Genomic DNA, 68410 nt, shown 5'->3' with positions numbered 1-68410 from the left:
CCTTAATGTGTATACTCAGCCTGGTGCCAATATATATTTATACAATTACATGCTTTGCTGCAAAGAATGGCATAATTCACTCAACTGGGGCATCTCAATAGTTTACCCCCCAAAAAACAACTTTAAGTACAGCAACAATCATTCTACAAAGTAGTTTGAAAAATCACTGCTCCTCTGGCATTCATCCATCAATATCAAGGGCTAGAGTGGTTCCCTGAAGGTTGGAACAAGTGTACAATCTCCAAGGGGCATTTCGTACTGCATAAAGTAGATCTGGGTCCACTCTTTCCTCTTTCTGCCTTATCATTTGACACAGCTTCATTAGGAAAACAGTGCTGGTCTAATAAGTGGATATAAATGGATATAAATAGTTTTGATGTCCTCGTGCCTGCCCGCCCGTGCCCAGGAAGAGGACTGTCTGCACCAGGCAGCTTGGCCCCAGGCTGTGTTGATCCATGTGCCCGTCTGGCCATCTATAACAGAATGTGACACGAGCGTGAACACAGCATGGCACACTGGGAATAAAGTACAGTACAGCAGTCTGTCCATTATCCTTTTTGTGACACAATAGTTTAGGAGGTCTTTCAGAGGTAGTGATATGAAATTAGCTATTATTTTTGAATGTGCCATGGTGTTTCATAGTCAGGCGGTACAGTCCGGTACAGCGTCCCAGCAGAATAAATAGTGGGGGTACACCATACTGCTAAAACATGAGCCTATCACATAAGTAAAACAAAATGTCAACAAAACTGTATGCTGTTGCACCCCTTTTTTCAAATCACGGAAGTCAGAGGCATGAAAAATGAGGGAATGGACTTGAAAACGTGAGGTAGCTTATGGCCTACGCTCCAAAATACAATGTGGTTCGATGAGAACACTGACATTTTGGCAAGGCAAAGATGTGTGGCCGACACCGAGACATACACGGACAGCAGTGGACGCATAAACCCTGGCCTAATGACAATCACCAAATGTCATTACACCTTTTGGTGTTTTATGTAACAGATGTCTCTTTCCTTTCACCACTGTTTTGGATGCTGGAAATATGTTGCAAGTGAATGAACGTACGCTGGTAGTCTAGTAAAGGAGCCCTTTGAAGTGATTATTTGACAATCAGACTGGTTGTGTTTATGCCACAATAAAGGTAATACATTTTAAATGATTAATCTTTATGAATAGGCCCACAGAGATCCTACTGAATTGGTAGGGATTCTATATGTAATTCTATGATTAGCCCCATAAAATGTTTGGTGCAGGCCCATGAGTTCCAGTACAGGGAAGAAATTCATTCTACTTTCACCCTACCTCCCACTTTCAGTTTTACTCACTGAAACTGCCTGCAATAACAACAATTGTAGAAAATAGAAACAGCATATGATTTGAGAAAGATGTTGTGCTTCAGTATTATGATGCAGGGTCACTTTCCACTCCCGTTTTGGCTTTCACATTCTTCTCGGACTTAACTTTGCAGGATGAGAGTGGGCCCCAGGTTCGCCTAACATTGTGTGATGGTTAGTAACTCTGATGGGTTTGACAGACTTTGGGGTTTCTAGCTTGGTCCCCCTTGCCTCTCCCTGCTGTACGGTTCTGTCATCAGCACCAGCCAGACTTGCTCCCAGCCGCCTGGTCTACCGCCTTCTCCTCCTGCTCTCCGAAGACAGCCTGCTCAGCTGCTCTGAACCAGCACAGGAACACAGGAGTAGAGGGGAACATGTTGGAGCCTGTATCCCATGGCTCAATGACAGGCCCCTCTGAAGCCTTAACACGGCAGGCCTCTTGCAATTAAGGGAGAAGGAAGTGGTCGCAGTCTGTTACCAAGCACCAGGCTGCTAGGATAAATCTGGAGAAGAGGGAGAGAAGACCCAGAGCTGAAGGCGGTTACTGCACCTCCTAGAAAACAAGTCCATTTAAACCAGCTGTCAGTCAACTGTCAGTGCTATCATCTGTTGTGAGGCTGATAGACTGGGAGATGTGGAGATGTGTGGCCTTAAGGACTGGGTTTATTTATGCTAGCCCATATCGCAGCTGATCAAATTATGGGAGATAAGTGATCTTGGACTAGCAGTGTATGTTCTTTATTATATATTTCCTCATATTAAGGCTGGCCTTTCTCTCTAGTTTTGGTCTGTTGCCACTCCTGAGAAAAGATGATACTGTATATTTCAATCGGAGAAATGCAATGCATGCTTGGGTGGTGATGTACTAACTGCTGATCTCTGCACCCCAGCAGTGCCTCCCTGTGTGGATCAGTCAGTCAGTCAAAGTTTTGGAGGCCTGCCAGAGACAGCAGTGTGCTTGTGGAGTTGTGGTCTTATATGTAAGCATGGCAGAAATAGGTGAAGGGCACGCAGGAAGTTGCCAGTGGGGGTAAGTTGATATCAGTAACTTAAGGATGGCATAAACATTCCCAGATCTAATATTTGCATGGCTCGTTTTTATGATGTCATGGCAGCTGTCCTGTAGTACTTTTATCACTTGCTCTTGTGTGACCAAGTGATCTAATGGTCCAGAGTTAGAAGATATGTGGAGATCTGATTGGTTTTATTGAAGATATCATCGTTATCAAGAACTTTGATTTTATTATCTCTCAATAATTTGGGAATGTATACTAGGCTATTCCACGGTAACGGAATAACAGAATGAGACTTTGATTATTCACTTTGATAGTATGCCAAACAAAAAACATTGATTGCGAAGTTAAACAAACCATACAACTCCATGCACAAGGACTAGTTTTAACTACTTCCACTGACAACTGTACAAAAACAGACTTCCTCAAACAGTTCAGGTGTAAAGTTTGGTGACAGAATGACTGTAGAATTTCCCTCAGTTTATGTGACGTTTTCCAAACTCCCTGTTAAATATCTACCCTGAATTAAGATTTAAAGATGTCTGCAGAAAGAATAGGGTGTCAGCTATGATAAAACACCTTTTGGTTATTGAACTACAGTAAATTAAGTTGATTAACATCTGGTTAGAGAATGATGGTAACAGAATGACATCATGGGTCCCTGATCTATACTACACAGAAAGGCTTAATTTTGAATGTCATTCTCAATATGGTGATGTATCCTGATTAAGTAGAACAATGGAATAACCTCCTTTGTATGTTTGGCTATTATTCTACACACTGGCTATTATTCGAATGAGCTCCGCCCCCAAACAAGACCAGATTTGGTTTGACCGGACCAAATCTGTACCAATCATAGACGTCTATGTTTCACAAGTTTGGACGTCAAAGTACAGCACAGTAGAGAACAGTATAGTACAATAGACTAGAGTAAAGTTCAGTACAGATCACTAGAGTAGATTACAGTACAGTGTAGTTCAGTGAAGTACAGTGCAATACAGTAAATCACACTGTACTCTACTCTAGGGTGTTATACTGTACTGTGCTGTTCAAACTTGTGAAACAGAAACATATGATTGGTTCAGATTTGGATTGACCAAATTTCAACTACTTTTCAACGTCCATGGACGTTCAGTGTCGGTCGATGGTCAGTGGGTGAGAGGGCTGGTTACAGTAAATTAAAATAGATAGGGCTCATGGATAGGTGTCAGTAAGAGCTCGGAGAGCTGACATTAACTGGAGAGAGAGAGAGAAGAGCGAGAGAGGCAGGAGTTGTCCAGAATGGTTTCACACTCTTGCTTTAATCACCGCGAGGCAGAAATAATAAACCATTTATGAGCTGAACATAACAGTAGCCAGTGGAAGGGAGGACAGGAGCAGGTGGCCCAATTGCGGTTTGTGACTACTATGAATACCCATTGTAGCCAATTCAGTTGCATTCATTCTGGTAAAAATGTTTGGGTCATTCTGTTACTGATTTGGAAACAGAATGATGCATTTTAATCACTTAATACATCATAAACAACTAATTGGTACGTCTATCTTTACTTGGTACTTCTGTAAACTTTCATTATTCTCCCTCTTCACGAGGGAGAGAAATAAACAAATATCTTAGATATGTGGGTTTTTGGTAATGAAATTTCAAGGCACAAAGCAATGTTTCTTAAACTTACAGAAGGCAGAAAAACATATCCTAAACTAAATATAAGTGTTTATTAGTTGGCAGGGGTCTTTACTTCAACATTATTGTGTTTTAATGTACTTCTGATACTTTTTAAGACTTGTTCTGCCAGATGTTTCCTAAGACCCCTTTTCCATCTGTTTGACCAGAAATCAAGGCCTTTGCTTATTCCTAATTCTTAGAATGAAAATGGTTGAAAAATGTATATACAGTGCATTCAAAAAGTATTCAGACCCCTTGACTTTTTAAAACATTTTTGTTACGTTACAGCCTTATTCTAAAATGGATAAAATATTTTTTCCCCTCATCAATCTACACACACTACCTCGTAATGACAAAGCAAAAACAGGTTGTTAGACATTTCTTCAAATGGATTAAAAATAAAACTGAAATATCACATTTACATAAGTATTCAGACCCTTTACTCAGTACTTTGTTGAAGCACCTTTGGCAGCGATTACAGCCTCAAGTCTTCTTGGGTATGACGCTACAAGCTTGGCACACCCATTCTTCTCTGCAGATCTTCTCAAGCTCTGTCAGGTTGGATGGGGGGGGGCGTTGCTGTATAGCTATTTTCAGGTCTCTCCAGAGATGTTCGATCAGGTTCAAGTCCGGGCTCTCGCTGGGCCATTCAAGGATATTCATAGACTTCTCCCGAAGCCACTACTGCGTTGTCTTGGCTGTGTGCTTAGGGTCATTGTCCTGTTGGAAGGAGAACCTTCTCCCCAGTCTGAGGTCCTGAGCGCTCTGGAGCAGGTTTTCATCAAGGATCTCTCTGTACTTTGCTCTGCTCATCTTTCCCTCGACCCCAACTAGTCTCCCTGCCACTGAAAAACAGCCCCACAGCATGACGCTCCACCACCATGCTTCACCATAGGGATGGTGCCAGGTTTTCTCCAGATGTGTCATTTGGCATTCAGGTCAAAGAGTTAAATCTTGGTTTCATCAGACCAGAGAGTCTTGTTTCTCATGGTCTGAGAGTCCTTTAGGTGCCCTTTGGCAAACTACAAGTATGTTGTCATGTGCCTTTTACCGAGGAGTGGCTTCCGTCTGGCCACTCAACCATAAAGACCTGGTTGGTGGAATGCTGCAGAGATGGTTGTCCTTCTGGAAGGTTCTCCCATCCCCACATAGGAACTCTGGAGCTCTGTCAGAGTGACCATCAGGTTGTTTCGTCACCTTCCTGACCAAGGCCCTTCTCCCCCGATCGCTCAGTTTGGCCGGGCAGACAACTCTAGGAAGAGTCCTGGTGGTTCTAAACTTCTTCCATTTAAGAATGATGGAGGCCACTGTGTTCTTTGGGATCTTCAATGCTGCAGACATTTTTTGGTACCCTACCAAAGATCTGTGCCTCGACACAATCCTGTCTCGGAGTTCTACAGACAATTCCTTCAACCTCATGACTTGGTTTTTGCTCTGACATGCACTGTCAACTGTGGGACCGTATATCGGCAGGTGTGTGCAAATCATGTCCAATCAATTGATTTTATCACAGGTGGACTCCAATCAAGTTCTAGAAAGATCTCAAGGATGATCAATTGAAACAGGATGCACCTGAGCTCAATTTCGAGTCTCATAGCAAAGGATCTGAATATGTACAGTATGTAAATAAGGTATTTCTGTTTTTTTTTTTTTATACATTTGCAAAAATTCTATAAACCTGTTTCGCTTTGTCATTATGGGGTATTGTGTGTATATTGATCAGGAACATTTTTAGTTAATCTGTTTTAGAATAAGGTTGTAAGGTAACAAAATGTGGAAATACTTTCCGAATGCACTGTATGCCTTAATTTCTAAAACACAGACTCTTAGCCACCAAATTTGATATGCTCATATGAACTTCACATGTTAGTGCTCATAGTTTTTTTTACATGGAAATGCCCTACTTTTTATGTGGCCATAGAGAAAAGGGTAGCTGGTCATTATCCCAAAATAACAGAGAGCTCAACCATTTTTGAGTACGTCAATTCCTTGCCTTACTTTAGTACTTTGAGTACATCAACATTGCAAATCAAACACTTCTATGCCTTGAGGGCAGCATGTTGAAGTTATTGGAAGATTATGTGTGGCCAATGTGGAAACCAGGTGTCCTTTAATTCCTATTGGCGACAATTCTGTGACTGACTGATGGTGAGCCGAGGTGGACGCCAGACACAAACCCCCAGGGTAGCTCTGGTAGTAGAGGCCAGGGATGGTTGGATGACTCTGTCATATATCTGATCTGATGGTCTGGCTGAGGCCATCATTGCCATGCTCTGGCTCTATCTGTTGGCTCAGTTATCTGTGTTTCCTGTGACTGTCAGCAGTGTGGATGGGCTCTGGGCTGGGCCTGGCAGCTTGGCAGTGCCACTGATGAGTTAAATGGGCTGGGTGGGTTGTGGTGGGTAGAGCTTGGCTGTCCTTTTTAATTCTGGCCTTCTTTCATCTCTGAGGTGAACACAGCTATGACGATGCTTCTTTGCAGGGACGCCAAATGACCTGTCTGTGATGCACAGATGGTTGGTCTCCGTACAACAACCAGAATACATCAGCCAGCGCAAGGCAGCACAGACTGTCTAAATATCTTATAGCACTGTGACTCACAGCCCCCTAATTGCACTGAACTAAAATATAAATGCAACATGTGAAGTGTTGGTCTCATGTTTCATGAGCTGAAATAAAAGATCCCAGAAATGTTCCATACTGTATGCACAAAAAGTGTCCCCCGCACAAGGTGCACCTGTGTAATGATCATGATGTTTAATCAGCTTCTAGATATGCCACACCTGTCAGGTGGATGGATTATCTTGGCAAAGGAGAAATGCTCACTACCAGGGATGTAAACACATTTGTGCACAACATTTGAGAGAAATAAGCTTTTTGTGCGTATGGAACATTTCTCGGATCTTTTATTTCAGCTCATGAAACATGAGACCAACACTTTACATGTTGCGTTTATAGTTTTGTTCGGTATACTTTGAATTTACTCAAGCATATTTGAAGCCACTAACCAATCATAAAGCCTTAACATGAGGGTTGTATTCTAGTCCATACAGACTAGAATACAGACTAGAATACACTCTTGGCATTCTTGTCCATACAGAATACAAATACATTTTTGTTTTCCATTGAAAAAGGTTTCACTACGGTGTGCCCTACTGAACATGATCCAGGAGGAATTCACTCTGACCCACCAGTGACTTCTGACACAGCATTTAGAAAATAATTTGCTTGCTGTTTGTAAAAAGGTGTTTGGAAGATGTATTGCTTTCATAGAAATACCCTGAAGCTGTCAATGCAGGCATCTCTGTAAGACAACATATTAACTGTGCTTTCACATGGTGCGATATGCAATGATTTACCTATTAAATGTTTTAAACAGACAGATGGCAACCCTCTCATGTTTCAGTGGAGCACCTGCTTGGCTTAGTGTGCTCGGTGTACCACACCAAGGAGAAGGAGCAAAACCATACTGTTTGGGAGTATTAAATCCTTCATGCTTTTCATTATGCTTCCCCTCATGCCAAATGTATATTATCTTCATACTACACTGAACAGAAATATAAATACAACATGTAAAGTGTTGTTTCATGAGCTCAGACATTTTCCATACACACAAAAAGCTTATTTGTCTCAAATTTTGTGCAGAAACTTGTTTACATCCCTGTTAGTGAACATTTCTCATTTGCCAAGATAATATATCCACCTGACAGGTGTGGCATATCAAGAAGCTGATTAAACAGCATGATCATTACACAGGTGCAACTTGTGCTGGGGACAATGAAAGGCCACTCAAATGTGCAGTTTTGTCACACAACACAACGCCACATATGTCTCAAGATTTGAGGTAGCATGCAATTGGCATGCTGACTGCAGGAATGTCCACCAGAGCTGTTTCCAGAAAATGTCATGTCAATTTCTCTACCATAAGCCACCTCCAATGTCGATTTTAGAGATTTTAGCAGTACGTCCAACCGGCCTCACAACTGCAGACCACATGTAACCACGCCAGCCCAGGACCTCCACATCCAGTTCCTTCACCTGCGGGATCGTCTGAGTCCAGCCATCCAGACAGCTGATAAAACTGTGAGTTTGTACAACTGAAGAATTGCTGCACAAACTGTCAGAAGCCATCTCAGTGAAGCTCATCTGCATGCTCGTTGTCCTCACCAGGGTCTTGACTTGACTGTAACTGACCTCCGTGGGCAAATGCTCACCTTCGATGTCCACTGACACGCTGGAGAAGTGTGCTCTTCACAGAGATACCGTGACGAGATCCTGAGGCCCATTGTCGTGCCATTCACCCACCGCCATCACCTCATATTTCAACATGATAATGCATGGCCCCATGTCGCAAGGATCTGTGCACAATTCCTCGAAGCTGAAAATCTTCCAGTTCTTCCATGGCCTGCATACTCACACATTAAGCATGTTTGGGATGCTCTGGATCAATGTGTACGACAGTGTGTTCCAGTTCCCGCCAATATCCAGCAACTTCGCACAGCCATTGAAGAGGACTGTTACAACATTCCACAGGCCACAATCAATAGCCTGATCAACTCTATGCGAAGGAGATGAACTTTTTAGTTTTTGTTTTTACGCAGAGGCTAGTGGTTACATGTTGGTTTTCTGATGCACTCTCCTACCTGTTTTAAAATGGTATCTGTGACCAACAGATGCATATCTCTATTCCCATTCATGTGAAATCCAAAGATTAGGGCCTACTTAATTTATTTAATTGACTGATTTCCTTATATGAAATATTTAAAATTGTTGCAGTTATATTTTTGTTCAGTGTATTAACTCTCTCCACAGCAGCTCATCATCCCTCACGTTAATCTTTAAGGACAAACACCATGAATTAAGCACTGTCATAACCCATTTAGAAGAGCAGAGAGCAGACAACTAACAGTACACAGACCTGAAGCCAACGTTAGACTCAAAGGAACTATGAGGAAAATAGCTGCTGCAGTACCACACAATGTAAATAAATCATAACTAAACCCCAACATGAAGTTTTAAGGCAAGTAGCCACAACTTTAGAACACAGTGTTTTCTGACACGGACTCTTCTGTTCGCCTCACTGAACCTTTGCTAAATTTAACCTGATATCTCTGTCAGCTGACAAGCAGATCCAAACGTTACTAATCAGAGGCTCCATAGTCTTGTACTCTAGTTTTCCCTGCTCTCCCTCTCTCTCTCTCGCGCACTGTCTCGCTCTTTTTGAATATTATAAATCACAGAGTATTAGTGGTTTCATTCAGTTAGTAGTGGCTTACATTTTTTATTTTGCTACAGTGGCAGGTCAATGGCATGCTTGCTGCTTCTTCTTGGTTGGATAGACTTGCATTTTTCAGAGGACTAAAGGGACTGCAGCTGAGTGAATCAGAGAGAAATGCTAGAAACATTTAATTGAATTATTTAATAATCTCTTCCCTTTGCTCAAGCACTTGAGCAGTAATGTATTTAGGTTTCTCTCCATTAAATGTGTACATTGATTCTACATTGAAAGGGTGGTGTCATGTTTTACTGAATTAAACTATAGTTGACAAACTGCCTAAAATCTTTGGATGTCTTTCACAAATGCTGTTTGTTTAGGATCTTAGTCTCTTTTCTGTGTTTGAAGTTGTTGTCCATACTGTTATTCATCAGCTACAGAAACAGTTATGGCTACCCAAGTGATTTTGGCACATAATCTTATCTACAGCTACCTGTTTGTTTCAGTTGGCATCAGACTTCTTCTTCAGAACATTCCATGGATTCTAGCCCAGGTGTTCTCTACAGCGCTCAATCACCTTTATCAGCAATCCAGCCATGAGTTGATCTTTCACCTGTTAATGAAAAACAGTCACTGAGGTCTCTTGTTACTAATTGATGAGAAGAAGCCATATGCGAGGCCTTTAGATGACGGCAGAGCCTAATCTTCATCTGCCTCCTTTCTGTTTGAGGGGTTAATATTTAATAGATGATCATGAATATTTCACGTGACTCCTTTCTTGCATGGTGCAACAGAGGTGTCAGGTGAGCGCAGATACTCAGTGGGAGGGAGAGGCAGGATTACTGCTCCACATCCGCTGGAATTGGGCTCCAAGAGTCTCCGAGAGGCCCCTGGCTGGCTCAGAGATATGCTTTGATCAGAAACATCTGTCCAACCTGGTCACATTTAGTCACTCAACTTTGTGTTGTTCTCAAGAAAACAGCCCATTCTGATCAAACTAGAGATACAGAAACTGGGACGTGGGAGGGTATTTTCAGTCGGTCAAGAGGCTGAGTGGGATCTGAGTGGGAATCGAGAGGTTGAAAGAGAATTCTGAATAGAGTTGAAAGAGCTGTAATGAAAGAGGAGGAAAAGACAAAGGAAATGACTAAAGACCCTATGCTGTCACTGTAGCTGCATAACACTGACCCTTAGTCACTGTTTAACATGTGGTTGTGGCTTTACACCTTAACTGTATGTGCAGATATGGCTTAAATCAGGTTTATTGGCCTACCGTGCTCAATAACGGCAAAATATTAACGTCACCTCGCAAGCTTCTCAAACAATATCATAAGCAAAACACACAAGCATTTGATGCTCACAGATAATAGCAATTGTATGCTTCGTTGATTGATTGAGCGAGCGAGACCATAGTTTTAGAAGAAGGATGTTTTCACACAAAGGGGACTCTCCCCTTGACCATTGAGTTTCTTGGTGTAGCCTAATAACAGTGTCCTTGTCTCCAGTCACACCTGCAAGCCCTCCTGTTAAACAACAGCCATTAGGCCAGGCAGGCAGGTGGTGGAAGCAAGGCTCTCTGCAGCCCACAGTCTGCTGCTAATGCTCTGATCATAGCTAGGGAATCACATTCTGTGTGCCTGCAGCCACAACTGTTTTTTGTTTGATCTTTATTTTACCCCAATGACTCTTTTGGAGGCCTCACTCTGCTCTACTTATCCAGCTGCTCAATGTGAGAATGGGATGGATGGTTTTCTCCTTGTTTGGTTGTTTGATCTGAATGCAACCTCTGGCTGCTTCATTTGTATTCTTCATGTCTATTATTAATGTATTATAATCTGTGAAAGTGAGATTTCATTGGGTTGGAATTCAATATACAGTATAAATTACCAGTCAAAAGTTTGGACACACCTACTCATTCAAGGGTTTTTCTTTATTTTTACTATTTTCTACATTGTAGAATAATAGCGAAGACATCAAATCTATGAAATAACACATGGAATCATGTAGTAAACAAAAGTGTTAAACAAATCAAAACATATTTTAGATTTTAAATTCTTCAAAGTAGCCACCCTTTGCCTTGATGACAGCTTTGCGCACTCTTGGCATTCTCTCAACTAGCTTCATGAGGAATGCTTTTCCAACAGTCTTGAAGGAGTTCCCACATATGTTGAGCACTTGTTGGCTGCTTTTCCTTCACTCTGCAGTCCAACTCATCCTAAACCATCTCAATTGGGTTGAGGTCAGGTGATTGTGGAGGCCAGGTCATCTGATGCAGGACTCCATCACTCTCCTTGGTCAAATATCCCTTACATAGCCTGGAGGTGTGTTTTTGGGTCATTGTCCTGTTGAAAAACAAATGATAGTCCCATTAATCACAAACCAGATGGAATGGCATATCGCTGCAAAATTCTGTGGTAGCCATGCTGGTTAAGTGTGCCTTGAATTCTAAATAAATCACTGACAGTGTCACCAGCAAAGCACCATCACACCTCCTCCATGCTTCAAGGTGGGAACCACACATGCAGAGATCATCCGTTCACCTACTCTGCGTCTCACAAAGACAAGGCAGTTGGAACCAAAAATCGCAAATTTGGACTCATGAGACAGAAGGACAGATTTGTCCATTGCTCATGTTTCTTGAACCAAGCAACTCTGTTCTTCTTATTGGTGTCCTTTAGTAGTGATTTACACAGTCTCCTCTGAACAGTTGATGTTAAGATGTGTCTGTTATTTGAACTCTGTGAAGCATTTATTTGGGCTGCAATCTAAGGTGCAGTTAACTCTAATGATCTTATACTCTGCAGCAGAGGTAACTCTGGGGCTTTCTTTCCTGTGACCGTCCTCATGAGACAGTTTCATCATAACGCTTGATGGTTTTTGCGACTGCACTTGAAGAAACTTTCAAAGTTGTTGACATTTTCCGTATTGATGACCTTCATGTCTTAAAGTAATGAAGGACTGTCATTTCTCTTTGCTTATTTGAGCTGTTCTTGCCATAATCTGGACTTGGTCTTTTACCAAATAGGGCTAACTTCTAAATGCCACCCCTACATTGTCACAACACATCTGATTGGCTCAAAAACATTAAGGAAATAAATTCCACAAATGAACTTTTAACAAGGCACACCTGTTAATTGAATTGCCTTCTAGGTGACAACCTCATGAAGCTGGTTGAGAGAATGCCAAGAGGGTGCAAAGCTGTCATCAAGGCAAACAGTGGCTATTTTGAAGAATCTCAAATAAAAATGTATTTTGATTTGTTGAACACTTTTTTGGTTATTACATGATTATTTCATCGTTTTGATGTCTTCGCTATTATTCTACAATGTAGAAAATAGTAAAATAAAGAAAAACCCTGTAATGAGTAGGCGTGTCCAAGCGTTTGACCGGTACCGTATATACAAAAGTCAACTTTGCAGAGTATCACTGTATAGGGTAGTTGTTGAGATGTCTCAGTGGCAGCTGGTGTATGGGTTACAGGGTGTATAGAGGGTGAAACATTTGACAAGTGAGCTGACTTTGAATCTTGATGGAGCAGAGGCTGTGGCTTTACATTGAACATCACAGCCACTGAAAGTAGGCTACTCAAGGATTGTCAATAAGTCATTCTGACAGGCTCTATCTGAGTCTCTTTTCATGCTAGCTGCTCTTTTATGTCAGTTTACATTATACCCTTTCCAGATCCATTCTCTCTTATGGAAGAAACTATGTGAACCTTACAATGAAGTTACTCTAAAATAGAGTATAAAATGGACTTCAGTGAGTCACCCATAACCCTAAAGAAATGTAGAAAAAAGCCTCATTATCTCAAAGCTGTACACTATAAGATTATGCAGTCAGTCTGCTGATGTTAATGCATTGAAGCATTAAATGGTCTCACTCGCTGTTGTTTTCCCCCAGTCTATTTGTTAAGCTTCAGATCCCTGATGGAACTATCAGTCTGCTGTCGGGATGATATCTCTATGCCGTTTTGAAGACTGCCAGCCTGCCTGTCTCTTCGATGCCTCCACTCCCCCAGCCTGCCTGTCTCTCCGATGCCTCCACTCCCCCAGCCTGCCTGTCTCTCCGATGCCTCCACTCCCCCAGCCTGCTGTATGTATCCGTTTTCCCCACCTGAATGAGAATGGCTATAACCCATGCATGACCAATATCCTCACTGTACTGCTTGCGTAGCCCAGGAATTATTGTCTCTCTCTCTGCTTTAGCTTAGCCTCAGAAACAATGGTCCTTCCCCCACATCTGTGGTTGGCTGACACAGGAGGAAATAATTGTGTTATCCGTCTGACAGTGTTCCTTTGCTTAAACATGGCCTTTGTAGCTCAACCCTTTTATCTGCGTGTGATTGATGGAGCTTCAAGGGAGCTGGAGTGCTCTTAGAGGTCTGGCGTCAGCTGTCTAATCGCTAGTTGCCTATGCCCTGGTCTGGCCTCACCTCTTTCGCACTTCCCCCCTCTCCTCGAGAGTTCACCGTTAATCACACCTACTTCATGGTATATCAATCAGAGACTCCCTACTCTCCGAATCAGAGAGGTGTGGTGGGCTGTCTTAAACGATGTCCACGTCATCTGCGCCTAGGGAGTAGTTGTTGTTGTGTTGTTGGGGGTTAACTTTCTTGCTCAAGTAAAGAACGGCAGATTTTACCAGAGATTTGACCAGCGACCTTTCGGTGTCTGGCCCAACGCTCTTAACCGCTAGGCTACCTGCCGCCCCAATGCTAATAGAAGCTCAGAAGCATACAGTATGTTTGCAAATGTTTCTGACATTTTCTTCAGAACTTAACATCATTTTACTTTGTAGGCGGAAAATGGCAGTACATTTCAGTAGTCGTGCCACTTTCTAGGTGTTGCAAGGTTTCATTGCCACTCTCCTGATGTGACGGCAGCCATGTGTGTCTTGTGGTCAGTTCTGGAAGCAGTGAGTCAGTGTTGTACAGGGGAGGAAAAACACTGCTAGGCAACCTGTTGCTTTTCATGAATAAGTGTCGACTTCAGCCAGGGACAGCCTCAGGGCTTCCAGACTCTCTGGTTAAGAGGAAGTGTTTGGAGGGAGAAGTGGAGCCAGAAAGTCATGAGAGAGGGGATCCCAGGCTGTGGTAACCCTTGCAAGGAGAGGAACCTGGGGCTACTGTACCCAGCAGTCTCAATCTAGAGAAACCCACTAGGGCTGTCATTATCTCTTGAACCTCCTGCCCACGTATCAGACTCCCCACTCTAAAGGCCCAGATTGGATATAAGCTTTCTCTGAAAACATGGAATTGAATGGTCTTTACATTAGAACCAACAGACTTTGTTCTTTGAGGAGCACTTAGAAGCTCCAAACAAGTATTCCTGGACAAAAACCTCCCTTGGATTGAATTAAAGAACAGAGAGTACTTTGAATATCAAATTGTTAATTTGAGTCACACTGCATTTGTAGGTGATCATCTGCTACAGATTGTTAATAGCTGACATGAAAAACAAATCCGACCTGGAAACAGGGAAAACACATGGCGTCATAAAAGAGTTTGGGTCTATATAAGAGTTTCAGCCACTCTTGGAGGAAAATGGAAGTATCTCTATAAACAAATGCATTCATGAGACAGCCTATAGGGAGGAGGTCAAAGACATGGCAGTATGGTGCCAGCGCAACAACCTCTCCCTAAACGTGATCAAGACAAAGGAGATAATCATGGACTACAGGAAAAGGAGGGCCGAGCATGCCCCCATTCTCATTGACGGGGCTGTAGTGGAGCAGGTTGAGAGCTTCAAGTTCCTTGGTGTCCACATCACCAACAAACTATCCTGGTCCAAACACACCAAGACATTTGTGAAGAGCGTATGACAAAACCTATTCCCCCTCAGGAGACTGAAAATATTTGGCATGGGTCAGCAGATCCTCAAAAGGATAACTTATACAGCTGCACCATTGAGAGCACTGGTTGCATCACCGCCTGGTATGGCAACTGCTCAGCCTTCGACCTCAAGGCGCTACAGAGGGTAGTGCGTACGGCCCAGTACATCACTGGGGCCAAGACTCCTGCCATCTAGGACCTCTATAACAGGCGGTGTCGGAGGAAGGCCCTAAAAATCGCCAAAGACTCCAGCCACCCTAGTCATAGACTGTTCTCTCTGCTACCGCGTGGCAAGCGGTTACAGAGCGCCAAGTCTAGGTGTGTCAGGTCCTGACCATAGAGAGCCCTTATTTTCTATGGTAGAGTAGGTCAGGGCGTGACTGGGGGTTAGTCTAGTTTATTATTTCTATGTGGGGTTCTAGTTTTGTTTTTCTATGTTGGTGATTTTGTATGATTCCCAATTAGAGGCAGCTGGTAATCGTTGTCTCTAATTGGGCATCATATTTAGGTCATTTTTTCCCACCTGTGTTTTGTGGGATATTGTTTATGTGTAGTTGCATGTTAGCACTCCATTGTCGTCACGTATCGTTTAGTATTTATTGTTTTGTTGTTGGGTTCGCTTATTTCTAATAAAAGATGTGGAACCCAGATCACGCTGCATGTTGGTCCGAGTATGCTTCCAACGATCATGACAGAATATCCCACCACAACAGGACCAAGCAGCGTGCCCAGGAGGAGAGGGTAACATGGACTTGGGAGGAAATCCTGGCAGGACAGGATCGCCTTCCTTGGTGGGAGATGCAAGGAGAGAAGGGAGGACAGCTACGATGCCGGGGGTCGCAGCCACAGAGAAAGCCCCAAAAAAAGCCCTAATTTTAGTTTTTTTTGGGGGGGGGGACATGCGGTGGTCGGCGGAGCCGAGGAGTGAACTAGAGCCAGTCTAGGAGAAGAGGGAGAAACTGCAGGAGAGTGAAAGGAGAAAGGAGAGAGTCAGAGACCATCAGAGAGTGGATGGAGCTATTGGAGGAGAAAGAGCGGAGAGAGTTGTTGACTTGGTGGAAGATGCACGACAGTTGCCCTAAGGAGTGTGTAATTAGTTTAATGCCACCTGAGTCAGCTCCCCGTACTCGTCCTGATGATTGTGCTATTAGTCTGGTGAAATCTGTGCTGGATGCATGCACCAGGTCTCCAGTACGCATCCACAGCCCAGTAAGTCCTGTACCAGCTATCCACACTCGCCTTGAGGAGCGTGTCATTTGTCCGGTGCCATGTGTGTCGGCTTTACGCACCAGGTCTCCAGTGCGCCTCCAGAGCCCAGTACGTCCTGTGCCAGCTCCTCGTACTCACCGTGCAAAGTGTGTCATAGTTCCGGTACAATTGATGCCGGCTATACGCACCAGGTCTCCAGTACACCTCCACAGCCCAGTACGTCCTGTGCCGGCTTCATGCACTAGGCTTCCAGTGCGCCTCCCCAGTCTGGTACGTCCTGTGCCGGCTCCCTGCACTAGGCTTCCAGTGCGCCTCCCCAGTCCGGTACGTCCTGTGCCGGCTCCATGCACTAGGCTTCCAGTGCGCCTCCCCAGTCCGGTACATCCTGTGCCTGCTCCCTGCACTCGCCCTGAAGTGCGTGTCACCAGTCCGGTACCACCTGTGCCGGCTCCACGCATCAGACCTCCAGTGCACCTCCCCAGTCCGGTATGTCCTGTGCCGGCTCCATGCACTAGGCCTCTAGTGCGCTTCCCCAGTTCAGAGCTTCCGGCGACGATTCCCAGTCCAGAGCTTCCGGCGACGGTTCACAGTCTGGAACCTCCTGAGACGGTCCACGGTCCGGAACCTCCTAAGACGGTCCACGGTCCGGAACCACCACCGACACTAGACACCCTCCCTGACCCTCCCTTTAGGTTTCAGGTTATGTGGCCGGAGTCCGCACCTTTGCGGAGGGGGAGGGGGGGGGGGGGGGGATACTGTCACGTCCTGACCATAGAGAGACCTTATTTTCTATTGTAGAGTAGGTCAGGGTGTGACTGGGGGTTAGTCTAGTTTATTATTTCTATGTGGGGTTCTAGTTTTGTTTTTCTATGTTGGTGATTTTGTATGATTCCCAATTAGAGGCAGCTGGTAATCGTTGTCTCTAATTGGGCATCATATTTAGGTCATTTTTCCCACCTGTGTTTTGTGGGATATTGTTTATGTGTAGTTGCATGTTAGCACTCCATTGTCGTCACGTATCGTTTAGTATTTATTGTTTTGTTGTTGGGTTCGCTTATTTCTAATAAAAGATGTGGAACCCAGATCACGCTGCATGTTGGTCCGAGTATGCTTCCAACGATCGTGACAAGGTCCAAAAGGCTTTGTAACAGATTCTACCACCAAGCCATAAGACTGCTGAACAGTTAATCAAATGGGTACCCAGATTATTTGCATTGACCCTCTTAACTCTTATTTTTCTTAAAACTACTTCGTTGGTTAAGGACTTGTAAGTAAGCATTTCACTGTAAGGTCTACACCTGTTGTATTCGGAGCATCTGACAAATACGATTTGATTTGAATCAGGGCTGTAAAAAATATGAAAGAACAAGACCAATTTAGTCTAACAAACTTGTGTGTTTTTCTGCTTTTCATGTGTCTCTCTCAGGAGGAAATGGAGTGGCGAATGGGAACAGGGTCCGTGGGTTGGGAAAGGAAGGCACATGAGGCTTGGAGAGTAGAGTGAGTAATCACAAAGACATGGCTGGAAAGTCCCAGAGGGCAGGTATGGGAGGAATCTCAGGTACCTGAGGTGACAATAATGGAATGTCACACGTTATTGTGATATCTTTGTCTTAGCTATCAAATGTCTGCAGTGGAGTTAATTTCTTCTATCTTCATTTCAACTGACTGTGATGGGAACCTATCTCACAGCAGACACCCTGCTCATATACCCATCAATGCCTAACTAAAACTCAAGTGATAGAATATTTTAGAACCTTACACAGTACACAGTGCAGATGTTATTCTATACAATTATCTTGGGAATTCATGAGGCTACAGTAGTTTATTATAGGACAGGTTGCCTAAAATAGTCATTTAAGTATCTATTTTTAGAGGTGTCTCGCCACTTGTCCATGGAATTCAACAAACACAGACAGGATGGGGTTTGAGTTACGTCAGCTTCTATGTTCAGTTATCTAAAAGGATGTGATGTGAAATAATATCACAGGACTGCTCTCACAACAGCGACCCTTGAGACACGGGACCATGCATGTCTATGCAGAGTCATTCTGTCCACATCTGTTATTCATTAACATGTTAGGACCATTGTTTTCCCCCAGTTTGATTCAGGCTTGAAACATGTGTTACAAATAAAGATGTTATGACTGGGATATAAAGAACAGATATTGAACAGATCTGTTGAAATGACCATGCCCTTACTTTAACAACAACATCAGTAGCCTACAAATATATGAAGAGGGGTGTAATAACATAGTAGGCTAATAACCTTCAATTACAGACACATGATCAACTATTTATTGATCACGGCTGGTCAGGTATGTCCTATGATGTCATGTCATATGATTTCCCTGGATAGGCCAATGTCTGGGAAGTGCCAAATGAGAGCATACATTATTTGTTATGATCCTGTCTCTTTAATATTTTTTAAACCTGATCTCTTCTTGTTTAGTCACACCCGTCAGCCGGTTAGCGCCGAGCGCGGCAGTGGCTGCCCATGTAAACCGATTGGCTGGTGGGTTTGACAGTCTTGTCCGATGCACAAGGGCGGGGTTCTCGGTCGGTGGAACTGAATTACCGGCCGAAGAAAACTTACCCTTGTTGAGCCTTGAGGTGTGGGAATGCGCTGGACACTGCCTGTGAAAATAGGAGCCCAATAGACATATCTGAGAATGTCTTAACGTTTTGTGGCTAGTTCCAGGATATAGAATTGGACTCTTGTTTGACTCGAAATAAATAATTATTTTTCCTTCTCAGAATGAAGTGACACCACATCACATTTCAGTAACTGGGATCTGTGATCTGAAATCTTTACAACCAGATTTTTTTCTCTACACCGGAAAACATAGGATTTGATTTTGATAAGGGTAAGTTTATTTTTATACTACATGAATAGGCTGGGTTTAGAGTGCTAGGCTATATAGGATTGAAAACATCAGAAATAGAATGTTAAGAAGACGATCCTGAATAAACGATCTGTCCCTCTGTCTCGTGTGCGCACAGTTGTATGTTCGATAGCCTACACCGGGATCGATAGCCTACTCACACGAGCCAAATGGAATGTATCGAACGAATTGTACTATTTGATATTGGAATCTGTTTTGAATTTCCTGGTTCACATGCATTTGTGCTGTAGGTTGCAAAGATCTACGTCTATCGCTATACAATATTAGACCTTTCTTTCGTTTTGCATATTTGTGATTGTGAATGACAGCTTGTCATCAGTGCTTCTATTCTATAAATGTTTGTCATTTCCGCGTGCGTCTGTAGGCTTTACGACAGCCCGGCATGTTCATTTGTAGCATAGTAGCACGCCCGGTCTGTAAAGGAGCACATAGCAAGGTATTACTACATAATATGACTGCTATTACGCAGGCTTACACCTGAGGTATTTTGTCAGGTGATGAATGTAACAGATCTCCTCTGATAATGTTTCTCCTGGAATAAGTGGGTTCAGGTGTTTTCTAAGCAAAATCATTGGAATACAATTATTATGGCTGTACTCTTTCACCTTGTACTTCAACGATTGTTCATGTCGACCATTATCAATATTACGTTATGAACTATTGATAGTAATTATTAGGTAATTGATTGCTTGTTAACATTTTCATACATGTCATGAATGCAATGCCACTGTTTAGACTCCACTGTGCTACCTGATCAATGGACACTGCACTATAGCCCCCTGTCTGCAACAGGAATGAGAGATGTATTCAAATGTGTTGAGTTATTTTGTCAAAGTGAGAGGAGCAGCAGGCCAGGCAGGCAGCACATGGCCTGCTGAAACATGATAGCATCCAGAGGATCATCATGAGGGCTGATGTCATGACACAGATGCACCGTGATGTGTGGTAGTGACGGGTCAGGTTCATCCTCACTTACTGTTCCAACTGGAATGGAGGTACAGGGAATGTTTCTCTGAGGAAGAGACTGGGTGTGGGGGGGGGGGGGGGGGGGTTGTCTGTGTGTGTACAGTGTGAGGCATGTGTGGAAGAAGGTGCGTGGCATTTGTGTGCCGTACAATCGAGAGAGCGTATTCCTTGAAAAAACCTAGGGGTTCAGGAGCTGGCATTGAATGGAGCAGGTGGGAATGGGCTAGCCAGGCCTGTGTTGGTTGGTTGGTATGTGGGTGTAGCAGGGAGCTGCTGAGAGGACACACTGGACTGTAGTCATGCCCACATGAGTCATGGTGCAGTATCTGTCTATCTATCAGTCAGTCTTGCTAAGTGTGCAACACTCACTCACTCTCTCTCCATGTGGTGTTGTTTTCACTTGGGTTACTGGGTTGAACCGGTCTCACCCTCAGGAGTCCTGTTCTGAACCCACCAGACTGTGCCAGACTTGTTTTGGTATTTTTCTTTTCATATTTAGGGGCAAGGACACTAGCATGGTAGCATGCATGCATCTCTATTATATTTAAGGCCTTCTAAGGCAGCCATGAGGTTGTGTTCTGTGTAGGTGTTTGTTCTAATCACCTCATGATGACTGATTGAAAAGCTGACCCGTCTTAGAGATGTGGATGTGTCATGGCAGGCCCTCTGCTGCTCCGTCCAGTCAATGAGATGATGCAGCCCCTTAAGCAATTGCATATTTCCTGGAAGGATCTTCTTGTTTAACTGGGTCTCAGAGCATTTCGTATGACTCTGTACGTTACCCAAGACACTCTATTTAGTATGATATGTTACCCTTCGTATGGTATGTATTCATTTGTGTATGTCCATCATCGATTTTGTACAATATTTTACGAATTTGCAAAACGTACAATATGTTACAAATTTGTTACCAACACGCAACCTTTGGGCCCACCTACCCACCGCCGACAAACCACCCTCTTTTCGTAACTTCTATCTTATGTAATCATACAAAAACATAACATATCATACGTTTACTATGTTACATCTAGTCTAAAGACCAGCCTGTCTTGTTATGAAACTACATTGTTCTCTCCCATGGCCTTCAGGTATTTACCCTAGTCTCTGAACAGTTCACTCTCTCTCTCTCCCCCTCTCTCTGTCTCTCTCTCTGTCTCTGTCTCTCTGTCTCTGTCTCTCTCTCTGTCTCTCTCTCTCTCCCCCTCCCTCTGTCTCTCTCTCTCTGTCTCTCTCTCTTGTTCTCTTTTTGTGTGTGTGTGCACGTGTGTGTGCGTGCCTGTGTGCTGAGCACATGCTTCTCTAAATCACCCCAGGCTGCCTGCTGCGGCTTCAAAAGGCCTTGCTACGTCATGTGAGACCCAGAGATTATAATCATGTAGTAATGACTATGGCGTGAAATGCCATAGGATTGATGCAATAGCTGATTATTATTGCTCTCTTATTAGTAATTATAGTGTTAGTATTAATCAAAGTAATTATTGAAGAGAAGACATTTTCATAAACAGATCGAAAGATTCGAAAAGGCTTGGGTTTAATTGTAGCATTAGTGTGGGCTAAATCCTAACACGGAACTCTTTTAAATTTTTTAACATTTTACCCCTTTTTCTCCCCAATTTCGTGGTATACAATTGTTTTTAGTAGCTACTATCTTGTCTCATCGCTACAACTCCCGTACGGGCTCGGGAGAGACGAAGGTTGAAAGTCATGCGTCCTCCGATACACAACCCAACCAAGCCGCACTGCTTCTTAACACATCCAACCCGGAAGCCAGCCGCACCAATGTGTCAGAGGAAACACTGTGTACCTGGCAACTTTGGTTAGCCCGCCACAGGAGTCGCTGGTGCGCGATGAGACAAGGACATCCCTACCGGCCAAGCCCTCCCTAACCCGGACGACGCTAGGCCAATTGTGCGTCGCCCCACGGACCTCCCGGTCGCGACCGGTTACGACAGAGCCTGGGCGCGAACCCAGATGGCGCTGCAGTACAGCACCCTTAACCACTGCGCCACCCGGGAGGCCCTAACACGGAACTCTCAACGTGACTCACACACCCAACAATCTGAGTTATGTTTGTGTATCCACATCTCAAATGAGGATTCCTCAGTTTGTGGAAGCATGCTTGTAGTTGTAAAATATAAGGCAAAGCAACGGTATCTCTTGTCTTGCAGTTAAACATGTCTACCAACTTGGTCAGCAGCTTTCGTAACAATAAGCTGGGTGTTCCAAGCAGATCAGTTAAGAGTGTTCCCACCACGGCAGACAGATAGATGGTGCTTTACAAGCATGGCAGGTATAGTTTCACTGAAGAATAATGGTGAGAGAAGAACAATTTACTGCCTATGCGCTCTCTTTGATCTGGGCCCCATTGATGCTTGCTCAACCACTACCGTCAATAACTTTGATGTGCTTGTAGTCGGTCTGGAGTTTGTGTCAGATTGTGTCAAGGCTTCAGGAATGGTTGATAAGCAAAAACAGACCACTCTTTTCAGACGTAGGAAAAATGATTTGTCACGTCAATCTGCCAATCTATGAACCGTGGTGATTACGCTTTATGTGGAATACTTGTGAACAGGAAGATGTTTTCCTCATGCTGTCAGACACTGAACGCCTTTCTATACATGCAAGCGAAAACACAAACCTTCACATCAGTTCCCAACAGTCACAAGGAAAAAGCCTCATCAAAACCAATCCCCCACCATTTTGTGTTGTGTGAGGAGTTGGCGTGGTCATGGAGGCTACTTGTTTGTATTCACAATCGTCCTCCCTCGGGTGTCTTGAGTTTGCCCGTGTATGAATAAATGGAACATTGCTTTGGTCTGTGAGTTTCCTGCCAGTGTTCAGGCCTTGATTATGTGAGTCCCAGGAAAGCAGCTGTGAAGCAGCTAACTGTAACCCTCCCATTACATCTTGGAGGTGGCACGTAGGGCCTGTGTTGCAGAGGCTAGACCCGGCCGACAGACAGGACTACAAACTCAGTCAGATATGATGTAATGCTGTAATGCTATTTCAGGTCTACCTCTGGTCTCCAAGGCTCTGTCTGCCAGCAAGCCATTCTGCCTGCTCCTCTCTCTCTCTTAGTCCCCATGTTACCACCTCATCTATCAAAACTCAGCCATGGCCTATGTTGGGATCCACAGTCAGGAATCCCAAGAAACTCAAATACCCATGTTTCCTGTTATGACTACAGGGCAGAATGTGAACTTCCTTTAACTGAATGTAGGGATTAATATAGATTGTTTTATGTTATTATTTGTTTAAAGCTGATTTTAGGTAGGGCTTAGTCTGATGAGATGATATTTAGGGCATGATCCTTGCTGCTGGGGGTTTTTATGGATTCCATTGGTTGTTGTTCTCAATGGGGTGGCGTCTGGTCTGAGACTGGTTTACCCGGAGGCACTCGTCATTCTCAGGACTATGAGAATGTTGTGGGTGCTCCCACCAAGCAGACCAGAGCTCCAAGGAGGAGGAACTGCTCTGTGTATTTTCATCTTGGGTGTTTTTCTTTTTCACAGATAAAAAACAGGGGTCCATAGGAACGTATTGTTCCATAGTTGTTGGCATGTGGATAGTGCAGATCCTGACCTGTGTAATATCTCATAACACAGAGTTTACACAACAAGTCAGAATCTCTAGTCCAATTCAGATCCTGACCTGTGTAGTATCTCATAACACAGAGTTTACACAACAAGTCAGAATCTCTAGTCCAATTCAGATCCTGACCTGTGTAGTATCTCATAACACAGAGTTTACACAACAAGTCAGAATCTCTAGTCCAATTCAGATCCTGACCTGTGTAGTATCTCATAACACAGAGTTTACACAACAAGTCAGAATCTCTAGTCCAATTCAGATCCTGACCTGTGTAGTATCTCATAACACAGAGTTTACACAACAAGTCAGAATCTCTAGTCCAATTCAGATCCTGACCTGTGTAGTATCTTATAACACAGAGTTTACACAACAAGTCAGAATCTCTAGTCCAATTCAGATCCTGCCACTCAAAACAGATGAAATATAGGCTTCATTTTTTTTATGGTTGTCAAGTAGACAGTTTGTGGAACTATTGTCAGTCTTGTTCTTTTTTGACAGGAATCTTGAGTGCAGGACTAAAAATAACATATACCACATTCAGCACTTTTCCTCAACCTTTTTGCTAGGAAGTGAGCGTTCTCATGTGCACCAACAAAGTCCATTCCATTATTGCAAAATCCCCAAGAGAAATCTTTGTTCCTCAGTTCGAGCCCATTAGCACAGGTCTCTACTGTCAGACTGTCCATAGTGTTGGCTTACTACACACACTATCTCTTTAAAAGACTGAATGGCCAGACAGACACAAGGATTGGAGAGGGACAATTATAGTTACTATCCCAGGACTGTTACAGTTGAGAGCACATTTTTTAAATAGGGCGGCCTGCTATCTTTGGCCCAGCAAGCCTTCAGCCCCTAGTGTAGGGATCATCAACTAGGTTCAGTCACGGGACAATTTTTTTCTTGAGTGGATGGTCAGGGGGCCGTAACATAATTACAAATCATTTGTAGACTGCAAATTGACCGGAAGAAGCCCAAACAAAAGTGATACAAAGACAATGAGTGTCACTATTGTGAACAAGTTGAGTGAGAAAGTTCCAGACGCAGAAATATCATACCCCTAAGACATGCTAACCTCTCACCATTACAATAATATGGGAGGTTAGTATTTTTGTAGGGGTATGATATTTGTGCATCTGTAACTTTCTCACTCATCATTATTCACAATACATTCAGGACTATCCGTAATCATGGTAGATACAACATTAATGTAGAAGTGTTTAGAAACATATTCTATTCTTATTTACAATAAAAGTGACTACAAAATGACACAATCCATTATTTACCATTCATTTCTATTGGACGCAAAATAATCTGAAACACAACCAAAACTAACTGCAAATGCATCGAGCAAGTTTTTAGAGTCACAAGCTTGATGTAGTCATTGCATGCTAGGAATATGGGAGCAAATACTAAACTTTTGACTACTTTAATACACATATAAGTGAATTTGTCCCGATACTTTTGGTCTCCTAAAATGGGAGGACTGTGTACAAAAAGTGCTATTATAATTGTTTACCTGATATGGATAAAAAATACCCTCAAATTAAAGCTGACAGTCTGCACTTGAACCTTATAGTCATTGTATCATTTCAAATCCAAAGTGCTGGAGTACAGATTCAAAGAAGGAAAAATGCTTCACTGTCCCAATAATTTCAGAGGGACTGTAATTACTCTCTACTGTACGTGAGACTACTTTGGAACAGATTTCCATAATGAAGATCACTTGGACCTGATTTGCTGGTGTTTTTACAGTATTTTATGTCCAACAGCAAAAACTACATTTTTGCTTAGTAAACTTGGGGGGGGGTCAAATAAAATCACACAAGGTCCAAATTCGGCCCATGGGCCGCCAGTTGGGAAACCCTGCCCTAGGGACTGCGGATCCTCATGGTGTATCACAGCGGTAAACTCATGTAGACTGTTCCCCTGAATGGAAGAGCACACAGAGTCATACACAGTAATATCTGGACAGTCTCCATCATCAGTCCCCAACACCACCTCCATCACATACCTTGGGCGCAACTCACTCTGTAATGGAGTTTCCGAGAAACAAGGGTGTGCTTTTGGAACAGCTCTGTGACTTGGCCTTGCCTGGTCCTCTGGGAGGAGGTGGATCCAGGAATGACTAATGATAACTGACAGGGAGACAACTTGGAAAGGTTCTGCAGTTGAACTGTTCGGTTGTGTTTTAAGATCTTTGTGTCACAATGACTGAAATTGCTGATGACGTCATCCTATAATTCTGTTTGTCCTTTCCGTTAGTTTGCTCTCCTGTTCTTGTCTGCTGCCTGTGCTACACTTCAGAACCATGCCAACTCTTCCATCGATTGGCCAGTTGTCAGTGGTTGTGCTTGGCATTGCCTTGTGCCAGGAAGATGATGTAAAGCCTACCAGTGGTGCCAGTGTTGCCACCCAGTTGATCACATCACTCACTGCAATAATGAAGCCGTCTTCTGGATTCTTCTGGTTGGGAGCACAGTGGTGAAGGACATTTGCATGTAGAACAGCGATTCAACAGAAAAATAAATCAATGAATAGAGTCTGTCAGGTTCTTCAGTCTGGGGACGTAGCCCGGATACAGTGAGTCAAGTTGGTTCTGCTGCTGTAGAGGTTGACTAATGCACACTCATCACCACCACTCTATATGGTCTCTCGTAATCACTCAGTCATAACATAACCTGTTACCTGACTGATGAGGGTTTATTTGGATTATCTCACAATGACGAGCACACCCGGGAAGCTGAGATATGTGTCATCCCTTGTCCCCCCTTCTTTCCCCTGTCAAAACATTGAGCTCATCTCTGTGGAGGAGTCTGTGTTTTCCTCAGCCCAATCTACAGGGTGAGGACCGAGGAGACCTACCCCAGCCTACTGTATCTCCCATAGGGTCTGCCCCAGCCCTAGAGCCAGCTTTCCTGTGCCTGTGTTTGGGAGTTTCCATGACTCTCTGTGCAGTACAGCTGGCTGCAGCAGGCCCGTCCTCCCCCTGCTCTCTCTCCCCGACCCCTCAGACCTGACCCCTGGCTGGCCTCCCTTCTGATGATCCCCCAGGGCCAGCTTCACTTCCTCAGAGATGACTTAATGATAGAGAATCCTTTGGCACCTTGTTAGATTAGGGAATAACATGTAAAGACACAGGTGAGGGACTTGTCTGAAACAGGTCAATCAAAGGTTGTGTGTGTGTGGGAGTGGGGAAGATTCCAGGGCATGGGAGAGCTGAGAGAATGGCCAAATGTAGCTACATTTTTTAAATCACTAAAACAGAGATGATTAACTTAGATTTTTCTCCTCTTCATCTAATACGGTGCACATATTAAATACTGAGTGATATGAAATACAGACATAGCGTCTAAACCGCATCAACATTGTCATTGTAATGTTTGTATCTTATTTTCACGGTTTGTTGACAGTGCTCAGGAGACTATGATAGAGTGTATCAAGCACAAAAATACTCACTTGTGCTATATATCTCTATTTATACAAAGTTACACAGGACCACAATAATGTTCCTTATTTTAGTAGAGGCTTTAATAAGAAACCCTCATGAACTCCGGGCCTAGAGGTTTACTCTATAAGGGTCGGAAGTTCAGAGAAAGAGATCATATCAGCATAGCATCAGTATAGTTGAGTGCTGCTTTTTTTCACACACCGCAACTAGTTTGGGCAGAGTGTACATGTTGAATGTGGGAATGTGGGGACTTGTAAACAGGCAGTCTGGGTGGCTGGCTGGCTGCCTGGCTGGCTGCCTGGCTGTGGGAATCAGTGCACATGTTCAAGGTGGAAGTGGAGCACCTGTCTTACTACACCACATGGCAACAGCGATACACCTCGAAGACTCAACCACAGGAAGAACATCACTTCCTCTTTCTACCTTTGGATTTGACTTTATTGCTGAGTCTCACCTGTTCCGCTTTTATCCTCTTATCTCCCTGGATATCTGCGATGTATTACAGATGAAAGGGATTTAAACGGTGGAGGGATATGAAAATCACCCTGTTGTGTCTGGGACAGACAGAGAGACATAACACCAGAGGGATATATATATATATATACACTACCGGTCACAAGTTTTAGAACACCTACTCATTCAAGGGTTTTTCTTTATTTTTTACTATTTTCTACATTGTAGAATAATAGTGAAGATATCAAAACTATGAATTCACACATATGGAATCATGTAGTAACCCAAAAAGTGTTAAGCAAATCAAAATATATTTTATATTTGAGATTCTTCAAATAGCCACCCTTTGCCTTGATGACAGCTTTGCACACTCTTGGCATTCTCTCAACCAGCTTCATGAGATAGACACCTGGAATGCATTTCAATTAACAGGTGTGCCTTCTTAAAAGTTAATTTTGTGGAAATTCTTAATTAATTCTTAAGATCCATAGTACACATCCTCAACAGCTAATGTGTAAGTGACTGTATATGTGTTGATTAGATTGAGACCTTAGATTGTTGCCTCCATTGCTGAATTGCCTTGTTGCTATATGGAGGCAGGTACAACACAGCAGCAATGGTGCTGTCGTAGTCTATGGTTCATCTATGGCCCCTGCTGTGATGTGGGTTACAGCTGAAAGATGGCACGTGTCACATGCTCTGGGACATTCCATCCCCTGTCACTTGGCTTTAAGACCACCATCCCATGCCCTGCCTGTCCTCTGTTCAAGCACTAACAGTGAGTGCTCTGCCCCGATCACTAGCTGTAACATCCCAGAGGAAGCCCCCAGTCTTAATATTACGACTGGTCATAGCAGGGATTAGGCCTCAGACCCTGTTTGTTGTGATGCTGGTCAGGAAATCAATTCCTTCGATCTGCTTGTGTGTATTCTGTGTGTTATTTCTCATTTCACCAGAAACCGCCCGTCTACTAAACCAGTTGAGGTCACTTCCATCCATGCAAGAATGTTCTTGGTTTAGGGAAGTGATACCGTGAAGAGTTCTGTATTCTTCAATACATATTTGACTCACTCCAAACCCAAAACGAATGAAAGATATAGAGAATTCTTAATTAACCATAAAGGTCAAGCAAATCTGTATGAAGGGATTTAAAGAGGCTTTGAATCATATTACAATCGCTGTAGAATTCCCTTCGGAAAAAAACAAATTACCAAGTAGTGAACATTTTTATATAATATATGAAATAACGTTTTAGTAGTAAATGAATAAATGAATGAATCCATGGATTATGAATGTCATTAAATTAACCTTTCAGTATATGCCTATGTTTTTAGTACATAATGGTGAAGCTCATTTTCTCTGGCGGTTTGTCAGACCTGGGTTCAAATAGTATTCAAAGACTAAACCTGAGTTTAGTAAACAAATACTGTTTGAACCCAGGTCTGATAGTGTGTCAGTTAATCCCTCACCCCAGCAGACAGACAGAGGGTGGGTGTTCCTGCCAGTCCCTCCCTGGCCAGTTTATCAGGAGGTTTGACCTCATTGGCTTTGATTGGAGATCAGAGGGCTGATTTGGACAGGCCAAATGCCCATTCTCTCCCCTGGCTAAATCCGTGTGTAGTCTGGCTAATTCCTTTGTCCCAGAGCAACAGGCCACGCTTCGTCTGCTCTCCTCAATAGAGACAACAGCTTAGATTTCACACTGAATGGAGATGCCAGAGGGGGCTGACTGGACAGGACAGAGGGAGGAGGGAGGGGTGGCTATTGTTCTCTACTGTGGTTTTTGGAGGGGAGGGATGCCTCATGGCCGGTGATGGGATGAAATTGATTAGTCTGTGTGTTGTGGCTGTGCGCAGTGGACGTTGTGGAGAAGCCTCCCAGAGAGCAGTGTGTTTTCTGCTTTCCCATTCGGAGGTCTCTTCAGCTCCTCCTCTCCTCCCCACTTCCTACCAGCACATCTTAAATAAGCAGTCATCTGACCTCTCCATGCTGGTGGTCTTTTAGGGAGGATGTGAGGTCACACAGTTGATGGCGTCTCTTTGTGAAGTATTTTTACTCGTGTTGATTGGCCAGAGCGTGGAATTAAACCTAGGAGTGCCCACAGTGAGTAATATGGTGGTGACAGGCCATATCACCTCCAGAATACACCGTCTGAAGGACTTCATAACAAGATACGCTGTCCGATACAGGAATCTGTCCACATTTACGCCCTCCTAACCATGATGGGGTTAACGAACTCCACGCACACAGAAAGTCATTAGCTAAACACAGAACTTGCTGACACCCCAGTTTTGATCGATAAAGGAATGAATCCTTCAGTCAGCCTGGTTGTCCCCTTCCTTCCCTCACGTTGAGGAGGAATTTTGGATCAGTCTCCACAACAATGACCCTCCTTCAGCCCCATTCGCATCATCAACCTGATGCCCAGCACACAATGCAGCCTTTTGTAGGCGGGAGCGATTCAGGCTGATATCATGCTGGAAACTATTTAGATGGGGATCACATGTGGTCATGCTGCTGCTGAGTCCCCTCTTAGCTCACTTGGCGAACAGGAAGGGCAGCTTCTGACTGCTTTCTACAGACAATAAGGCGCTTGTTTAGCTAGTTTGGGGATGCATCTGGGAGCCTCTCTACAGGGGGTAGTAGTGGAGGAGAGACATTCTGCTTTGAGTTTGTTTTCCTTTGTTTTGTTAAAGCTGCCCTGTCTCTCAAGAGGATGTAAATCCATACAGACACTTCTATGTCCAACGGTAAGAGGTCAAACACGCTAAAATCCGGTCACTAAGTCAAATGCTAACGTTATTGATTGACTGATTATGGAGAGAAAGAGGGCTGTTTCAGATTTGCATGCTGTGGCTCACCCAGTGGTTTCCCTTGCCCTGTTAGGCCGGTTTTACAGCAGTGTTTTGAATTTGTGATTAGGTCATGGAAACAATTATCTTATCTCTTGGCTGTCAACTGTCAGTGCAGTTGACAGCGGAGAGACAGTATTTTATTTATACACATGTAATTGCTGTGATTTATTATGGAGTGTAAAAGTGTCAGATTAATATATCATGAAATATTGAGTAATGTTATCACTTGGATAACCCTTTTGGCATTTTGAGTAACAAGGTATGTTGTTATTGTTATGTAGAAGTTTGACAGAAGATGGTGTCAGCATTGTTCTACTGTAGACGCTATCTTGTCAAACCCCTCAACCTCAGTTAAACCAACCCAGCTTAAAGGGTTCATGTTGATAAATGGTCATGGTTGAAATTGTCCAATCACCCGCCACCTCTGTGTTTTTAACCTTTGACCCAGATCTCCTAGTTCTCCTTAAATTGATGTCATGTAAGATGAGGTCACGTCCTTGTGAGTGTCATGCTCATGTTCATTTTATTATCTCCATTCTTTACTCTGCTCTTTGTCCCCACAGCATTCCTACCCATCTCCAGGCTGTTAAATACTGTCTACTCATAGATATACCTGTATCAAGGCTATTATACAGGCTACATGGAGAAGCTGTTGTCATGGTCACACCCTGCAGTGGTCTGGGGGGTGGATGTCAGAGGGGCCCTGGGTCTAGGTGGATCTCTACTCCCACTCTCTCCCCAGGTGACAGGCTTTCCTGCGTGGGCACACTGGGTTGCCTGCTGGGGGAGATAAGGAGAGTTTTCATGCGAAGAAGTACCGTCTGGGACCCTGGCATGATAGCAGCAATCTCAGGGACTTCAGGCTAGGCTGAAACACCCTCTCTATTCCCACCACATCTCAGAGTTGAGGAGGTTGTGTGTGTGTGTGTGTGCCCTAAGAGTCAGCTGATGTAATCACTGTCCACGCACAAGAAGACACAGTATTTGATTGTGTTAAATCAAATGACATTTACTTGTCTTAGAATAGTATAAGGCATATGGCCCACGAGGCAAGTTTAGAGTCGTCTCTCTTTATATGAGATGTACAAACACTGGCATGTGTCCAGACAAGATACAGATTTACAGTGAGGCTGGTTTTTCCACCAGAGTATAGATATGCACCAACCATCTCAAGTGCTGCTGTGGTTCAGGAGTGGAGCTTCAGTAAAATGGGCACATTAGAGAGTTGAGAAAAGGGGGGCACAGTAGAGAGTTGAGAAAAGGGGGGCACAGTAGAGTGTTGAGCTAAGAGGGGCATGTTAAAGAGTTGCTCTAAGAGGGGCACGCTAAGAGGGGCACGCTAAGAGTTTTGAGGAAAGAGACAGTAAGTGTACTAGTGTAGTCACAGAGTGCTATGGGCCAAGTGGTTCTCTCTCTCTCTCTCTCTGTCTGTATCTGTCTCTCTATCTCTCTCTCTGTTGCTCTCTGTGTGTGTGTGTGTGTGTGTGTGTGTGTGTGTGCGCGTGCGTGCGTGCGTGCCGTGCCAGCTCCAATGGGAAATACACAGTGAATTATTCACAAGTGTAGGATGGCTTAATAATTTATCCATTGAATTATCCACCCTTGCAATAATATTTCACCCCCTAAAGAAAAGTGGAAAAACCGTTTTGCCTGGACAGAACTTACTCAACTTCAAGTGAACTGAATCAGTAGACGTGGCAATTCAGGGCTAATTCCTCTCCCTGATATAAAACACATCTCCCCCTTTTTTCACATTGATTTGCAGAGGAAGATATATGCACTGTTTTCTCAATGTATTAATTGGGATGTTGTCTGCTCAACTTTGTTTCATTTTAGAGTTCCCACGCTGGCGGTTAAATATGCTGTATATGAGGCTATCTGCAGGAGGGTGATATGAGAGAGTTGAACTGCATAACACTGTCACTGTACAGTACAGTGCACATCGTACTGTGAAGTCACTAGTGAGATGTTAAAAGGAAGCGGCCATCATTTTGCCAGTTACAGTAGTAGCATTTGCCGTTATATCATCCTACAGTACTTGCTACTGCCTTGATATCTAGCATGTCTGCCATTATGTAAGCTTCTCTATAGTCTATCTCCAGCAGGACGTTGGCCATTGAAGTTCTATAAATAGACTGTATGCACACAGACCAGCGTCAGAGATTTACTTATCCTCTCATACATAGTACCTCTGGCACTAGATCTTAGCATGCAGTCAATACTGTTTGGACAGCAGTAACAGAGGTTTTTCCCATGCACCGTATGTAGCACGTTCACACTCACTTCCAAGTGTTGACTTTGCACTGTAAAATCCCCCTGTGGTGTGTGTGTGTGTATGAGCGTGCGTGCGTGTGTTTTCCCGGACGGTAGGGTGAGACGACCCGGGTGTCTGAGTGGGCAAACAGGGGGAATGGAATGAGGTTCCACCAGATAGGCCTGTTATGCCAGTTCCCCCCTCCCCTCTGGCCCCTCCCCAGCCATGACACTGGATCCCTGGGTCAGCTGCAGAGGGTATTCCTGTTGTGTTTGTGTTTTAACGTCAGACGGGGATGTTTCGGGGTGACAGCCTGTCACATGTCACTGTGTCAGTTTGCCTCAGGCTAGACACACACGGAATCTTAATGGTGCGGAGCGGGCCGGACACAGGGCGGCTCCTTGGCCTCCGCTACCCTGGTCTGGTCTGCAGCTATGTGGAGTATTTCCTTCCATGTAAGAGGAGCATACCGCCAGGCCATACGCCCAGACTGAGGAGAGGAACCGGAGCTGGACCGTCCTTCCTTTTCCCCTTAAAAAACCCTGGTGAAAATCCCCTTGTCATCCCGGCGCCATGTTCATGGAAACCACATGGTTTGGAGTCACACTGCTCTGTTAGTCATCAGGGAGACGGTGTGAAGGAGGGAAAGAGAAACAAAGAGTTACGTTTACACCCGTGGTTAATTCACAGAGGCAACTCTCGTCTGCGTCCAAACTCTGCTTCCACATTCAGCGTGGTCACCTGGTCTTGCTGTCGCTCCTCCAACACGAACGCTGTGTTGATATTCTTAGTCCTTTAATCTGCGTCTGTTTCAGAAGTCGTCCACAGGCTCCAAAAACTAACACACTGCAGCTTTGCTGGTTCTGTCAGCTTCTTAATTCATCTCGCTTTGACAGTGGTGTGTGTGTGTGTGTGTGTGTGTGTGTGTGTGTGTGTGTATGTGTGAGTGTGTGTATGTGTGTGTGTGTGTGTGTGTGCGTGTGTGTGCGCATGCGTGTGTGTATGGGTGTGTGCACATGCGTGTGTGTATGGGTGTGTGCACATGCGTGTGTGTATGGGTGTGTGCACATGCGTGTGTGCACTATTTAAAGACCAAAAGCCGCACCATGCTGTAATAAATGCCCAGATGGGCCTCAGATGGATCAGGTGTTACACAACACTGAGGCCGTTGTTATTAAGTGCAATTCACGGTCCCTAGATCTCCCATCTAGGTCCATTGCTAGATCAGATGCGTGTTCTAATTGCTTAGCACGTTCCTTATCCAGCTAAACACACTTGAAGGATGAGGTCTTGTTGGGATCCTTGGCAGTAATCACGTTGTGGGAGTGTTGATGCCTATGGTGCATGCAGATTGCAGCATAGTAAGCCTATAGAGTCCTATGAGGAGTGAGGTCAGTGTTTAGGTAAGAGAGTGAGCTGCTCAATGGCATATTTTCCTCCCATTGTTTCCTTAATATCAGGCTTTGCATTGCTTTCAACATGTAGTGAGGCAGGCTGACTGCAGCTATGATGGATAGGCTGCATTGTTGTTAGTGACTCCTTCATGGTGAAGGTCAACATTACCAGAGAGAATCTCTGTTTTTATCCAGGTTTACAGTATTTATGGCGCATATTCTGTTATGGAACATGATATGCGGTACTAAAGCTAAGTCATTGTCTTATAGTTTTCCATAGTGTATCTTGGGTCATGAGTAAGCAAGTGTATCACTCATCAAGAGAAAAGAAGGAAGAATACAATTATACACAAAGACATTTAGAGAAAAACAAAATGAAGTGATTGAGGTTCAGCAACAGAGGACGAGAGAAAGATAAATATATATTCGGAGACATTCTGGGTGAAGAGAGAGAGGAAGCGAGAGAGAAGGAGAGAGCAAGGAACCAGAGCCTGGGGTCAGGAAGTTCAGTTTCTCAGGAAGGAAGTTTCTAGCCTTCTCAGTACCCAGATGAATGAGATCATCCATCATGGCGCCTGCCTCAGCCTGCACGCCAGCATGCCTCTTCTGTTACTCTTTCTCTTCCCCCTACGCCCAGCCTGCCTCCCTCTGCCCAGCCTGCTTCATCTACCCAGCCTGCTTCATCTACCCAGCCTGCCTCATCTACCCAGCCTGCCTGCCTCCCTCAGCCCAGCCTGCCTGCCTCCCTCATCTATCCAACCTGCCTCCCTCTGCCAAGCCTGTCTCCCTCTGCCAAGCCTGCCTCCCTCTGCCAAGCCTGTCTCCCTCTGCCAAGCCTGTCTCCCTCTGCCAAGCCTGTCTCTCGCTGCCAAGCCTGTCTCTCTCTGCCAAGCCTGTCTCCCTCTGTCAAGCCTGCTTCCCTCTACCCAGCCGCCCTCATCTACCCAGCCTGCCTCCCTCTGCCCAGCCGCCCTCATCTACCCAGCCTGCCTCCCTCTACCCAGCCTGCCTCCCTCTACCCAGCCTGCCCCCCTCTACCCAGCCTGCCCCCCTCTACCCAGCCGCCCTCATCTACCCAGCCTGCCTCCCTCTGCCCAGCCGCCCTCATCTACCCAGCCTGCCTCCCTCTACCCAGCCTGCCTCCCTCTGCCCAGCCGCCCTCATCTACCCAGCCTGCCTCCCTCTACCCAGCCTGCCTCTCTCTACCCAGCCTGCCTCCCTCTGCCCAGCCGCCCTCATCTACCCAGCCTGCCCCCCTCTACCCAGCCTGCCTCCCTCTACCCAGCCTGCCCCCCTCTACCCAGCCTGCCTCCCTCTACCCAGCCTGCCTCCCTCTACCCAGCCTGCCTCTCTCTACCCAGCCTGCCTCTCTCTGCCCAGCCGCCCTCATCTACCCAGCCTGCCCCCCTCTACCCAGCCTGCCTCCCTCTACCCAGCCTGCCCCCCTCTACCCAGCCTGCCTCCCTCTACCCAGCCTGCCTCCCTCTACCCAGCCTGCCTCCCTCTACCCAGCCTGCTTCCCTCTGCCCAGCCTGCCTCCCTATACCCAGCCTGCCTCCCTCTACCCAGCCTGCCTCCCTCTACCCAGCCTGCCCCCCTCTACCCAGCCTGCCCCCCTCTACCCAGCCTGCCTCCCTCTACCCAGCCTGCCTCCCTCTACCCAGCCTGCCTCCCTCTGCCCAGACGCCCTCATCTACCCAGCCTGCCTCCCTCTACCCAGCCTGCCTCTCTCTACCCAGCCTGCCTCCCTCTGCCCAGCCGCCCTCATCTACCCAGCCTGCCCCCTCTACCCAGCCTGCCTCCCTCTACCCAGCCTGCCTCCCTCTACCCAGCCTGCCTCCCTCTGCCCAGCCGCCCTCATCTACCCAGCCTGCCTCCCTCTACCCAGCCTGCCTCTCTCTACCCAGCCTGCCTCCCTCTACCCAGCCTGCCTCCCTCTACCCAGCCTGCCTCCCTCTGCCCAGCCGCCCTCATCTACCCAGCCTGCCCCCCTCTACCCAGCCTGATAGCTGGTTGGTGAGAGCCATAGTCCTTTAGTCTCTTTGTGCCAGATAGCTGGTTGGTGAGGGCCATAGTCCTTTCGTCTCTTTGCGCCAGATAGCTGGTTGGTGAGGGCCATAGTCCTTTAGTCTCTTTGCGCCAGATGGCTGGTTGGTGAGGGCCATAGTCCTTTAGTCTCTTTGTGCCAGATGGCTGGTTGGTGAGGGCCATAGTCCTTTAGTCTCTTTGCGCCAGATGGCTGGTTGGTGAGGGCCATAGTCCTTTAGTCTCTTTGCGCCAGATAGCTGGTTGGTGAGGGCCATAGTCCTTTAGTCTCTTTGCGCCAGATGGCTGGTTGGTGAGGGCCATAGTCCATTAGTCTCTTTGCGCCAGATGGCTGGTTGGTGAGGGCCATAGTCCGGGGCAAGAAGCTTTTTGGTGGGAGGTTTTGGTCAAGAGTGACCTGAACCGCCTGCCAGAGGTGAATTTTTGGAGTGGGGGAGACCAGGGTGGGAGGAGTCGGTGATGATCTTTCCTGCATGCTTCCTTGTCCTGGAGGGCAGGTGGCAGCCTATGACCCACTATGCAGAACGGACAATGCGTTGCAGTTTGCCCTTGCAGTGGGCAGACCCAAACCAAACTGTGATGGAGGAGGTGATTATGGATTCAACGATTGATGCGTAAAACCGGATCAGGATTGCCTGGGTGATTTTTTTTTTCTTCAGCTGCCGCAGGTAGTACATCCACTGTTGTGTCTTCTTGGTGACCGCTGTGGTCATGTCCTCTCACTTGAGTTTGTGAGAGATGATGTTCTCCAGGAATTTGAATGATTCAGCCCTGCTAACAGCTAAGCCAGCAATCTCGAGGGGGAGAGATGGTGGGGGGCTGTTCAACTGAAGATCATATGGAATGTTGCTATGGAATGTTCCAGTGACAGCTTATTATGAATTCAGGTTTTGTCCCTGGATGGAGGGCTTGGGAAACATACTGTACAAGACCCATTTTATAAATGTACAGTTGAAGTCGGAAGTTTACATACGCTTAGGCTGTAATCATTAAGACTCGTTTTTCAACCACTCCACAAATTTCTCATTAACAAACTATAGTTTTGGCAAGTCGGTTAGGACATCTACTTTGTGCATGACACAAGTAATTTTTCCAACAATTGTTTTTTTGGTTATTTCACTTATAATTCACTGTATCACAATTCCAGTGGCTCAGAAGTTTACACACACTAAGTTGACTGTGCCTTTAAACAGCTTGGAAATTTCCAGAAAATGATGTCATGACTTTAGAAGCTTCTGATAGGCTAATGTACCTGTGGATGTATTTCAAGGCCTAACTTCAAACTCAGTGCCTCTTTGCTTGACATCATGGGAAAATCAAAAGAAATCAGCCAAGGTAACACGTTCATCTGTACAAACAATAGTATGCAAGTATGGACACCATGGGACCACGCAGCTGTCATACCTCTCAGGGAGGAGACGCGTTCTGTCTCCTAGAGATGAACGTACTTTTGTGCGAAAAGTGCAAATCAATCCTGGAACAACAGCAAAGGACCTTGTGAAGATGCTGGAGGAAACGGGTACAAAAGTCTCTATATCCACAGTAAAACAAGTCCTATATCGACATAACCTGAAAGTCCCTCAGCAAGGAAGAAGCCACTGCTCCAAAACTGCCGTAAAAAAGCCAGACTACGGTTTGCAACTGCACATGGGGACAAAGATGGTCGTTTTTGGAGAAATGTCCTCTGGTCTGATGAGACAAAAATAGAACTGTTTGGCCATAATGACCATCATTATGTTTGGAGGAAAAAGGGGGAGGCTTGCAAGCCGAAGACACCATCCCATCTGTGAAGCAAGGGAGTGACAGCATCACGTTGTGGGGGTGCTTTGCTGCAGGAGGGACTGGTGCACTTCACAAAATAGATGGCATCATGAGGGAGGAAAATTATGTGGATATATTGAAGCAACATCTCAAGACATCAGTCAGGAAGTTAAAGCTTGGTCGCAAATGGGTCTTCCAAATGGACAATGACCCCAAGCATACTTCCAAAGTTAGGGCAAAATGGCTTAAGGACAACAAAGTCAAGGTATTGGAGTGGCCATCACAAAGCCCTGACCTCAATTGAATAGAACATTTATGGGCAGAACTGAAAAAGCATGTGCGAGCAAGGAGGCCTACAAACCTGACTCAGTTGCACCAGCTCTGTCAGGAATGGGCCAAAATCCACATTCACATTGTGAAGCTTGTGGAAGGCTACCCAAAACGTTTGACCCAAGGTAAACAATTTAAGGGCAATGCTACCAAATACTAATTGAGTGCATGTAAACTTCTGACCCACTGGGAATGTGATGAAAGAAATTAAAGCTGAAATAAATCATTCTCTCTTCTATTATTCTGACATTTCACATTATTAAAATAAAGTGGTTATCTTAACCTCTCTGCGATATGTGGGACGCTAGCGTCCCACCTGGCCAAAAGCCAGGGTAAATGCAGAGCGCCAAATTCAAATAAATTACTATAAAAATCTAACTTTCATTAAATCACACATTCAAGATAGCAAATTAAAGCTACACTTGTTGTGAATCCAGCCAACATGTCAGATAAAAAAAAAAAGCATACAATGCTATTATCTGAGGATAGCACCTCCGTAAACAAAGAGAGAAACCATATTTCAACCCTGCAGGCGTGACACAAAACGCAGAACTAAAAATATAATTCATGCCTTACCTTTGACGAGCTTCTTTTGTTGGCACTCCAATATGTCGCATAAATGTCCTTTTGTTCGATTAATTCAGTCGATATATATCCAAAATGTCCATTTATTTGGCGTGTTTGATCCAGAAAAACACCGGTTCCAACTTGGCCATAAAGATGACAAAATATCTCAAAAGTTACCTGTAAACTTTGCCAAAACATTTCAAACTACTTTTGTAGTACAACTTTAGGTATTTTTTAATGGAAATAATCGATAAAATTGAATATGGGATGATCTGTGTTCAATACAGGAGGAAAACAAACTGTAGCTAGCTTTCTGGTCACCCGACTCTGTCTAACAGTACACTTCAAGTGACCCTCGTTCAAGATGGCTGTACTTCTTCATTACACAAAGAAATAACCTCAACCAATTTCTAAGGACTGTTGACATCCAGTGGAAGCGATAGGAACTGCAGGTCCCTTAGAAATCTGAATTCCCAATGAAAACCCATTGAAAAGAGAGTTTGTCCTCGGGGTTTCGCCTGCTAAATAAGTTCTGTTATACTCACAGACATGATTCAAACAGTTTTAGAAACTTCAGTGTGTTTTCTATCCAAATCTACTAAGAATATGCATATCTTATATTCTGGGGATGAGTAGCAGGCAGTTGAATTTGGGCATGTAAATACTGCCCCCTGTCACCAAGAACTGACCTAAGACAGGGATTTTTTACTAGGATTAAATGTCAAGAATTGTGGAAAAATTTAAATAAAATCAAATACAATTTTATTTGTTACATACACATGGTTAGCAGATGTTAATGCGAGTGTAGCGAAATGCTTGTGCTTCTAGTTCCGACAATGCAGAAATAACCAACAAGTAATCTAACCTAACATTTTCACAACAACTTACTTATACACACAAGTGTAAAGGGGTGAAGAATATGTACATAAAGATATATGAATGAGTGATGGTACAGAACGGCATAGGCAAGATGCAGTAGATGGTTTTTGTGTACAGTATATACATATGAGATGAGTAATGTAGGGTATGTAAACATATAAAAGTGGCATTGTTTAAAGTGGCTAGTGATATATTTTTTACATCAATTTTTCCATTATTAAATTGGCTGGAGTTGAGTCAGTATGTTGGCAGCAGCCACGCAATGTTAGTGGTGGCTGTTTAACAGTCTGATGGCCTTGAGATAGAAGCTGTTTTTCAGTTTCTCGGTCCCTGCTTTGATGCAGCTGTACTGACCTTGCCTTCTGGATGATAGCAGGGTGAACAGGCAGTGGCTCGGGTGGTTGTTGTCCTTGATGATCTTTATGGCCTTCCTGTGACATCGGGTGGTGTAGGTGTCCTGGAGGGCAGGTAGTTTGTACACATGGAAAATGGAATGGATGGATCAGTTATCATTTTATATCGATTTCATTTTATATCGATTAGATCTTATGTCGAGGGGTGTTTCCTATCTGGATGTTAGGGCTACCAGTTTAAACAGATAAAAGGAAGATTTTTCAGTGGAACATTTGTTTCTGCTTAGCAGGCATCAAAAAGGTCTATATTTAGAATGTCGGTTAACGTGAGACAGGATGTATCAATTAAGGAAACGTTATTGTGAGATAGCAGCAGGAGAACTAGGTCCTGTTGAAAAGTGAACAATGAGAATTAACCCCTGCACTCGCCCACCAAAGCCCTTTCAGACAGGCAGCTGAAATAGGCAGTGAAGGAAGTCACATCTACAAGGCTCCTTGCAGCCCCCAGCCCTCCTCACCACTGTTTGTCTTCAAGCTTTACCTGTTACAGCTGGGTCCTCCATTGTCACAACTCACTGCCTTTCTATGCATGACTGGCCCCCATTTACCAAGTCATTATATTAATAGATGGCCTAAAAACCGAGAGAGGGAGAGGGAGAGAGAGGGAGAGAGAGAGAGGGAGAGAGAGAGGGAGAGAGAGAGAGAGAGAGAGAGAGAGAGAGAGAGAGAGAGAGAGAGAGAGAGAGAGAGAGAGAGAGAGAGAGAGAGCACACTCACACACCAGGGAGGTAAAGCATTGTGGTTGAGCCAGGCTGTCAGTTTGATAACCTGAAAGCCTCATGGACGTCTCTGTCCTACCCTGCACCTGGAGAGACCTGGGTCTGTCCTCTGGGTTTAGTCTGCCTGTCAGTCTTTCCCACCCACCCTCTAATGGAGAGCAATAGGCTTGTAGAGCAACAGCAACAGCAACACCAGAACGTAAAAACACAGTCAATCGAGTTTGTTGTAAATGCATCTCATGGTTGAGTAGGAAGTGTTTGTTTCTCACATCCATTAGCCTGGAGTTGAAGCGTCAGCAGGAAGCTAATCTTGCAGTGTGCATGTTGCAAGGATGGGAGTGGGTGTTTTCCTTCTTCAGATGTGGATCTGGAAGTTAAAACAAATCTCTTTAAAGGGCCCACAGATTAAATCACGTTAACCTCATAGTCATGGGAAGTAGGGGTGCTGACGGTGCTGCAGCACCCCCTGAAAAATCGGAATTTTAAGAAGTATCAATAAAAAAATATATCAATTTGCAGCGCCAGAGCGGGCAAAAAGATTTGTCCAGACCCACCCCCAAACTACTTCCCGCGGCTATGGTTAACTTTAAGAATGCTGAGTGCAGACCGACAGACGGAGAGAGCAGTTATCATGGTGGGAAAACTGTTGCTATCTCCAGGCATGGAATTGTTTGTTGTTTTAACCTTTAACTTTTAGATAAGACATATAGTATTCCATGCACATATAATTGGCTTCATTGTCTCTTCAACTCAATTACTAATATTAAGCTGTAATAAGCATTAATGTGATAGTATCAAATAAATGGTTGAGGCACTTGCGTTACAGTAAGATGGCGTTTTCAACCCTTTTGGAATGTGAATTGAAACTATAAGGAGTCAGGAGTCAGGGAAAATTATAATCCTGTGTCCTTGGATGGTGTCCAAAATGTAGAATTCAATCAACATAATATCTCCTCAAGGATGTCTCCATTGCTCAAGGACTTCCTCCCTCTAAAGTCCAGTCAGTGTGCCTCTCAGACTGGGATGGATGACCCTGAATACTAGCTAGGCCCTTGGCCTTCATGCAGGCCTAATGTACTGTACTCATTCATTATCCTGGTGAGAGGAGATGACTGCCATGTTATAGACTCCCACGTGGTAGCAGGCAGCCCGATCACTGCCATAACCACAGCCTGTGTCCATGCTGGGTGTCCTGGAGCCTGCAGACCTAGTATCCGGCTGGCGGCTGCCATCCTCCCATCCTCCTCCCCAGACACAAGCCTCAGAACTCTGCCAAGTCAGCTGCCATGTTGCCTTTGGACTGGACTGAAGGACAAGAGAGAAGGAGACAGGCTTCCGAAGCACACCGCTGACTGTAGGTCTGTCTGTCTGCAGTTCTGTGTCTGTCGGTCTGTAAGTAGGTCTGTCTAAGGTTTCAGGTTTTCATAGGTCTCAGTGTGCCAGACGCGTCAACCACCTTGCCTCTCTCAGAGTTACACTCAGAGTGTGTACACAGGGTAGTACGGATGAGAGGAAAGCCAGGCAGCAGGCAGGAGGATTTAAGTGGGTTGGCCGTAGGAAAACCGTGGTGAGAATCGGAGGCGCCAAAGCCCCCAGCCCCCAGTGTTAGCTACAAACCCAGGAGATAGTGGAGCGATAGATTCAGCAGTAGACAGAAGCTGAGTCCCAGGCCAAACACACTACAGTCACGGCTCCAAGGCCTGGAATCAAATGAGACTGAGTGTGGATGACAATTAGGCTCCCATCCCTCGATACAATCTGCAGAACCAGGGCATGTGCCTCTGCTGTAAGATCCCTAGAGTTTGTAGTTAAAAGCAAATTATGGGAGCTGTCGCTTCAAGGTTGTCTGGGCTATAGAAGACAGGGTTTGTGTGTGTGGTTCTGGCAGAAATGTTGTAGTGGGTGTTTTGTACAAGTGCAAAGGCTGAAGACAGACAGGCTGAAGTTTCCCTCCTCCAGGCGTTGGTTGCTAGCTGGTCTAACAGAGCTTCACCTGGTCCATGACTCACCCCAGTAGGAGACCAGGGGAGGCTGTCACTACGCCTTATTCCCCCCGAGTCAGAAAACCTACAGTCATGACCTGTACCGTCACGAGAAGTCTGAGCTCATATGGAGCTGAGTGACCGTGCTTTGAAATGTGTAATCTTGTGATATTTTTCCTGCTCATCTTCCTCTGCACAGAAAAACCTGGTTGCGAGTCAGTGAGGGCGGTCTCCCCCTCTTTCCTCCCTCCCTCACACCCTAGGCTGGCCTGCTTTGTTCCCGTCTGGCTCAGCTAACAGCTAATCCTGGCCAGTCATCACAACCCAGATCCTGACCAGACATAAAGGCTGGTGAGGTCGGACAGCATTCCCCACAGAGCCCTCTCTCCACTCTGTGCAGTGGGGCAGAATGTCTCAGCATGGCATCCATGGGTGAAGTGACCGACCTCTTGTTGGCTCTGTCTTCACAGTAGCTAGCTATTTACCACACGCTAATGGGCTTGTTCAGTATGCTCTCTCTATGTCAGACCTGGGTTCAAATAGTATGTGTTTTCTTTCAAATGATTGCTGAATTTGATTGAGCCTACATAGAGTGCAATATTGGCTTGGTTTGCGCTTTTGGTTCTATTCCCCTGGTTCCATTGCACCAGGCAAGCTCAATCAAACTCAGTTAAAGTATTTTACTTAAAGCAAATACCACTTGAACCCAGTTGTGTGTAGTAGACCCTTTTCACACATGATAGGACAGGTCAGGATGGGACTGACTGCATGTGTGTCCTGCTGTGAACCGATGGCTCGTGAACACCAGCCGTCAATGATGACTTGGCTGACTGGGACCAGGACAGTGTGGTTGTTACTAGCACAGTGTGGTTGACCTCACCTTCTCTCCTCTCTATCCGTGGCCAGCGCCTCCGGCCTGGGGTTTCACTCCTGCCTCCCTCCACTGCCCTCCATTGTCAGCCTCGCTGGCTCTGTGTCAGGATTTATGTTTCACATGAAGGCTCCCATCATCACTTGGGCTAAAACAGGAGCCTGCAGTGTGTTCAAATGCAACGCAAAGCAGATGTGCTTGACATTGCCATGGACTTTCCAAGGACCTAAAGCTCTGTAACCATAGAAGGGGAATGCGTGACCCTGTATGACTGCTGCCAGCCTGCTCATAGCCCTCTGATGCTGCTGAAGTGAAGGCACAAGACCACATTAGGGCCCTCATCCCTCGTCTTGTGGGGCATTTTGAGCAAAATGAGAGTCTGTGAAAGACAAATATCATGTGACACGTGAGGAGAGTGTTTTTCCTCACATTCAAAGGGTTTAATAACAGCTTCTCTGGTGAGGAACTAACCAATGGCGCACGCTTGAGTGTTTTTCTCGGGGGAGGTAGTCTTTATTTACGCGTTCGTGTATCTCACTGCGGGAATAATTGTTTCAGTTGTCCTATGATGCCCCTGGGGAGAATGTCGCAGAGCACGTTAAGAGTGCCACCCTTGTGTTTGAAGGTCACAGTATTATTTTACCAAATAACAGGGAGAGAGAAACCCAAGCTGAAAGTGAAGGATTGTTGATAACAATGCTCTAGGGATGAGGAGGTTTCTCTGACGGAGGCCTGCGAGGTTCATTACACCTCCTGTGGTCTCTAGGCTGCGTCATGGGAATGCACAGGGAAAGGACCTAGCAATGTAGTCTCTCCCACAAATGCCTGGCGGAGGATAGGCCTAGAATAGATTAATATATAACAACAAGGTGGGATTAAATTCAATTTCATCTCTGGCATTTCGGGATTAGTCCTTAGATCATAAACTTCCCCAGTCCCACTGCACAAATATTTATTGCTTTGTTAAATGGTTCCGTGTGCTTCTTTCTGGGTAAGAGCAAACATCTGTGGTCTGGTAATATCTCCATCTGGCGCTCTGCTTTTCTAACTGGTTTTATGATAGCAGTACAGACCCTGTCATATGGGGTGACTCAAGGCTCATCAGCACCATCTTGTGTAATGACTCTGCAACACAAGCTATTATTGGGATGCTCTCAGGCTTTCTTTTACAAATTGCTGATTAGACTTGTAAATGAAACTCCCGAGGGACAAAGAGGATGTGGTTATACTTGTAGGATGGATATGTATCAATTTCATCTTTCCCTTCATCTGTCTCTCTCTCCCTGTAGGTGGGAGGCGTGGGGTGGGGTTGGGAGCATGGCTGAACCACGCCATGAGAGCACCAGCAGCCTGCAGAGGAAGAAGCCTCCATGGCTCAGACTGGACATTCCCACTGCTCAGGTGTCCCTGGATGAGCCACCCACCTTCGTCCAGGTACAGCACACACTCTCTCTCTCTCTCTCTCTCTCTCTCTCTCTCTCTCTCTCTCTCTCTCTCTCTCTCTCTCTCTCTCTCTCTCTCTCTCTCTTTCTCTCTCTTTCTCTCTCCCCCTCCTCTCTCCCCCTCCTCTCTCCCTCTCTCTCCATCTGCATGCCTTTCCTTGTATCCCACATTGTCTCTCCCACAGAGTTGTGTTGTGGTCTGTTGTACCTGTAAGTGAATCTCTGCATGCAATATGGCTCTCATTGTGTGTATTTAATCTCTGTCTCTATCCATGCCCCCCCCCCCCCCACTGCAGCCGGTGAAGCGCCAGGGTTTCCTCCGCAGTATCAGCATGCCAGTGGAGCCCTCCCACCTCCGGTCCCCGCCTCGCGACCTCTTTGACCCCCGCCGGCCGCCCCTGCTACGCCAGTCCTCCATCACACAGACCATCAAGAGGTAAGGGGAACATACAGTATCAACGCTCTGGAGCTACTGAAGGACACCGTAGTTGGTTAGATCATGGTTGTGACACGGAATCGTACGACCTCCATGGGATTTGCTTATCTTTGGTGTTGAGCAGTGGGTCCACTGCAAATATTTGATTATGAACTTGTCATGATGGTGTGAAATAAGCATGTAATAAGTCACGGATGGCATGTTTTGACCAGTTTGTTACTGTGGGCTACTTGTGTGATGCCAGTAACAAGGCATGAGACCATGATGTCCATTTCTCTGCCTGATTGCCCCCGCCCACTTCAGTTTGGCGGTTTGATTGCATATTGATTTTTACCAGACTTCTGTATTTGCTTGCAATTTGTCTGGTTGAACTGAGGACAGTGGATATTTGACAGGACAGACTGGTATTTGTAGGTGTTTGTTTGTGGGGTGTTCTATCATAGTGCCTGTCTGGGTCTGCAGATGGGCTCATATTGCAGTGTTTAAAACTTGAAATCACTGTGGCTGTGATTGTGTGCATTGATTCTTCAACAGTCTGAATGAATGAGTTGGGAATCCCTCTGCATGTCTGGTTCTTCGTCTGGTCAGTGTGTATGATTCTAATGCATGTTCAAACTTTATTTCCTTTCACAATTTCAATGCTTGAAAAGCTTTACTCCTTTTGCACTATTTCTGTCTATTGCTTTTCTAAATGCTGTTTCTTGCTCACTACCTCTTCTTTTCTTCTCTCCTTCTATTTCCTTCTCTTTCTTGCCCTCTGCCCTGTCCTTCTCCTCCTCTCACCTTCCTACCTTCTCCCCCCTCCCCCTGCCCTCCTCCACCCTCCTCCTCTCACCTTCCTACCTTCTCCCCCTGCCCTGTCCTCCTCCTCCTCTCACCTTCCTACCTTCTCCCCCTCCCCCTGCCCTGTCCTCCTCCTCCTCTCACCTTCCTACCTTCTCCCCCTCCCCCTTCCCTGTCCTCCTCCTCCTCTCACCTTCCTACCTTCTCCCCCTGCCCTGTCCTCCTCCTCCTCTCACCTTCCTACCCTCTCCCCCTGTCCTCCTCCTCCTCTCACCTCCCTACCTTCTCCCCCCTCCCCCTGCCCTGTTCTCCTCCTCCTCTCACCTCCCTACCTTCTATCCCCTCTCCCTGCCCTGTCCTCCTCCTTCTCTCACCTTCCTACCTTCTCCCCCTGCCCTGTCCTCCTCCTCCTCCTCCTCCTCTCACCTTCCTACCCTCTCCCCCTGTCCTCCTCCTCCTCTCACCTCCCTACCTTCTCCCCCTGTCCTCCTCCTCCTCTCACCTCCCTACCCTCTCCCCCTGTCCTCCTCCTCCTCTCACCTCCCTACCTTCTCCCCCTGTCCTCCTCCTCTCATCTCCCTACCTTCTCCCCTTGTCCTCCTCCTCCTCCTCTCACCTCCCTACCTTCTCCCCCTGTCCTCCTCCTCCTCCTCTCACCTCCCAACCTTCTCCCCCTGTCCTTCTCCTCCTCCCCTCACCTCCCTACCTTCTCCCCCTGCCCTGTCCTCCTCCTCCTCCTCTCACCTCCCTACCTTCTCCCCCTGCCCTCCTCCTCCTCTCACCTCTCTACCCTCTCCCCCTGTCCTCCTTCTCCTCTCACCTCCCTACCTTCTCCCCCTGTCCTCCTCCTCCTCTCACCTCCCTACCCTCTCCCCCTGTCCTCCTCCTCCTCTCACCTCCCTACCCTCTCCCCCTGTCCTCCTCCTCCTCTCACCTCCCTACCTTCTCCCCCTGTCCTCCTCCTCCTCTCACCTTCCTACCGTCTCCCCCTGTCCTCCTCCTCCTCTCACCTCCCTACCCTCTCCCCCTGTCCTCCTCCTCCTCTCACCTTCCTACCGTCTCCCCTGTCCTCCTCCTCCTCTCACCTCCCTACCCTCTCCCCCTGTCCTCCTCCTCCTCTCACCTCCCTAACTTCTCCCCCTGTCCTCCTCCTCCTCTCACCTCCCTACCCTCTCCCCCTGTCCTCCTCCTCCTCTCACCTCCCTAACTTCTCCCCCTGTCCTCCTCCTCCTCTCACCTCCCTACCCTCTCCCCCTGTCCTCCTCCTACTCTCACCTCCCTACCCTCTCCCCCTGTCCTCCTCCTCCTCTCACCTCCCTACCTTCTCCCCCTGTCCTCCTCCTCCTCCTCTCACCTCCCTACCCTCTCCCCCTGTCCTCCTCCTCCTCTCACCTCCCTACCTTCTCCCCCTGTCCTCCTCCTCCTCTCACCTCCCTACCTTCTCCCCCTGTCCTCCTCCTCCTCCTCCTCTCACCTCCCTACCCTCTCCCCCTGTCCTCCTCCTCCTCTCACCTCCCTACCTTCTCCCCCTGTCCTCCTCTCACCTCCCTACCTTCTCCCCCTGCCCGTCTCTAGCAGCAGAAGGGTGCACTTTGAGCGGATTAACACAGTGCCCGTTAAGGGTCAGCGGGCATCTCGCCGCGGCCCCAGGAAGCATCACTCTCTCTCCAGAACCCTGCTCAGGTACTGCAGGCCAGAGGTCAGAGGTCAGACTGGGCCTACAGTCCACTGGCCAGTGGGGACAGCACTTCCTGTCTGATTACAGTAACATACAGTATGCAACCATGGGGAGCCAGAACATCTTTTGATGGATAACATACTGACACAGGTTTAGCTGAGTGTTTACCCCAACAATGTTTGTGTCCTAGGTTATGTTGGTAATGGCTCAGATCTAGGGAGTACAAAGAGCATGAAGTTCAGAACAGAGAGAATTATCAAGAGAGTGCAGGGTCTCCGTAAGATAGAATACTGCATCAGGCATAAAGGCACAGCTTGAATGAACTGAATGAACTGTCTTCCATTGCCTATAGCTATAAGCCTCTCTTCAGGGGTGCTGTTGTTTTCTCTTTGTGCTATGACTGGTTTTGTTATATGACTCACCTCATTGACACATCTGACTCACACTGAATTAGTCATAAAAAAGGAGCCTAACACAGGGACCCTGCCATATTCCTGGAATACACAACAACCACCGCATTCCATTGTGGTCAGGCCAAAGACTAAGCAACAATAATGTCGCCTCAGACTTTATGAATCTCTGTGTGAGTTAGGGACCATAGAATACATGTCCACTGATTTGATGTTACAGTCATTAAAAGACCATACTTGCGTTTGACTGAGTCTTAAACTAACCTGAGTTGCTTTTTAAACTAAGCCACTCTGGTTAGTTTGTGTATAGCGGCAGGGTTGGGTTAGCTTGGCCTTCTGCAGCACCTGATTAGATTAGACCTGCAGAGGCAGAGAACATTGTATTGTGATCCTTATTGAATGTACAGATTCAGATATGATTCAATAGAAAACAACAGATCACAGAAAAAAAGAGGCAAAGGCTGAGAGGGGCAGAGAGAGAGAGGCTGAGAGGGGCAGAGAGAGAGAGGCTGAGAGGGGCAGAGAGAGAGAGGCTGAGAGGGGCAGAGAGAGAGAGGCTGAGAGGGGCAGAGAGAGAAAGGCAGAGAGAGAAAGGCAGAGAGAGAAAGGCTGAGAGAGAAAGGCAGAGAGGGGCAGAGAGAGAAAGGCAGAGAGAGAGAGGGCTTGCTATTGAGAAAGGCAGAGAGAGAAAGGCAGAGAGAGAAAGGCAGAGAGAGAAAGGCAGAGAGAGAAAGGTAGAGAGAGAAAGGCAGAGAGACAAAGGCAGAGAGAGAGAGGGCTTGCTATTGAGAAAGGCCACCAAAGGCAGACCTGGATCTTAAGAGAAGACACAGGCTATGTGCACACTGCCCACAAAATGAGGTGGAAACTGAGCTGCACTTCCTAACCTCCTGCCCAATGTATGACCATATTAGAGACACATATTTCCCTCAGATTACACAGACCCACAAAGAATTTGAAAACAAATCTAATTTGATAAACATATGTTTCCCATGCCACTAAAAAGAGAGAGAGAGAGACCAAGGTAGAGCGAGGCAGAGGTAGAGCGAGGCAGAGGTAGAGCGAGGCAGAGGTAGAAGGCGAGAGAGGGGGGCAGAGGTAGAGGGCTAGAGAGGGGGGCAGAGGTAGAGAGCGAGAGACGCGGAGAGGTAGAGAGAGCTAGAGAGCCAGAGGGAGAGGGAGAGAGTCGCTCCAGATGTTCCATCAGGCAGAGGTCTATTTATATCCTCAGAGGTCAAGGATGGCAGACTGACAGACTCTGATGACATGCCACGACCTGGAGGACAGGGCAGCTGGTCTGGAATGCCAGAAATTCAATCATGTCACTAACAGACTGATAGAGATAGTACATCCATCCACAACCCAGGGGAACACAGGACACAGCATTTCAAATGATTTGTCCATATTACCCAGAATAATCCTTTACATGCAACAGGTACAGTATGAGTTTAGTGGGCTATAATAACTGTTGCTAGGGAGTTGGGCTTGGATTTCCCGGGACCTCATGATACAATAATATCATGATTCTCACGAGTATATATGTATTGCTATTTGATACTGTGATTCTATTGCGTTTCGATGTTCCAAACATATTGCTCACCATATGTCTTCTACAGAGGGACAAGAGAGAGCCAGGAGAAAACCAGTTCAGTGGGTAGTAGTGGTGAGGGAAGAAATCGATAGTTACATATCGGAATATTTTTTGGGGACAATATATCGTATCAACTATCGCAATATTATTTTACACCAAAGTTCCAAGTATTTTTCCTTCAGAGCTTGTTCTCCATCTTCTTTTTAAATAGAGATACTTTTTGTTTTCAGCACTTTTATCTCCACGACTGATCAAAACTCGTTTTCTCCTGGCTCCCTGTTGTCCCTCTGCAGAAGACATATGGTGAGCAATATGTTTGGAACATCGAAACACGATCAAATCAACTCCATTGTAGGTTTGATGTTACTTAAATGACTTACATCGATTGTTAGCTTGTCAAAACAAATTGTATAAGTCACATGTGCCAACAGGTGTAGTAGACCTTACAGTGAAATGCTTACTTACGAGCCCCTAACCAACAATGCAGTTAAAAAATATATCTAAATATGAAATAAGAAATCAAAGTAACAAGAGCAGCAGTAAAATCACAATAGTGAAACTATATACAGGGGGGTACCGGTACAGAGTCAATGTGCGTGTGCACCAGTTAGTTGAGGTAATATGTACATGTAGGTAGAGTTATTAAAGTGACTATGCATAGATGATAACAGAGAATAGCAGTGGTGTAAAAGAGGGGGGAGGGGGGCCATTTGATATATAGTCTGGGTGGCCATTTTATTAGATGTTCAGGAGTCTTATGGCTTGGGGTTAGAAGCTGTTTAGAAGCCTCTTGGACCTAGACTTGGCACTCCGGTACCGCTTGCCATGCGGTAGAAGAGAGAACAATCTATGACTAGGGTGGCTGGAGTCTTCGACAATAGGGCCTTCCTCTGACACCACCTGGTATAGAGGTCCTGGATGGCAGAAAGCTTGGAACCAGTGATGTACTGGGCCGTACGCACTACCCTCTGTAGTGCCTTGCGGTCAGAGGCCGAGTAGTTGCCAAACCAGGCAGTAATGCAACCAGTCAGGATGCTCTCAATGTTGCAGCTGTAGAACCTTTTGAGGATCTGAGGATCTTTGACCCATGCCAAGTCTTTTCAGTCTCCTGAGGGGGAATAGGTTTTGCCGTGCCCGCTTCATGACTGTCCTGGTGTGCTTGGACCATGTTAGTTTGTTGGTGATGTGGACACCAAGGAACTTGAAGCTCTCAACCTGCACCACAACAGCCCCGTCGATGAGAATGGGGGCATGCTCGGTCCTCTTTTTCCCGTAGTCCACAATCATCTCCTTTGTGTTGATCACGTTGAGGGAGAGGTTGTTGTCCTGGCACCACACGGCCAGGTCTCTGACCTCCTCCCTATAGGCTGTCTCGTCTTGGTCGGTGATCAGGCCTGTCACTGTTGTGTCATCGGCAAACTTAATGATGTTGTTGGAGTCATGCCTGGCCGTGCAGTCATGAGTGAACAGGGAGTACAGGAGGGGACTGAGCACGCACCCCTGAGGGGCTCCTGTGTTGAAGATCAGCGTGGCGGATGTGTTGTTACCTACCCTTGCCACCTGGGGGCGGCCCGTCAGGAAGTCCAGGATCCAGTTGCAGAGGGAGGTGTTTAGTCCCAGGGTCCTTAGCTTATTGATGAGCTTTGAGGGCACTATGGTGTTGAACACTGAGCTGTAGTCAATGAATAGCATTCTCACACAGGTGTTCCTTTTATCCAGGTGTGAAAGGGCAGTGTGGAGTGCGATTGCATCATCTGTGGATCTGTTAGAGCGGTATGCAAATTGGAGTGGGTCTATGGTTTCTGGGATAATAGTGTTGATGTAAGCCATGACCAGCCTTTTCGAAGCACTTCATGGCAACAGATGTGAGTGCTACAGGTCGGTAGTCATTTAGGCAGGTTACCTTAGTGTTCTTGGGCACAGGGACTATGGTGGTCTGCTTAAAACATGTTGGTATTACAGACTCGGACAGGGAGAGGTTGAAAATATCAGTGAAGACACTTGCCAGTTGGTCAATGCATGCTCGCAGTACACGTCCTGGTAATCCGTCTGGCCGTGTGAATGTTGACCTGTGTTAAGTTCTTACTCACATCGGCTTCGGAGTGCGTGATCACACAGTCTTCCGGAACAGCTGGTGCTCTCATGCATGTTTCAGTGTTATTTGCCTCGAAGCGAGCATAGAGGTAGTTTAGCTAGTCTGATAGGCTTGTGTCACTGGGCAGCTCTCGGCTGTGCATCCCTTAGTAGTCTGTAATGGTTTGCAAGCCCTGCCACATCCGATGAGTGTCAGGGCCGGTGTAGTACGATTCGATCTTAGTCCTGTATTGACACTTTGATGGTTTGTCGGAGGGCATAGCGGGATATCTTATAAGCTTCCGGGTTAGAGTCCCACTCCTTGAGACGACGTCATCGATGCACTTATTGATGAAGCCAATGACTGATGTGGTGTACTCCTCAATACCATCGGAGGAATCCCAGAATATATTCCAGTCTGTGCTAGCAAAACAGTCCTGTAGCTTAGCATCTGCTTCATCTGACCACTTTTTTATTGATCGAGTCACTGGTGCTTCCTGTTTTAATTTTTGCATGTAAGCAGGAATCAAGAGGATAGAATTATGGTCAGATTTGCCAAATGGAGGACGAGGGAGAGCTTTGTATGCATCTCTTTGTGTGGAGTAAAGGTGGTCCCAAGTTCTTTCCCCTCTGGTTGCACATTTAACATGCTGCATCCTGCATTAAAGTCCCCGGCTACAAGGAGCACCACCTCTGGGTGAGCGTTTTCCCATTTGCTTTTCGCTGAATGCAGCTCATTGAGTGCGGTCTTAGTGCCAGCATCAGTCTGTGGTGGTATGTAGACAGCTACGAAAAATACAGATGAAAACTCTCTAGGTAGATAGTGTGGTCTGCAGCTTATCATGAGATACTCTACCTCAGGCGAGCAAAACCTTGAGACTTCCTTAGATATCGTAAACCAGGTATTATTTACAGAAATACAGAAGTAGGGGTTTATTCGATTGCCTACGAATTATCAGAAGAATCTGGGTCTATTCCCGGGAGAGCAGTATATCATTCTCGTTTCCAGCAACAGAATGCTTCCAGCATGCTTTGAGAGCGGAGAGTGTTCAGTCTTTACATTTATTCAAATGTTTATGACTTTATTACTGTGCTGTAATGCTGCAAAGGCAGACAGAGTAATACATATACACCAGACCCATGAGAGAGACAGTGTGTGTGTGTGTGTGTGGGTGGGTGGGGGCGTGTGGGTGGGTGGATGGGTGGGGGCGTGTGTGTGTGTGGGTGGGTGGATGGGTGGGGGCGTGTGTGTGTGGGTGGGTGTGTGGATGGGTGGGGGCGTGTGTGTGTGTGGGTGGGTGGGTGGATGGGTGGGGGCGTGTGTGTGTGTGTGGGTGGGTGGGTGGGTGTGTGTGGGCGTGTGTGCCTGGACTGGAACATGTCTGGGCTTATTCCCTCTCTCTGGTTGATGGCCTATTACTAGTGCAGTCAAGAACAATTAGTCATTTTTTCCATTCTTGGGAAGTGTGGTGTTATCAGTTCATTGCATGTTTGCCCACCCAGTCTTCCAAATAGAGCTTTGAGGAGGGACATCTAATGACAGCTGTATATCTCTCAGGCTAATAACTGATGCACTCTGTGCTAGATAGCTGGAGTTAGCAGACTCCCTCTACAAGAGAAGTACTGCGGAACTAGGTGATCAGAGAGAGTTCTGTGGATAGGTTGGAGTTTGTGAGATGAGATGTGTGCTTCCCGCGGACTGAGTGGCTGGTGTTTGTGGTGTCAGGGGCACAGCAGACTGGTTCGGGGTCAGTAAGGACGGCGATGCCACCCAGAAATGGCAGAGGAAGAGTCTGCGCCATTGCAGCATGCGCTATGGCCGTCTGAAGCCCCAGGTGATCCGGGAGATGGACCTGTCCAGTCAGGACAACATCTCTCTGACCAGCACCGAGACGCCCCCGCCCCTCTACGTACCCTCCTCAGCACACGCCTTTGGCATGCAGAAGGTATGATACCTCTGTCATCTATATATTTGGGTCATTATGCCTATAGTACTTTTGTACCTCAGTGAGGGTTTCATTGTGGATCTTGATAACATATTTTAGGATGTATCAATGTTTATCTTTCATTTCCTGTGGTATCCACAGTAGTTTTTTTAGATTAGAATCTTGGTTGATTATTCAAACATAATCCAGTTTCACAATATAAACTCAGTCCTAGATAGCCTGTTCTTAACCGCTCTGCCTGTGTCTGTCATCTTCAGATCGTGGACCCGTTGGCGAGGGGGCGTGCGTTCCGTATGGTGGAGGAGGTGGACGGTTACAGCGTGCCCCAGACCCCTGTCACCCCCGGCGCTGCCTCCCTCTGCTCCTTCACCTCCTCCCGCTCAGGCCTCAACCGGCTGCCGCGGCGACGCAAGAGGGAGTCTGTCGCCAAGATGAGCTTCAGGGCAGCAGCAGCTCTGGTTAAGGTGAGCTTGCTGTGTGACGAGACATTCTATTGAAGGAAGTGATTCATTATTTTAGAGACTGTCAGCTGCTAAAGCCCTCTACTGTACTGTACACACAGATCCAAACCATACCCACCCAGTACCACTATGACCAAACTCTTCCCTTAATCGATAAGGTACCCTCAGTGAAACAGCATGGCCTGATCAGTTGTGTGGAATCAGTCAGCCTCCAGCGTTCTAGAACAACTCTGAGTTCCATCAGGGCGGATACATGTATTTTCTAAAGGAGACATTATCTCTGTGTTGTGTTGTGTCATTCAGTGTTGAGGGAGACCACTATGTGCTGTGTTGTGTTGTGTCATTCAGTGTTGAGGGAGACCACTATGTGCTATGTTGTGTTGTGTCATTCAGTGTTGAGAGAGACCACTATGTGTTGTGTTGTGTCATTCAGTGTTGAGAGAGACCACTATGTGTTGTGTTATGTCATTCAGTGTGGAGGGAGACCACTATGTGCTGGTTGTGTCATTCAGTGTTGAGGGAGACCACTATGTGCTGTGTTGCATGTTCAAGAGCAGCAGTGCTGTGTTTAGGACTACTGTTATGAAAGAGCTTACCGTTTTGGAAGTGCAAGAGTGACATGGAGGAATGAACAAACATGGGTACTTAAGCTCTGATATGCCTACTATGCATGTGTTATAATTATAAGGTACTGTCTCCAACAATTCTGACATGCAAAAAGACACTCAACTCAATGTTAGTGTGTGTGTGTGTGTGTGTTTGTGTGTCTGCACCGTTTGTTTGCTGTATGGCACTAGACAAAACACTACAGCCTGCTGTGCTAGGTGACAGCTTATAGTGTGTGTTTTGTTGTTATGTGTGTGTGTGTGTGTTTCAGGGGCGCTCCCTGCGGGAAAACGCCACCCTGCGGCGGATGCAGAGACGCAGCTTCACCCCTGCCAGCTTCATGGAGGAGGACGTGGTGGACTTACCTGATGAGCTGGACACATCCTTCTTCGCCAGAGTAAGGACATGTCCTCGTCTACTCATCTCAAGCCGCCATCTAAAAGAGAACATACAGCACCCCCTGGTGGTCTCTAACAGAGTTGCAGCCAGGGATAGAGTAAAGGCCTGTGATTGGCCGACCAGTTAGTGTGTGTTTTCATTACGGCCAGGAGTTTTTCCTAAACCATGTGTGAGCTGACCAGGAAAATCTCCTGTGCCTAGTTCCCACCCACTATTGTTCTCAGACCTGGCCTACCCCCTCCCAATCCCTCCCCCAGGACTGTCTGATGCAGGAAGAGTTGTCCACATACGCTGACGAGGTGTTTGAGTCTCCGTCGGAGGCGGCTATGATGGATGTGGTGCAGGAGGAGGGCAGTAAGCTGGACGAGACGGAGCTGACCGGCAGCGCTCTGGACAAGAGTGAACTGGAGAGGAGCCATCTCATGCTGTGAGTCAGGCACACCCATCATGACAACAAGTCCACAGAAACATCTGAAATGACTACAGTATCTTTGGTTTCCTGTTGCCAATATCTAATACACTACCAGAGCATCTCAGTGAACCATTCAGTTGTGATGACACAGTGTTTGGTTTAAAGAGAACCCACACGCTCTCCAAGGGTGGTTCTGTGGTGGGTTCCTCTTTAAACAGACTTTACCCCTCCTCCTCTCTGTCTCCCCTCCCCTCCCAGGCCTCTGGAGCGAGGGTGGCGTAAGGCCAAAGAGGGAACCCCAGGACCGCCCAAGGTGCCCTTGCGGCAGGAGGTGGTGAGTGTAAACGGACAGCGACGGGGTCAGCGCATCGTTGTGCCCGTCAAGAAGCTGTTCGCTCGGGAGAAGAGGCCCTACGGGCTGGGCATGGTGGGGAAGCTCACCAACCGCACATACCGCAAGCGCATTGACAGCTATGTGAAGAGGCAGATAGAGGACATGGATGACCATAGGTAATGGTCTCTAAGACCATGCTGAGGCTCAGCGTGTTTAATATATGAGACCATTTGTGTAGAGTAGAGCACTTCTGTTTAAAACCGTTGTTTTCTAATATGGACATTGTGTTTCCATTAGGCCTTTCTTTACGTACTGGATCACTGTTGTCCACTTGCTGATCACCATCCTGGCTGTCTGCATCTATGGCATCGCCCCCGTGGGCTTCTCCCAGCACGAGACGGTTGATTCTGTGAGTACCATCTCACTTCCCTAGTCAAATCAAATCAAAGTTTATTTGTCGCGTACACAGTTTAGCAGGCGTTATTGCGGGTGCAGTGAAATGCTTGTGTTACTAGCTCCTAACAGTGCAGTGAAATGCTTGTGTTACTAGCTCCTAACAGTGCAGTGAAATGCTTGTGTTACTAGCTCCTAACCGTGCAGTGAAATGCTTGTGTTACTAGCTCCTAACAGTGCAGTGAAATGCTTGTGTTACTAGCTCCTAACCGTGCAGTGAAATGCTTGTGTTACTAGCTCCTAACAGTGCAGTGAAATGCTTGTGTTACTAGCTCCTAACAGTGCAGTGAAATGCTTGTGTTACTAGCTCCTAACCGTGCAGTGAAATGCTTGTGTTACTAGCTCCTAACCGTGCAGTGAAATGCTTGTGTTACTAGCTCCTAACAGTGCAGTGAAATGCTTGTGTTACTAGCTCCTAACCGTGCAGTGAAATGCTTGTGTTACTAGCTCCTAACAGTGCAGTGAAATGCTTGTGTTACTAGCTCCTAACAGTGCAGTGAAATGCTTGTGTTACTAGCTCCTAACCGTGCAGTGAAATGCTTGTGTTACTAGCTCCTAACAGTGCAGTGAAATGCTTGTGTTACTAGCTCCTAACAGTGCAGTGAAATGCTTGTGTTACTAGCTCCTAACAGTGCAGTGAAATGCTTGTGTTACTAGCTCCTAACCGTGCAGTGAAATGCTTGTGTTACTAGCTCCTAACAGTGCAGTGAAATGCTTGTGTTACTAGCTCCTAACAGTGCAGTGAAATGCTTGTGTTACTAGCTCCTAACAGTGCAGTGAAATGCTTGTGTTACTAGCTCCTAACAGTGCAGTGAAATGCTTGTGTTACTAGCTCCTAACAGTGCAGTGAAATGCTTGTGTTACTAGCTCCTAACAGTGCAGTGAAATGCTTGTGTTACTAGCTCCTAACAGTGCAGTGAAATGCTTGTGTTACTAGCTCCTAACAGTGCAGTGAAATGCTTGTGTTACTAGCTCCTAACAGTGCAGTGAAATGCTTGTGTTACTAGCTCCTAACAGTGCAGTGAAATGCTTGTGTTACTAGCTCCTAACAGTGCAGTGAAATGCTTGTGTTACTAGCTCCTAACAGTGCAGTGAAATGCTTGTGTTACTAGCTCCTAACAGTGCAGTGAAATGCTTGTGTTACTAGCTCCTAACAGTGCAGTGAAATGCTTGTGTTACTAGCTCCTAACAGTGCAGTGAAATGCTTGTGTTACTAGCTCCTAACCGTGCAGTAAAATATTAATCAAATAATCCAAAACTATATTCAAGAGTCCTCTGAACAAATCATTACAGCTTTACAATGGCCTTACAGTCGTTATGACCTTCTATTCCATCCTTCCAGGATCAACTTGAAATATGAAATATTTCCCTCCCCAGGTTCTAAGAAACAAAGGTGTATATGAAAATGTCAAGTTTGTACAACAAGAGAACTTCTGGGTCGGGCCCAGTTCAGTAAGCACATTCACATTGCTCCCCTTTTGTTCATTCAAACATTCTGTTCCATGACCAGATATGTCCTATCCTTTCAGTTTGGAAGGTACTTATGTGAGCGCTTTAACTAGGCCTGATAAAGGGATGGTGTTCTATGTGTCTATTCCTGACGGTCTGCATGCCATCTATCTCCCTCGTTAGGAGGCTCTGATCCACCTGGGGGCCAAGTACTCTCCCTGCATGCGTCAGGACCAGCAGGTGCACGACCTGATCCGGGACAAGAGAGACATAGAGAGAGACTCTGCCTGCTGTGTGCGCAACGACCGCTCCGGCTGTCTACAGACCTCAGAGGAGGAGTGTTCGGTAAGTCGTGAATCCCTCTCCGTCTCTCTCACTCACTCTCTCCACCTCACTCTTTTGTACTCTACCTCCACGAGAGATCTATTCAGGGGTCAATATTTTTACCTTTCCATCTTTGTTTTGTCTCAGAGTACTCTGGCCGTGTGGGTGAAGTGGCCGGGGCCTCCCAGCACCCCTCAGCTGGAGGGCAGAGACAGGCAGTACGGCTCAGTGTGCCATCAGGACCCCCGGTGAGAGAACCACTCTGACATTCAGCAGTACGCCGTCACACCCCTCATGCTACTGTAGTTACACTGTGTGTTTATTGGGACCACTGACTGAACTGTGTATCCATACTAATATTTCATTCATATTTTTCACCCCACAACAGGATTTGTCTAGAGCCAGCTTCGGTGGCACCGCATGAATGGCCTGATGACATCACCAAGTGGCCAGTGAGTATTGTGGAACCCCATTGGTCATGATGAGAGGGTGAGAGGTCAGAGGACCTGTCAATCAGTCAGTGTCTCACTGTTTCCTCTGGCTGTGTTTTTAGGTTTGCACCAGGTACAACACAGGGAACCACACCAACCTGCCTCACATAGACTGCACCATCACAGGCCGGCCCTGCTGCATCGGCACAAAAGGGAGGTGAGGAGAGCCTACATACAAAACCAAACATGCAAACATTCACGCCAGACACAACACACACATTCAGAGTCTATTTACGATTGACACTGTGGTGTTGATTTGCCTGTGTCTGTGGTACATGTAGTTGGTAGATGGATGTTTAAACAAGGCTGCATCTCAATAATCTATATGGACTTCCTCTCCCCTCTTGCCTTCATTTTCACTGATCTGGTAAAGCAGCAATATGTAAGCAGTGTAGTGGTCACCATGTGTCATGTTCATGACCTATCAGTGCACATGAAGGGGAGGAGTCAAGGGAGTGTGTGGTCACGAGGTCATGCTGTGGTTCTCCCGTTCCTCAGGTGTGAGATCACGTCCAGGGAGTATTGTGACTTCATGAAGGGCTACTTCCACGAGGAGGCTACTCTCTGCTCCCAAGTAAGTAAGCATCTCTCTACTCAATGAATATCTGACTATTACGTTGCGTTAGGATATTGCCAAGTCATCTTCAGTGGCTAGCTAGTATGATGGATACGATCGCCCCAGTCCTACAAAGACATAACCCGGACCATAACCCCCAACCCCGTTCCAACTAGGATAATGAGACAGGCTGAGTCGGAGGCAGCTGTTGAGGAGCAGAGGAAGATCTAAGCTGTGAGAGTGGATAGTGTTTAATCACCATACAAGGGTGCCACACAATACCCTACTGAGTAGGCAAACTGTCCTCACTGTAATCCCCTCTGCTCTGAGCTACAGAATATCCAGGCCACAAGTAAATATATTCACGCATGAGGTTCTTCATTATCAATATGATGTATTCATTCCACAATATGTGTCAAATGAAAATGCATCCTCTACTACTAGGACTTGCAGTGACATCCTCATCTTAGAATAGCTTGACAGTAAAAAAAAAAGTTCTCGTAAATTCAGTGGGCATCAGTTATGCTATTGTGTGTGTGGTTTCGCGTGTGCCAACAGAGACAAAGAGAGAGATGGTGTCCTGTATGTGATGTAGTCTACCTCCTCCCCCAGGTTCACTGCATGGATGATGTGTGTGTGTGTGTGTGTGTGTACAGAGACAAAGAGAGAGATATTGTCCTGTAGGTGATGTATTCTACCTCCTCCCCCAGGTTCACTGCATGGATGATGTATGTGGCCTGCTGCCTTTCCTCAACCCAGAGATCCCAGACCAGTTCTACAGACTGTGGCTCTCTCTCTTCCTGCACGCTGGGTAAGTGGCTGCCTGCCTCTGCCATTTCATCACAAATCCTCTGTCCATCCTAGCAGCATTTAATACATTCGACCGGTACTGTGCTGTTAGACATCCCTGGAGCAGCTGTATTATAATGAGGCAAAAGGGTGGCCTACGATTCCTTCCATTGGGTGACCAATTATGTGTCCTCTCACTGGTTCATTGTTTCATGTACACGTTCTCCAATAGCTCCTTCTTCAAGCCACTCATTATTGTCTTTGACTTCTTCAGTCAGAATGTCAGTGGTTCCACAGCGCAGGTGTCATGAGCCTATTAGTAGCAGGAGCTGAGTGTGTACACTAACGTACCACTGAGGAAGAGGAGGGAGCAGAGTAGCAGTCCTCTTTCATCTCTCTGCTGCCTCTTATCTGTCTCTCCTCTCCTCCCCGGGGTAATTAAAGGAAGTGTCCCCTCTGCAGGCAGCAGCCCTCATTAGGCTTGAGGAGATAGACAGACAGCAGAGACATATTGATGCTGGATAAACTAGAGATCCCTGGTTGGCTGGCTGTGGAGGTGTCTTCTCACAGCAGCTGGATTAGCTGGATCCCTTCATCACATGCAGAGGACATACTCTTACATTCACACGCATACACGCTGTAGGATCCTTCATGGTGTAGCGTGTCTTTCAGTCCTCCTGTAGGATCCTTCACTGCATGGTGTAGCGTGTCTTTCAGTCCTCCTGTAGGATCCTTCACTGCATGGTGTAGCGTGTCTTTCTGTCCTCCTGTAGGATCCTTCACTGCATGGTGTAACGTGTCTTTCTGTCCCCCTGTAGGATCCTTCACTGCATGGGGTAACGTGTCTTTCTGTCCCCCTGTAGGATCCTTCACTGCATGGTGTAACGTGTCTTTCTGTCCCCCTGTACGATACTTCACTTCATGGTGTAACGTGTCTTTCTGTCCTCCTGTAGGATCCTTCACTGCATGGTGTCAGTGTGCTTCCAGATGACCATCCTGAGAGACCTGGAGAAGCTGGCAGGCTGGCTAAGGATCTCCATCATATACATCCTGTCTGGCATCACCGGAAACCTAGCCAGCGCCATCTTCCTGCCCTACAGAGCAGAGGTCTCAATAAACCCATAACACACACTAACACGCACACCTCAATATGTAGGGTTCAATTTGGACAGCTCAGAACACATGACTGGTAATAGTGTCAGATGAGACAGACAAGATGTATGGTTCAGACTGGGGGTGATTTTTCATTGTTTTGTGCAGCTCATAGAATGTGTCTAATAGAATGTGTCCCCTCTAGGTGCTGAGTATTTCTATGTTGACCTGAGTGGTCCCTCTCTCTCCCCCTCCCTCCGTCAGGTGGGTCCGGCAGGCTCCCAGTTTGGCATCCTGGCCTGCCTGTTTGTGGAGCTGTTCCAGAGCTGGCAGATCCTGGCACAGCCGTGGCGGGCCTTCATCAAGCTGCTGTGTGTGGTGCTCTTCCTCTTCGCCTTCGGCCTGCTGCCCTGGATCGACAACTTTGCCCACATCTTTGGCTTCATCTCTGGCTTCTTCCTGTCCTTCGCCTTCCTGCCCTACATCAGCTTCGGACGCATGGACATGTACCGCAAGCGGCTGCAGATCATCGTCTTCCTGGTGGTGTTCTTGGGGCTGTTCGCCGGCCTCGTGGTGCTTTTTTATGTCTACCCCATCAAGTGTGACTGGTGTGAACTGCTCACCTGCATCCCCTTCACAGACAAGTTCTGTGAGAAGTACGACCTCAACGCCCACCTCCACTGAGGAGACGGAAGGTAGCGCCGGAGGAGGGACGTCAGGTCAAGAGGCATCGATTGGCAGGTGTTATCAACCAATCCTTGTCTCTGTTCTGCCCTATAGTGTGGCTAAAGAGGAGGGGAGGGTCCTGTGTGGAGCTCCCTCTCCTCTGGCTCTGTGAACTGAACTTTGATGACAATATGCTTGTGTTTTTTACTCGGTCTGTCTGTATGAATAAGTAGGAATGCCACTGCACTCGTCATGAGACATTAATCACATTCTTTTCACCCCCCCACACACACCATTTTCTCTCCTCCACTGACCAATGAGAGAAGGATATGGTCTAACCCCTTATATAAGCCCCTCCCACATTTCTCTCTCTCTTCACGTATAAGGCAGGGTTTGGAGGAGTCATCACTGGTACAATAGACAGAAGGAAATATTTCTGTATTTTTTTCAATTTGTTATTTTTAAAATTTCATTTTCATGTTTTTAACACTCACAATCCAGGAGTAGGTTTTGTAATTATTCTGGCAACCTCTCAAAACAACCAGGGACAAACAAATCAGACATTAATACCTTTGGTGCCTTGCTGAAAAATGTACCAACTACTGCCATATTTTTGTTACAATACGTTGAGCACTCGAATGCTATCCTTTTATTTGTTTGTTGCTTCTTAAGAAGTAATGATTGATTGAAACAAGGTAGTGTTTTAGCTACCTATCTACTCATATGTAACTGAATAGAACAAGTAAAAAAAACGAGAAAAGAAATCCGTCAGTGAAGTCTGTCTGATTTTCTGTGGTGACTGATGCTGCCCTTTACTTTCAGACGTGAACATTAGTTACCGTTCGCTAACAATCAGCTTTGTTGAAGGCACCACTGTTTTCATGATGTATGTCAATGTTAAAGGGAGTATGAGGAGCTATAAAATCAGTGGCATCGTTTCCCTTTATTGCCTTAGTACATCATAGTGTTAATACGAAAAGGTAAGCAAAAGCCTAAGATTTCAACACACCAGAGGACTAATACAAAAAATAAAATGGTATTTACATCACACTCAGAGAACTCAATAATAGTCAATAATAGTAGTATCTCAGTAACAGTATCTCAATAACAATAGTAGTATTAGTAATAATAAAGACCTCAAACAAGAATAGTACTACAAAGTACGATTTGTGGCAAGGAATATTTCATTTAAATGCTCTCAAAATTAAGCATAATAAAAATGAAGAATGTTGGGACTGAAAAATTTGAACTTTGTTAATTCAATGACGTATACACAAAATATGCTGAAACTCGACATTGCATCTCAAACATATTCTGATTCTGTCTTCTATCGCTAACAGACATTTTTTTGCTTTCTGTTGCTGTTTTCTAAGAAAACCCATCCTTGTCCCCTTCATGTGGTGGTGCATGTCCCCTCTCTATGTCGCAGGGGGTCGGGATGCTGTCTGTGAGGCACTGAAAGATGGTGTCTCGGAGCCTGCTGGTGCTGCAGCTGAGATTGATGGGGCAGTGCCTTCTCTCATGGAGCACCTGTGGTTGCAACCTGATCTCAGAGCATTTCATATGATTCTGTATGTAAATCTGGGACAATCCATTTAGTATGATATGTTACGTTTGGTATGGTATGTGTTGATTGGTAGACGTCCGTCACCCATTTCATATATGATATGTTACAAATTACAATTTGTATTAAATGTTCAGAATTTGCAAAGCATACAATATATTGGGATTTTACAAAACGTATGATATGTTGCAAATTCTAGCTAGGTGCCTAACGTTAGCAAGCTCGCTAACATTAGCTAGGCTAAGGGTTAGGGTTAAGTTTATGAGTTAGGTTAAAGGGTTAAGGTTAGGGTTAGGGTTAGGTTTAGGGGAAGATTAGCTAAAACGGTAAAGGTTGAAGTTACGTGAAAGGTTAGCTAAACATGAAAGGTCAGCTAAAAGGGTTAAGGTCAGGCTTAGGGGAAGTTTTGGATAACATGCTAAGTAGTTGCAACGTAGCTAAAAAGTAGTAAGTAGTGAAAAGTTGTAAAGTTGTCCGTGATGAGATTTGATCTCGCAACCTTTGCTAGATGTTCGTGTTATACGCCCACTCATCCTGACCAACCACCCTCCTTAAGTAACCATCTGTCTTATGTAACCATACCAAATGTAACCTATCATACTAAATGGAGTGTCTCGATTTTACTTACAGAACATTATGAAATGCTCTGAGACCAGGTTGGTGCTTGGATCTGTCTGTCTGCTATAGTGTGGTCTGGACGGTCAACTGTGATGACCAGAGTCTATGTTTACATGGTGGCTGAGTTCCAGTGCTAGGGTTGATGTGATTATGAGTGGGGTGGTGACGGCCGGCAGTGACTAGCAGCCGCTGTTCCGCCGTGCGTAGGCCGCTCCGCCGATATGGTACTCCATCTCCTGGAAGGTGAGGTTGGGCACGGTGATGGCAGAAGGCCCCTTCTCCTTGAAGCCTGCCTTCTGGTAGAAGGGAACCAGGAACTCCTCACAGGCCAGCAGGGCCCTCCGGAGGCCTGGCACACATCGCAGGTACTGCAGGTAGCGCCACAGCAGGATGGAACCTTTACCCTGCTGGCGAGCGTGGCGGTGCACAGACAGCACATGGATGTGCACTGCCGAGGTTTCTGGGATATGCTGGGTCATGGCCTCCTGGGGTAGGGAAAGGCAAAGGTATGATGACCCGGTATGATCAGAGTAAAAAAAACAAAATGTATTTTATTGATGGTTACCTTTTAGATTATGAAAAACAAATATCTGTTTTTTGGGGGCAAAACAATTCCAAATATACAATGGAGGTAGCTACTGTAAATTGTGGTGTCTGTCTCACCTGCTCCAGTCTCTCTTTGCCCCAGCCTGAGCCGATGATGAACGCCACCAGCTGGCCCTCTTCAAACCAGCCCAGGGAGAGCTCTGGACACTGACTTAGGAAGTTCAGCACCTCGTCAAGAGTGAGTGGACACTCACCAGACACAGAGACGAATGCTGGTGGGAGGAAAGACAAGACACACGGTCAGTCAGTCAGTCAGTGAGCAGATGAAGCATCTTGGAAGATTAGCAAACAAACCAGGGATTACAGGCTGCTTGTTCTCTTATCACAGTTTATTGATGTTATTCACAATCCATTTTTTGGGACAAAAATCTGTGATAAACACACATTTGGTGGTTATGGCATTGTTTAGTTTCCTGAGCTATTTATATTGTGGAGACTGACAGCTATTGTCATTATGTGTTAGAGATTATAAGATAAATGTGCATTTTGTTGAACATAAAACCCCAAAGTATCTCTAATCCAACAAATCCTATACAATCAACATTTTCTGAGTAACCAGTAGAATCTGGAGACACTCTTACCTTCTCTCTCGATCTCGAACACGCTGATGGCGTCCTGTGGGGTCAGGTTCCTAAACTCGCTGGCGGGGAGCGTGTGGCGTCTCTGGGTTCGCGGAATGACCCCACCAACCGGGGTCCTGGTGTAGAAGGGCTTGAGGAACGGGGAGCGGCTGACCTGATGTGTCATGATGGTCAGTTACTGGGCTGGTGAATAATAACGATGAAACACTCTCTGTACTGTCTTTACAAGTATAGCAGCTCTCTTTCCAGTCTTCTGTTGTAGAGACTACTGTAGATATTTTCTTGGTTAGATGTTGGTTTCCTCTTGACCGTTTTTTTGTTTCAGAGTGGTTTGATGATGATAATAGTCTTTGAATGCAACACTAAATACACATCTGAGGTTATCTTGCTCTGTGCTTTCTATCTGCCAGTCTCTCTCTGTCAACTGACTAGTCTTTCTCCTCACCAGTAGAATAGTACCTGTCCTTTTGTCTCAACACCTCCACTGCAAGCTCCCTGATCTCCTTCTCTTGCTATCTCTCTCTTTCATTATCCCCCTCTTTCATGCACTCTCTCTCTTATTGGCCCATCCCCTGATCTGTCAAAGTGGTCCTTCCAAAGAGGGGATCACTGTCTGGGCACGTGAGGTGGAAAATTCAGCAAATCTGGTGACACGCATGTTTATGCAGCGCAGTGTCTGGGTTAAAGGAAACCATTGAACTCTGTGATATACATTATGTTAGGGATTGATTCATTCATTCTCTTCAGTCTTCATTTTGTTCAGGGTTTTCTCAAAACTCAATTGAAGGCCAATTTTTATTATATTCTCCCTTTCACTGTACTGTTATTAAATCAATACATAAAGAAATCCAGCAAGTTCACACTTCAATGCACCATACTGTATGTAAGGGCTCCTTATATCACCATTATATGATATACTAAAACATGATTAGTGAAACGTCTGCTTAAAGAGTTTTGAAGCATTCATTAAGCTTTAGAAGTTAAAGCTCAAAGTGTGAACAAGATCACCAATGTTTTTTTCTCTCACATCGATGATGTCATTTTGTCACGCTAACCTCGGCGCCCACGTCGTCCTTTCTGGACGGCTCTCATGTGCCGGCCTCGTGCTACAATATTCCCACGTTTGTATGTCGTGGATCTGGTCCAGGGTATGTGCATGTAGCAAACCTAGCCGATATACTGTAGCTCACATTGTGTTGACACGTGGGGCCCTTGGGGGTGTGTTTTGGAGACACCCCCAAGGGCCCCATGGAAAGAGATGTAGCGTGGCTTCTGGCTTACTGGCGTGATAGGCATGTGTGTGCAGTTCCAAGGACATGTGGGCTTTCACTGTAACAAACCCAGAGAGAAAGAGAGAGGGAGATTTGGGTGGATTGCTGTAAGGCTGATGTCATGGCTTAGAGGTTTAGCTCAGCTGCTAATTAATGAGAATGAAAGCAGCCTGTTTGCTGGGCTGCCTGGAGGAGAGTAAACCTGTTTATATCTACTGGGCCTGGAGGAACGGGGTAGGATGAGTAGGTTACAGAACGACTACTCTTGATGTCACCAGACAGATGAACAGATCTGTAGTCAAATAAAGTAGTATGATCATATATGATGATGTCATTTATGTAACACTATGCTAGTTATTTATGGTGATCATTTATGTAGCACTGTGCTAGTTATTTATGGTGATCATTTATGTAGCACTGTGCTAGTTATTTATGGTGATCATTTATGTAGCACTATGCTAGTTATTTATGGTGATCATTTATGTAGCACTGTGCTAGTTTATTTATGGTGATCATTTATGTAGCACTATGCTAGTTATTTATGGTGATCATTTATGTAGCACTATGCTAGTTATTTATGGTGATCATTTAAAAAAATTTTTTTTTATTTTTTTTACCTTTATTTAACCAGGTAGGCTAGTTGAGAACAAGTTCTCATTTGCAACTGCGACCTGGCCAAGATAAAGCATAGCAGTGTGAGCAGACAACAAAGAGTTACACATGGAGTAAACAATTAACAAGTCAATAACACAGTAGAAAACAAAGGGGGAGTCTATATACAATGTGTGCAGAAGGCATGAGGAGGTAGGCAAATAATTACAATTTTGCAGATTAACACTGGAGTGATGAATGATCAGATGGTCATGTACAGGTAGAGATATTGGTGTGCAAAAGAGCAGAAAAGTAAATACATAAAAACAGTATGGGGATGAGGTAGGTGAAAAAGGGTGGGCTATTTACCAATAGACTATGTACAGCTGCAGCGATCGGTTAGCTGCTCAGATAGCTGATGTTTGAAGTTGGTGAGGGAGATAAAAGGCAGCAGAGTACTGGAACGAAAGGCGGCCAAATGAGGTGTTGGCTTTAGGGATGATCAGTGAGATACACCTGCTGGAGCGCGTGCTACGGATGGGTGTTGCCATCGTGACCAGTGAGCTGAGATAAGGCGGAGCTTTACCTAGCATGGACTTGTAGATGACCTGGAGCCAGTGGGTCTGGCGACGAATATGTAGCGAGGGCCAGCCGACTAGAGCATACAAGTCGCAGTGGTGGGTGGTATAAGGTGCTTTAGTGACAAAACGGATGGCACTGTGATAAACTGCATCCAGTTTGCTGAGTAGAGTGTTGGAAGCCATTTTGTAGATGACATCGCCGAAGTCGAGGATCGGTAGGATAGTCAGTTTTACTAGGGTAAGCTTGGCGGTGTGAGTGAAGGAGGCTTTGTTGCGGAATAGAAAGCCGACTCTTGATTTGATTTTCGATTGGAGATGTTTGATATGAGTCTGGAAGGAGAGTTTGCAGTCTAGCCAGACACCTAGGTACTTATAGACGTCCACATATTCTAGGTCGGAACCATCCAGGGTGGTGATGCTAGTCGGGCATGCGGGTGCATGTATATAGAAAGTATATAGAATGGTGTCGTCTGCGTAGAGGTGGATCAGGGAATCGCCCGCAGCA

At 45.9% G+C, this 68410-nt stretch overlaps 2 protein-coding genes across 4 annotated transcripts; one reads left to right on the top strand and one right to left on the bottom strand.

The window, feature by feature from the left end:
• The first annotated feature begins 18796 nt into the window (after positions 1-18796).
• On the top strand, positions 18797-62858 carry LOC109893400 (inactive rhomboid protein 1). Of its 3 annotated transcripts, XM_031827410.1 has the most exons (19): positions 18800-19134; positions 44992-45136; positions 45441-45580; positions 47939-48046; positions 53842-54061; positions 54319-54525; positions 55400-55525; positions 55785-55954; positions 56198-56449; positions 56571-56682; positions 58104-58178; positions 58359-58520; positions 58647-58747; positions 58888-58951; positions 59053-59147; positions 59489-59564; positions 60257-60357; positions 61289-61442; positions 61692-62858. In XM_031827410.1, the coding sequence occupies exons 2-19, from the start codon at positions 45020-45022 to the stop codon at positions 62109-62111; spliced, it is 2700 nt and encodes an 899-aa protein (XP_031683270.1). In that variant the 5' UTR covers positions 18800-19134; positions 44992-45019; the 3' UTR covers positions 62112-62858. The 3 variants fall into 3 exon arrangements, with proteins under 3 accessions (XP_031683272.1, XP_031683270.1, XP_031683271.1); XM_031827412.1 differs by lacking the exons at positions 61289-61442; positions 61692-62858 and adding an exon at positions 61019-61244 and having other exon boundaries at positions 18797-19134; XM_031827411.1 differs by lacking the exon at positions 47939-48046 and having other exon boundaries at positions 18802-19134.
• A 159-nt stretch (positions 62859-63017) lies between these two features.
• Positions 63018-67339, bottom strand: LOC109897608 (serotonin N-acetyltransferase-like). The gene is made up of 3 exons (XM_031827414.1): positions 65463-67339; positions 64939-65093; positions 63018-64760 (listed from the first exon to the last, which is right to left on the bottom strand). The coding sequence occupies exons 1-3, from the start codon at positions 65626-65628 to the stop codon at positions 64455-64457; spliced, it is 627 nt and encodes a 208-aa protein (XP_031683274.1). The 5' UTR covers positions 65629-67339; the 3' UTR covers positions 63018-64454.
• Between the last annotated feature and the right edge of the window lie 1071 nt (positions 67340-68410).

Source organism: Oncorhynchus kisutch, linkage group LG6 (genome assembly GCF_002021735.2).
Source record: "Oncorhynchus kisutch isolate 150728-3 linkage group LG6, Okis_V2, whole genome shotgun sequence".
In the NCBI taxonomy this organism is placed as follows: Eukaryota; Metazoa; Chordata; class Actinopteri; order Salmoniformes; family Salmonidae; genus Oncorhynchus; species Oncorhynchus kisutch.
This window is presented reverse-complemented; position numbering and strand designations above follow the sequence as displayed.

Excerpts from the sequence above, each read along its gene's own strand:
- LOC109893400 (XM_031827410.1), top strand. The coding sequence starts at position 45,020 with ATGGCTGAACCACGCCATGAGAGCACCAGCAGCCTGCAGAGGAAGAAG. Across the intron at positions 45,581-47,938 it reads ATCACACAGACCATCAAGAG|CAGCAGAAGGGTGCACTTTG; the intron begins GTAAGGGGAACA and ends GCCCGTCTCTAG. Across the intron at positions 48,047-53,841 it reads CTCTCCAGAACCCTGCTCAG|GGGCACAGCAGACTGGTTCG; the intron begins GTACTGCAGGCC and ends TTGTGGTGTCAG.
- LOC109897608 (XM_031827414.1), bottom strand. The coding sequence starts at position 65,628 with ATGACACATCAGGTCAGCCGCTCCCCGTTCCTCAAGCCCTTCTACACC. Across the intron at positions 65,094-65,462 it reads GTTCGAGATCGAGAGAGAAG|CATTCGTCTCTGTGTCTGGT; the intron begins GTAAGAGTGTCT and ends TCCTCCCACCAG. Across the intron at positions 64,761-64,938 it reads GCAAAGAGAGACTGGAGCAG|GAGGCCATGACCCAGCATAT; the intron begins GTGAGACAGACA and ends TCCCTACCCCAG.